General features: G+C 36.3%; 1 protein-coding gene across 1 annotated transcript; it reads right to left on the bottom strand.

Annotated features, from left to right (window-relative positions):
* Positions 1-13,680: 13,680 nt before the first annotated feature.
* LOC145242737 (uncharacterized) lies at positions 13,681-59,779 on the bottom strand. Its single transcript, XM_080105880.1, has 5 exons — positions 59,642-59,779; positions 54,688-54,767; positions 54,152-54,230; positions 24,522-24,595; positions 13,681-13,984 (listed from the first exon to the last, which is right to left on the bottom strand). Exons 2-5 carry the CDS (start codon positions 54,749-54,751, stop codon positions 13,854-13,856), a joined length of 348 nt encoding a protein of 115 aa, XP_079962006.1. The 5' UTR covers positions 54,752-54,767; positions 59,642-59,779; the 3' UTR covers positions 13,681-13,853.
* Positions 59,780-72,089: the final 12,310 nt, after the last annotated feature.

The raw sequence follows: 72,089 nt of genomic DNA on the forward strand, positions 1-72,089 counted from the left end.
ATGTTTGTGTGCGCATATGTGTATGACAAGAAAAAGTGGCTTGAGATGTGAACGCATGTTTTGTGTGAGACTAGATAGGGCTCGCACAATGTTCATTTGTTTTTAATTGTAGAAAAGAAGTCCAAGAATAAAAGTTATGAGTATTTAAAATGAATACTTTATACGCTTGTTTTTGATGAGTAAGCGGCAATGTGAACAGTTAATAAGTTGTGTGTGTGCGTATGCTTATAATTGTGTATGTGTATTTTGAGATAGCAATCCGAAGCCCGAAAGAGGGGCGATGGGGAGGCTTAGGCATTTTAGATTAACGTAAATCTGTGCCATGAATATTGGCTCAACTATGTATTGATAAAAGATAGCTGGTGTTTTAAGCATTCAGGGTGGATCAAAAATTTTATTTTTATAAACAAATTTTATAAATTCAGATACATGCATCTGATTGGTTTAGAATATTTTTCATTTGATTTTTAGTAACTGATGCGAGTGTATGCATAGACCTACGTGCGCAGAAACCGTTTTCAGCATTTTCATTTTGGTAACTGAAGTGTAAACTTCGTTAGTTACACAATGATAAAAGCAAGAAATAAAATACAACTGACTGGATATTTGACCTAGTTTATTTGAAACGCCCTACAGAATACGGTGAATCAACAATAGATTAGAAACGTTTAAAATGTGTGTGAAATTCTTTCTTTAAATTTGGTTTTATATGTATACCTCTCCCACCGGGTAATTCTTTTTTGGGACGCCAGGACACCAGCTCGCCAAAAAGTACGCCACGAGCCAAATTTCATTCCGTCATAAAAACAATTTTATACAGAAAATCAACTTATTTTTACACTTTTATCTCGCGAATAAACATGAAATTATATATTAAAAACCGCGTTTATTATTTTTAATATCCCACAACGGAGTTGAAGTTAATGTTTTCGATTTTAAAACAAGACTAATTTTTTTTGATAAATCTGTTTGGCGTACTCATGAATTATTTTTTTTTTTTAGAATAAAATTGAATAAAGTTTATTTTTACAAGAATGTTTAGACATTTACCTAGCGAATAAGCATAAAAATATATGGGAAAAAACCGTGTTTATTATTTTTTAAAAAATCCAAATCGCGGTTTTTCCTATATATTTTAATGCTTATTTGCATAGTTCGTTTGCTTTATATGTGTAGGTGGTCACATCACGACGTTGTGTGCTTTACAATCTTGCCACATAGACTTAGTGTTAATTAAAGCAAAAATTTAGTAATTAGTCTGAGAAATTTAGTAAACTTATGTTAAATTTATATACGAAACTGATCCCTCACCCTAAATATTTATTTTTCTTTCCACTAGATTATGTACAATGTTTACACGTAGTTTCCTAATACTTGTAGGATTGCATCATTTTAAGTGAGACAAGGATTAATGAACGGATGATGTTTTAGTGAATTGTCATCACACAGATGAATCTACTATTTCTGAATAGTAAAAGGGAGATAACTTAATCCAAATTATGTTCAAGGCGTCAGTTCTTACTTCGCCCACGTAAAACAAATAGCGTGGAGTTCAATGCACTCCGTCTCAAGCCTGTGTACATTCTAGGCACACTAATTTTTGTCTTTGCACATATGGAAACCGTAAACAGGCCAGAACTTTCGAGAATATTCTGGTCTCGACTATAAATACCGTTTCGCGAGAAAAACAACCAGTTAATTAGCGACTTTCTTTCCTTGCTGCCAGCTCCATCGAAAAATGTTAAGTTTTCACGATAGATTTTGCACACACTTGGATTAACGCACGTGAATGATTACCTTACAAGAATATTCGGTCTTATCAAGTAACTATGAACAATTTTCTTACGAATTGTTCTCTTTTATCCTGACAACGGATTTATTTCAAACTGTCTTCACTAAATATTTACTAAATATTTCTAGACATTCTCTAAAAAGCATGGATTTAATTACACATTGGTGAACATCATACTTACTAACTTCATAATAGTCTGGGTAACCAAAACATGAGTCTACAATTTACCTCTATATAAAATAAGTACTGTCTTAAATAAAAATCATTTTTCATACATGTGAACAAGGTAGTTCGAGTTGATTGCTATTTGATTTATGTTGTTCTTGAATGTTGCGACTAATTATTATGTTAAGGATTGTCGTTGACACCAATTGATGATAACCTTACGACTGGTGACGTCGACCAACACCATTTACTAAACAAGTAACAGCCCGTTACTAAAATATTTCTCTACAAATTTACCAACGTTACGTATTTTCTTTTTTTCTGATGTGCAAGCTTATTCATATTTGGGAATTTCGAGCTTGACTTAAATATTTTAACTTAATAAAAATCAAAAATAATTCCGATGCTTGTAAATTCTCATTGACTGACTGAATGAGACAAGTGTATGTCGGCTGTTTAAATTATTTTTTAAAATAATAATTCTTTTATTAATGTATGGAATGGACATTAAATTAATTGAATATAATTGTTTGCAACACGTTTTTAATGTAAACAATCACGCAGATTTCGGCAATTGAAAGGAGATTTTAGAGCTTTTAAACTGTCAAATTGAAATGATTCGAATTACAGTTAAAAGTAAAAAGTTGTAGCAGTCAACATAGCAAACTATTTTCTCTTGTGGATCAATGCCCCCTTGCTGATTGATTCGGCCACGCACTGACCAGTCAGGTACCAAGGCGCATTAATCATATATATCTCTTATGGAACTAATTACCCCTGTCAGGAACTAGTCAGCAGCAACAGAGGAGTCCAGGCCACCAAAGAAGACAGACCTTGTAGTAGTCGAAATGGCAACAAGCACAAGCAGGAACTAATTCTCGCGGCTCGAGATTTTCACTCCACTTTCTTCTTGGCATCCAATTAGACGCCAGCTCTCGGTCATGTGATTGAGTGTATAAAAGGTTTAACCGGCGGCAGACTCTCTCTCTCTTTCTTTCTCTCTCTCTCCTTCTCTCTCTCATTCTTTCTATCTGCTCTTGCTGGCAGCAAACATCGCCCGGGTCCTTTGGCCCTGGGCGAGCGTGAGTACAAACAAGCCAATATGGCTATCTTCAAACATGAACTTACTTCCACAGGCGGTAAACACACTGGACACGTTTCTCTTTCTCATTTAACTGACCTGTCTAATCTACGTCTCAGGACTTTCTAATTATTTGTGCCCGTCCCTGCAAGGACACACGCTCCTACAACTGACTATAACACGTGTACACTAAACTATTTTCTCTTTCAACAGGAGCACTTTCAGCTACTAATCCGTTTCTCTCCTATATACACGCTACTAACGAAGATAACCAATAAAGTTGCTTTTAAATGTTAGAATGAGACTTCTTTTCTTGTCTTTATTCTATATTTTGGGCTGTCATCAAGAGTAGGGAGAAAGAGCGAGAGTCTACCGTTGGTTAAACTTTTTATACACTCGATCACATAAATGTCTGCATTATATTTATGCTATAAAATTACAATCATAAAATCGAATACATCGCGCTTAATTGATTTCCTCAATTAAAAAGAACTTTTTTCACGAACGAAAAAATATTAAACAAGTCTTAATCAATAGCCAATTCACCAATTTCCTAGTTGATAAACAAATCAAATTAACAATTAGGAACTAAGATCAAACGACTAATAATCAATAAAACAATCTTCATCCCATTAACATAGTCTACCGAAATCAATTACATGATAACTTTAAATACGATGAAAAGGTTGTTAAAAATATAATCCATAGGTAGATATCATAATAATACGAAAATCGGGTTTATTAATTACTAAAAAAAAAAAACAACTCCAAAAACTGCTAACCTTATAATTAACAACAACGCATCTCAAATCAAAAACTTAATAGAAAAAGCTCAACGTAATGTATTAGTTTAATTACCTATTGGGAGAATGTTTCTCCAACAATGTTAGCACTAATAGTTACATTAATAATAGTACCAACACATTGTTCCAATAACTTACACGTCACCTTTCTGATTCTAGTTCGATATATCAATACCTGAAAAACTTGGCTGCCTACAAACACAATTTCGAAAATCATGGTCGCAAATATTAAATTTTACACAGTAAAATATTTTTTCAAGATAATGCTTCAATTCTCACTTGCCGGAGCTGGAAAATACTGAAAAGAAGGAAGTACAGAAAACACACAAGACAGATCAGAATAATATATGTATTGAATTATTTAATTAAACAATAATAAAGAAAAGTTATTGCAAAACTGATTATGTTTGTGGCTTTAGAATTCAAACTATAAAGTTTTTTTTACATCCAAGAAAGAGATGGCACTCAGAATGTTCTAATTAAGACAATCGCATTCAAATTAAGAGGAAAGGGTTTTACTTGTTGACTGGACGACTTCGCATTCAGAAAGAGGAAGATTAAGTGCTTTTTGCTTTCAGTCAAACAAATAGGGTGTCTGATGATGGGTTAAGGAGAATCGCCTTGACCAATCAGACAGGCGTTTTTTTTTTCAAATCTCTTTTAGAATAGTAGGGGTGGGCAAAAAGAAAATTATTTTATAGGGGAAAGAGAAGTAAAGAGAAGAAAACCACGGCCACCGGAATATAGAAGGCCTGTTAACTGAAAAATGCCTGCAGGCAATGTAGGTAAGATGTCAAACTGTCACTGTCGATTCTATATGAGGTCCTTTTTAAGACGAGCATTAAAACATGTTAAAAAAGAAAAGAAAGGAACCCAATTCGATTAATAATGAAACTAAACTTTATTCAATACAAAAAATATATTATCTATGCAAAATTACGTAATTTTAAAGCAATATGCAATCTAATACTGATAAAACTGAATTATGAATTTAGGGGACAAACAATTAAAGAAGCATAAAACAAACAATTCTTGACCTTCGAGACAAGATCACAGTGTAGTATCTGTTCTGATCCTACAATTCACTTTTTCTGTCCTCGGCTGATGGAGGAGAAATCCTTCATGACTGAGGCAATTTTTATTTTTGTTCTTATCCAGAGTGCTCTTTATTGGGGGAGCTGGATTTTCCTCCCAATTTTATATGCTGGAATATTTTAATGACTATTATTTTTAATACAGAAATTATGTTTAAAGTTTTGGTTTTCTGTTCTGTGTCCATTTTTCCCATGTCTTTCATCAAAATGTGTAGCATATTTTTATCAGTTACATGGTTAGGAATCCTATACTCCGCTATAGTCTTCATTTTCATATCAATGAAGAATACATGAATACGGATATAACTACTAAAAGACAATCATACCATAATGTGAACATTGGTTAAAAATTAAGAAAATATGGTATTTTTTACGACCTGCCCCCAGCATAGTATAAACACCACCAACCACCTTATGTTAAGAACAGCTTTCGGAATAAACACCCGCTAACCTCACCATGTTAAGAACGGCTTTCGAGGTTGGGTGTGTGTGTTTATTCCAAAAGCCATTTTTAACAGGGGAAGGTTGGGGTGTTTATGGAAAACCGCTCCTGTGGTACCAGTCTTCAAGAATTCTGGTGAAAGAACTAACCCACTAAATTATCGCCCCATTAGCCTCCTCCCACGTTTCGCCAAAATATTTGAGTCCTTAGTTAATCAAGCCCTAGTCCAACGCCTAACAGCTGCTAAACTTCTGACCGACAAATAATATGGATTTAGGCAAGCCCGTTCAACAGCTGATATCTTAACTGTAATCTCTGAACGTATATATCGTTCACTGGACAAAACATGCAGAGTAGAGCGGTAGCCCTCGATATATCTAAGGCTTCTGACAGGATATGGCACGATGGTCTTCTAAGGAAAATACGATCATATGGTATCACTGGAAGAATACATAATGTAATTAAATCCTTCTTAAGTAAGAGAAAAATCCAAGTTGTCCTCGACGGTTGTACATCTAAACAATATGATATAAATGCGGGAGTACCTCAGGGGTCTATCCTTGGACCTTTATTATTCCTGATATTCATAAATGATCTCCTGATAAAATTGTTTCGGGGATGGGAATATTTGCTGATGACACCACTCTCTATAACAGACACGAAGGGGAAAAAATGAACACATATCTAAGGGAATGGAAGAAACACTAGAGGATGACCTCCAATCTGTAGTGGAATGAGGACAAAAATGGATGGTCACATTCAATGCTGACAAGACTAAGCTTGTTTCCTTTAATAACTGCAAGAAACCTTCTCTACCACCAATAGCAATGGCCAAGAACACATTACCTGAAAGTACTTCATTTAAAATCATCGGCCTAACGTTTACAGGGAACATGAACTGGAATAGATACATTGAGAGCATTGCCAAGGCTGTTGCAAAGAAGGCGGGCTCTCTCTGTCCCATCTATGTCCCATCGACGAAATGTTGCATCCCTCTGTCTGTTCTACAAATACTTTAATGGTGAATGCTCTGACGAACTACAAGCACTTGTACCTCCTCGATGTGACTACCTCCGACAAACCCGACAAGCAACTAAGTTCCACCCCTTTAGAGTAGAGATCCCTAGGTGTAAGAAAGCCTTTTACTCACAATAGTTTCTTCCCCAGAACTGCAAGACTTTGGAACTCCCTTCCGGGATTCTGCTTTCCCAACTGCACTGATATGCAGAAGTTCAAGTGTAATGTGAACAAACATCTTTCTACTCATCTCCCTTCATAATGTCCCTGCAACTTCTGTCCCCGATAGAAGCCCTATATTTCAAAATTGCACTGTGTCTTGTTTGTGGTGAAATTTGATTTAAAAAAAATAGACTGGGGCACGTCGTAAAAATTTACGGAAAATATAGTCAACATCTACGATATTAAATCAGGGTGGGGGTGAATTTAGGAGGGGATATTCTTCTTATTATTATTTCACTTACTAGGAGTTGTCTCACAGGCCATCATCAGTGATCGCTCACTGGCAGTAATCTATAGTATTCGCTGGAGATCGAGTGACAACAAGTCGCCCCAGATTTCCAGTATTCTCCACTTCTTGACCACTTGTGCAGATGATTGCGTGTTATTGCAACAACCGTTTGCCATTGATTTCTCGTTGGCATCAGCCATTGGTGTTTCCTAGGGTTGGGATGACAAAATGCCTCTCCAAGGTACCAGATTTTAACTGCACGCTTCCAGTGGAGATCTTGTTGGTACTCCCCCACCTCGGACCTTCCATCCTCCCTGACCCTTCACAACTAGTTGGTGTTACGTCAGTCAATGCCATCTAGTTTTTTTTGTTGGGAGGGGGGCACTTCACGGGAAACCCTGCGTAAATGGGTTTTAATTTAATGGCTGCTCCCTGAGGTTTTCTGGCGCTTATATCAACGATGCTTAAATCTAAGCGAGATAACAAACATACACATAGCAAAAATAAACATATTTCGAAAGGTGTAATTTGGGACGCTTATTAATTAACGTACACAAAATAAAAAGTAAACCACTTCTTACAATGAGATGATGGCAATTAATCAAAAACAAAAATTAAATAAACTTGTTAATTAACAAAAATTAAAAATAAAAACTTTTTGAAGAGGATATTAAAATATTTAAACCGTCAATTTAATTTTTGTAAAACGAAAATAAAAAAATTAAAAAATAAAACATTCGTTTTTCTCTATTTTAGGTAATCAGTCAACGTCAGGATGATGAAAACTTTTAATTAAAGCTTCGAAGCCAGCTTGAAAGTCAACACTAAAGTGTATGTGGATGTGCTGAAGAGTGGTGCCTCTGGTGCAATCAGGCTGTTGCTGTCAGACTTTGAGTGTGGCAGCAGGACTCGGCGCCAGCCACAAGTCCAAAAAGGCCTAGACTTGGCTTCAGAGGGAGTGTACCCTTCTCTCACTCGACCTCCATCCTCCTTGACCTGAACCCGCTGGACTACTTCATTTGGTCATACGTCGACAACATCACCAACATGACCTCGCACAACACCAAAGCAAACCTGATCGCCGCCATCCGCCGAGTATTCGCCGAGCTCCTGCTGGCGGTTGTAGAAAAAGCATGTTCCCAGTTCCAGATCCGTATCGAAGCAGTGATTGAGGCTAAAGGCGGCTACATCGAATAGATGTCAGCTCTACTACATAATCAAGTTACCTGAATTGATTTTTTCAATAAAAGCTTTAAAATCAAGCTGTAGTGTTGTTTTCTTTACGGCGACACCTTTATCGTCCCACTATATATTAATATATATAGTACACATTTTGTTTTAATAAAGTCCTCTCTTTGTTATCCCATCATTTATCTGTTCTATATTAATAAAATGACGACAATTTTCCCCTCGTAACCGACATTATAACTATGAAACCGCAGACGCCACATAAAAATTCAATATGATCCCACTACTAACCATTAACTGGTGTTGGTTTTGTGATTATTACAAGTCGATATCATTAGTTCCTCCCCTTAGCACCGTCCGTGTTCCGTTCTTCTACAAATATATTTGACAATTAGTCTTTCCATTTTCTCTTCTTAAAATAATGATCACTCCCTCCACAAAGCCTGACAAATTTGATTGGTTGTCAACTTGCATTGCTAGGAATACGCAAATATCTATTTATGGTTCTTTTCTGAACACTATACAAGATTACGTTGCTGCACACAAAAAACAAACTCGCCTGTTTTTTCCTATTGTCTAACGAGACACACATTTTCGCCACGTTCATCTAAGACGATCGAATCCTATCCGCACAGATGTGGCCACTTGACTTATTGTTTGCTACGCTTTATATAGATACATAGTCATCATTTACAAACGTCCACACTGAATCTGACACGAATGTTGATCAAACATTCCCTTCCACTGACTTCTACCTACGGATGCACAGACATACATGAATGTACTGCTTTTTCTATTTCATTTCGCTTTGAGTCGTTGCAGGTCATATCGGCTACAGTACAAGCCTGCTTTGGTAACTGGCTAGGATAACGATTCGCTCCGAGCACATTGATAACAAGTAGAACATTTGAGTATTTTGATATGCTTCTATACGTAGCCTTCCTTTACATGCGTCACCTGCGAGTCGAACATGAATACTGATCAAACATTCTCTTTTGCTGATTCTGCATACGGATGCACAGACATACATGAATATGCAGCTTTTTCTATTTCACTTCTCTTACGGTCATTACACCATGAACAGGCCATTTTGTGGTGCTTCTTGGCTACTGTACAAGCCTGCTTTGGTATCTGGTTAATTTATTATTATTCGTTATTTTCATGGCAAGTGCTCGTCTGAGCTCCAATTTATGGTCCCCCTGCGCGAAACATTCACGAGGAACACTCGTCTGGCTAAAAACACTATCAATAATTTTCCCCACTTTTTATCTGTGCCTAAACCTAAATGTAGATTCCATGAACAAAGCTTCTTTCTTAGAACTGCATACATGTGGAACTCTCTTCCGTTTACCTGCTTTCCAGTTGACTACAATTTGATTGTCTTCAAGTCCAGCATAAGCAAGTTCTTGATGAGCCGTTCCCTTTAAGTAATTCAATTTACCAAATTTACACTTCTAACCATTGTCCTTTTGATAACTTTACACTCTTGAACCCATATCCTCGAGTGGCCTCTGTGCCTTGATAAGTGGTGATTCCCTTGTAAAAAAACTTAATAAAATATTTATTTGCAGCACAGAGGCACAGAATAGTTAACCAACACCTCTTTTTAGAACAAAACAACGAAAAGGGTTATTTCAAAAGAAGGACTGTGTCTGAGGTGAAAGAAAAGAAAATGAAAAGAAAGTTCTATTATGTTCTCCTGTCTGGAGGAAAAAAAAAACTTTAAGTGTCCCCCAGGTTGTCCAGTGGAGGTTTTCAGTGAAGTAGTCGCAGCCTGGGGGGGGGGGGAATCAGTGGACAGAGAAGAGATGTTTGTCTTCTCTGGGTGTCCTAGTTTCTCTGCTTGCTGCTGGCTAGCGCATGATAGGAGTAATAAGTTCCTTAAGAGACATATAGGATTAATGCGCCCTAGTAGCTGACTGGTCAGCGCGTGGACACATCCGTCAGAAAGGCGACATTAATTCATAAGAGAAAATAGTTTGTTATGGTGACTGCTATAAACATATAAACAAATAAAAATAATACAAAGATAAAGAGTAGGATATAGACATAACAGCGACACCAGACATAAGCGAACCATTCACGTGGAATGAAGAATGTGACTACCGGAAATATAAGTAAAAAAATGTTGAATATGTTATGACCAATAAAATATATGTATAAAGATTTGGATTCTTACCTCATTGGCACTTTTAGGAGCTAAAGAAAAAACTGCTACTTACTATATTGGACTGATTGAACGATGAATGGCCGACGAAACGCGGGGTCTAATCTTAAATGGGATTGGCATCCCTTTTCTTATATCACTTCGCCCGGTGCATTAACTGAATCACGACCTGAAAATACGGGCACTAATCTTATTTTACTTTCTAAGCTATATACAACACAAATGAATGATTATTTATTTTATTTAAATATATTTATACCATTATTATAATTAATTATTACTAGACGATATTTTCCCTATTTTTCATATTACCTTAAGAGCCTATTTTATGGTGACGGATTTAGCTAGGGTTTATTAGGATTTGATATTCGGCATTGTGATTTGCAAAGGGCCAGAATACTAAAATTCATCTGTCATATGAAAAGATGAATCTGGCGGCAGCCACAATAAATGCATTAGCACCAGCACTATGAATATACGCACAGCTTTCAGCGATTTTCTAACGTCTTTGAAATTCTTTTTTGGTTCTTATGATCTCCACGGCAATTTCACGCTCAACGTATGCGAAAAAGTTGTATTTTTTCATTTCTTTTTATTTGCAAGCATCATTTCGTGACTTAACGACGACTGTATAAATAACTTAACATAACTAACTCAGTCTAGAAGGATTTTTCACTTATCAAATTATAGCAAAACCAATGGTTTTACGATTAACTTTAATATTCCTACGCTTACATGTTTTATTATCACATTCATGTACGGATGTGGCGCGTTATGCACAATTTTCTTTCTTTTTTATTTTGGTTGTTGCACATTTTTTTACAGCTCACCTGCCATTTTCAGGGTTTTTTTTTTGTTTTTTTTAGATATTTTTCGTTCCTTGCACGAACTAACAACCTAACTGTATGAGTTTCCATTCCAGATAATTACAAATCACTTCATCAAACCAAAACGAATTTATATCAGTGTATAAGGATTTCTCCTTCATTGCAAAACACCAGAATTAATGGTTTCAGGCTCGAATGAAATATGTATTCGTAATTATTCCTTACTTATTGATTTCCTTTATTGGGAGGCATGCACATTTACAAACATTTTAGAAATTTAATTAGCGTTCATTTTTACACTTCTGTTCATTATTTCACGTGTGCTTAAAATATTTCTTCATAAACATTTTTTTTTCCATTACAAAGGGATGGAAGCACATTCATTTTACCCGTTAATCAACCTGTTTCTTAAACATTGCTTTATAATGGTGGGGATCTCGATTAGTACTTCATAAAACAGAACAAAATATTAACTCAGTTTATGATAATGCGTTAGATAATTATAGTTTCATTTATTTTTGAGGGGGCGGACTTCTTACAACAAACTTATTCTGGCTTTGTGCCATCTTTCCACCCGGCAGCGCCAGTGCACGGATCCTGCTAGTGATATCATAAAAGTACTTCTCAATCTTTTCCAACTGTTTTATTGGATTACTAGCGATTGGTGCCTGGCCTTGTCCGGTTGTTAAGTATATTTTAATTCATGCAGATGTCGTATTTATTATAACAAAGCCAATTCGCTTTTGAATATTATATATAGTACTGCTTTTAAAAGTTAAAAAAAAATTACTAGGATATCATCAGCTAGAATTGAAACGAAAACTTTTAGCGCCCCAGTCGTGTTCGCTACTGTTTTAAACAATCTGACAATAGATAAGAAAGTTTTAAAATTTGTAACTATGATTAGTTGTCCGCATGCACAAACTAATAGAAATATTGGAAAGTTTAAATAAATATTTTCCATTTCAACTTCTGTACGCGTTATTCATTCATCCAAACAAAGACGTTATAAACCATCCTTGGTGAATGATTATAATTTCTGGTTAATCTCAGTGTTATGGTCTCAATAGTTTAAGAGATTATTGGTTAAATATTTAAACACACAGGCATATACATCTACTGTTTTATTTATATAGATGTTACTCCCTTGTAATGTCATCCAGTATGCACAAAAACGAAACAAAATGAGTGAAAATGTTCGTCTAGATCATTGGTCGCCAACTAATGGTTTTTACACAAAACCCTGGTATTCTGTGTAAAACCTTTTGAAATTTTTCGTAGAAAAATTGAGATATTATTTCTATTGTTATGCAACGTCAGATTTTAAACTGAAGAAAATCAAAGAGTTTTATTGATGGTATGACTTTTGAAGCTAAAACTAATTTAATGTTGATTTTAACACGAGCAGACACGTATAGAGATGTGACATCATCCAGCCATTGTACAAACAAACACGACTTGTAAAGTGATGTTCAATACCGTACTTTGGGGTAATTGCGCCAAATTCGAGGGGGGGGGTTAATTGCGCCAAACTAAGAAAAGTGCTCTTTATATGTGTGGTTGCCAAAAAAGCACTTTTGGCTGGTTGGTGCAATTACCCCAAAGTACGATACTTATTATTGCTTTTTATCACCATAACTGTTGGTAATGACTAGATGTTTGCTCGTATAATCTATAAACATATCGTAGAAACGGCGAAAAAGATCTGTTCTAACAAGTGGCGCTATATAAATAATGATGTAACCATTTTATGACATCATCCACTATTATACTCAGCTAATATGAATGACGTCATCACTTTGTGACATTATGTTTTGTAACATAATACACATTGTAACTAACACACATGCCGAAATAAAACAAGACCTTCGGGGTTTTGATAGTATATGTCAGTAGATTGATATACAGGGTGCGTCATAAGTAACGCCTTATTCTTAAGTGGGACAAAATTAAACCCCTTTTTTATTTATTTATTTATTTGATTACTTTTCATTTTTTTCGAATATGACTTCATATTTTTAACAAATAAAAGGGGCGTTCTGTATAAGGCAAATACTCAGAACAAAATCTAATCATACGAAAGTCGTCCCAAAAGTAAAGACTTTTATTTTTTAATCTAAAAAAAATTGAAAAGCTACAAAGACGGGAGTGGTACCATTAAAACGAACCAGTTTTTGTGCTCCAGAATTGTTTTCCTACATAGTCACCACAATTCACAATGCATTTTTGTCAGCGATGAACGATGGCTGCGCATGAGCATTCAGAGCCCGCTTTATTATACGGAATCATTCTAAAAGTCAAACCTATTTTTTCACTGCAAAAGTTGAAGAGCTACAAGGACGGAAGTGGTGACATAAAAAATGAGCGACCTTTTGTATATCAGTATTTATTTTTTCTAGTTATTTACCATTATTCTGAATGCACTATTGCCAGAAATTCAATGATGCATTTCCTTCTGACGCACGTCCATGACAGGGGTTGCTTTCTTAGAGTCTCACGCCGTCAATATCTGCAATAGATAATAGGTAATAAATGCATGATTTCAGCCATCATAACAATGCAATTTTCAATCCCTTTTGATTTATTCGGGCAGAATAAAATATAGGAGGAATTACTTTGAAAACGTTCCTCGTAATTATAAGAAAAGAAGTAATTTTGTTTTATAAAGTTTATTCAACGAAAAGCAAACTAATATATTATTCATATCATAACTGGCTTCTTTCGTTTCATCGCCCAACCAGTTCTATAGTTTGAATAAATAGTTTCTTGGCGTTGAAAATCAGCTTGACATGGTGTGTTCAAGTTGTATCAGCGTGGCATCGGTCTTCACTCATCCATGTAATTTCTGAATATGTTTGATCTAAACCTTCTTCGAAGATAATGACCCAGCCTGTTTCGTCTCTTGGCCTCACGACGACGACGTTTGTAATACCCATACGTTCTAGTCTTTTTCTTATCTATAAATATAAGGAAATAATGTTTAGTCTTGGTGTTTGGAAGTGTTAGATGATAATTGCAAGGTACATTGAAAATACAAAGATTAGCAGGAACATAGAGATCATTAGCCATTAGAATGATTAAGAGACAAAGAGATGGAGAGAGTGAACTATAAATAAACTGTGGGAGAAAATCATAGCCATAAAGATATTAAATAATGTTGGTGGAAAGAGATAATGAAGATATCACGTTACGGACAAACGATAAGAAAAGTGCAGTGGAATGAGATAACAGAGGAGTTTTGTTTTTATCGGAAAAGGAAATCAAGGCAAATTAGGAGCGAAGAATAAAGATCGTTTTGCCATTGACTCATGGATGAATGAATATTCGTAGTTTTCCAGACTCATGGAACATCCACGGATGTTGTTGTTTGATTCTATCGCTATTATAGACTACCCACGCCCCTTACCACTCCCTCCAGGATTTCTAAAATTTAATTCTGACGTATATAGGAATTTAACTCAGATGAGGATATTAACGGCGGGGCCCCAACAACATGGACACATACGGTTTTATGGAAATCGCTCAAAACAAGGCATGAAGCCACTTGATGCAAGAACTAACAAGAATGAAAGATGATTATTGAAAAATAAGGACACACTCATTAGCTTTAGTCTTAAAAAGACTAACACTTTAAGTAAGAAGAAATGAGTCAACAAGATAGCGATTTCAACAAGAGAACTACCGGTGACACTGGAAAAAAAAACCCAGCGAAAATGGATGAATATATAAACAGTATGACGAAATAAATAAAGCAAAACATAAAAAAGATTAAGCGTTTCCATTTACGATATGCAACACAATGTTGATGTATGAGGATAGAGTCATAATACCGCGAATCTTAACAAAACAGAATTTTGAAAGAATTCTATATGGGCCATCCTTGAATCTCTAGAAAGAAGGCATTCACAAGAAGCTACAATTGTTTGCTGAAACTGAACCAGGATATTGAAAATCTAGTAAAATAATATAAAGGTTGTCAATTAGCAGCTAAAGCTCCACCGATGAGGACCAAACCTTGGCAAAAACAGGCATACCCTGGACAGGTATTCATATAGATTATGTAGGGTCACTGAAGAACTAATATTATCTGTTATTCGCATATAGTTTTTCGAATTGATCTGAAATTTATAGATATTAACACCCAACAGCTTCGAACAATATAAAAGTGTTAAATTAAGTATTTAGTCGTTTTGGAGTACCAAAGACAATTGTATTTAAGGTCTACTGTGAGTCGTTGGCACAAACACATCAAAACACCAACGTCCATCACTAGGTCCTATGGCGTTGCCGAAAGGTTTATTGATGTCTTCAAGAGAACATTGAAAAAGAATGACAATATTGACAGGGAAAAAATTGCATGCGGAAATTGCTAACCATTTATAGGATAACACTAAATCAAAATACTAACGCAAATTTATCATCGACGAAAATAATGTACGCAAAGAAGAAACATTCAGTATTTGATAGGATATTACCAAGAAATAAAAAAAAATACTGAAGGCAATACAGAGAATAAAACGTATAAGGATGGCGATAATGTTTGTTTTAGGAACTATCGGACAGGAAAGTGTTTTAAGGAGGACGGTATAGTCTAAGAACGAATTATGAAAATGGTCTATATAATAAAAGAAAATATATTTTTCCATAAAACCATAAATCAGTTGAAACCCTGATACATCGAAATAGTCGAAAACAATATTGAATTAGCAATTGAAGTGTTATATGATACTTATCAGATTATTCCCCCTCATTAACAATGAAATACCGACGGAAGTAACATCAACGCCAAGAATTGCGGATTCCCCAACAACTAAAATTATACCAGTTCAAATTGTAAGGAGAAGTGAAAGAATAAAAAGAAAAGAGAATGAATGTTTGTATTCAAACTAAAAAAAAACAAACTAAATGTTAAGAGCAAAATTCTAGGGAAGAACTTTCCTCGGGAGATGTCAAAATAGAAAAACCTTGCACCCTTATAACTGTTAGTTCGTCATGAGAGACGACGACTTCGAAAAGATAATAAAGGAATAGTTTAACACATAAATTGGGGAAGACAAAAAGAAAAACACGCACGGTGTCGGTGAAATATTCGTCCATACATACGCACCGACCTATATATATATATATATATATATATATATATATATATATATATATATATATATATATATATATATATATTGTAATGAAAGGATCGTTCTAAAAGTAAAACCTATTTTTTCACTGCAAAATTAGAAGTGCTACAAGGACCGCAGTGGTACCATCCAAATGAGTGACCTTTTGTATATCAGTATTTATTTTTCTACATGGTCACCACCATTCTGAATACACTTTTGCCTGGAATTCAATGATGCATCTTTGCTTCTGACGCACGTCCATGACAAGGGTCAATTTCTTAGTCTCGCAATATCTGCAACAGAGAGTTAAAATATGAGGTTATAAATGCATTAGTTCAGTCATCATAACAATGCCATTTGTAATCCCTTTGATCCATTCTGACGGAAGAAAAATATAGGTGGAAATGTACCTCGTAATTATAAGAAAAGAAGTAATTTTGTTTTATAAAGTTTATTCAACGAAAAGCAAACTAAAATATTATTCACATCATAACTGGCTTCTTTCGTTTCATCGCCCGAGCAGTTCTATAGTTTGAATAAATAGTTTCTTGGCGTTGAAAATCAGCTTGACATGGTGTGTTCAAGTTGTATCAGGGTTTTTTTTTACATGGAGTTCATCACTTATCAAGGCCCAATGACCACTCAGAGATAAGGGTTATTGTGTGTACAGTAATCAAAGGGATAGTGTAGCAATAGTATTGGAGAATTGGTAAGGTGTCATTACTTAGGGGAGGGACGGTTCATCAGGAATTTGTTTATGTTGGACTTGAAGACATCCAGGTTGAAGTCGGGAGGGAAACAGGCAAGCAGAACAGAGTTCCACAGGCGTGCAGTTCTAAGAAAGAAGCTTTGTTCATGGTATCTACGTTTTGATTTAGGCACAGATAGGGAGTGGGGAAAATTATTGACGGTGGTTTCAGCTAGTCGGGTGTTTTTTGAGAAAGATTGGCGAGGGGGGACCAGAGAATGGAGCTCAGACGAGCACCTGCCATGGAAATAACGATAGAACAATGACAGGCTCGCTACGTCTCTTCTGTGGGAAAGAGGTTGCAGGGTAGAGAAAAGGGCATCCCCCACCAAGCCACGGAGTCTATTTTGTACTCTGTCAAGGAAGGATAGGCAGTTTTTTGCAGCCTCCGCCCAAATGTGGCAGCAGTACTCCATCTTTAGACGTACTTGGCTCTTATATAGATAGAGAATTGCATCATTAGTGAGATATCTTCTGGAGAGGTAGAAGGATCCCACCATTTTCCCAGCGACCTTGGCCACAGACGATGTATGTGTTCCATTTAAGATCAGGTGTAAAGGTTAAACCCAGGAGCTTATCAAATCCTGGGGCCTCCCTTAGACGAGAGCCATCCATTTCAATTGGTGCCAGATGGGGATCAGAGCGTTTATGATGTAGAGATAGGAGCTTGGTCTTAGATGCATTAAAGGTAACCAGCCACCTCTTTCCCCACTGTACCACGCGCTCAAGATCAGAGGAGAGAGAATTAGAGAGAACATTTACGGCCTTTGATGTGTTGCCATAGATGGTCGTGTCATCAGCATAGATGTCAACGAAAGATTTTAGTATGTGTTTTGGGAGATCATTGATGTAGATTAGGAAGAGAGTTGGGCCCAGTATGGACCCCTGAGGGACTCCAGCATTAATACTGTGGGCCTCTGATTTCTGCCCATCAACCACTACTCTTATGAGCCTATGAGATAGAAATGATTTAATGATAGAGAAAACATTTCCAGTTATACTGTAGCTGGAAATCTTGTGTAGTAGGCCCTTATGCCAAACCTTATCGAAGGCCTTTAATATGTCGAGAGCAATTGCCCTAGAAATGAAGCCTTTGTCAAGAGATTCGCTAATCTTATGAGATATAACGGTTAGCACATCTGCTGTCGATCTAGCAGAGCGGAAACCATATTGCGTGTCGCTAAGAAGGTTATTTCTGCTGAGGTGGTTGACTACTTCTCTATTTATTGTGGATTCCAGCAACTTACTCATGACACACAGGTAACTTATTGGTCTGTATTGAGAGGGGATGACTTATCACCTGAATTCTTAAATACAGGGCATACTGATGAGGTTTTCCAGGGTGTTGGAAAGCATTTCTCCTTAAGGCAACGCTTAAACAGTTTGGAAAGTATGGGGACAAGTTCTGGTTGTAATTTTTTTAACACTATAATTGGAATACCGTCGGGACCAGTTGCATTACTGGAGTCAAGGTTCTTGATTAGCTTGGTTACCTCACGCACAGATATTTGTATGTTGCATAGCGTGTTGTCTGTTATAGGATGGAATATGGGGAGTTAATGGCCTTCGTCACACAGGGTAGAATTTGCCGCAAAGTTTTTGGCAAATAGTTTGGCCTTGTCGGATGCTGTCGAGATGACCTCTGGTCCATTGATAATGGTTGGGATAGAGCGCACGTTTCTGTTCAGGATCCTATTTGCTATTTGCCAGAACTGGTGGGAATCAAGCCGCTGCTCGGCTACTTTGGACTTAACGGATTGCGCATATAGTTCTCTTGCATTTTTTATTACTCTTTTACAATGGTTACTGGCGGTTCTAAAAGCAGCTTTAGTTTCAGTGCATCTATTACGTTGGTAGCTATGGAAAAAGTGATTTCTGTATGCGACGGCAGCAGCGCATTCGGGGGAGAACCATGGCTGACTGTTAGGTTTTTGTTGGAATTTTTTGGATGGTATGAATGGCCTATGCCTACAAGTGACCATTCGGTCAGATCTGATACTATAGAGGACACATCCTTTTTAAACATGGAATGGAGAGGGAGATCAGATATGAATGTACGGAAGCTATCTCAGTCCGCCATAGAGTATCGGTATACAGTACGGTGGAGAGGTACGTCTGTAGATTTATTATATTTCATTTTTATCTTAACTGATACGACGCAGTGGTTGGAGGATCCCAGAGGAGATAGAACGGAACATGAGCATAGCTCAGGGGAAATGGATAGAAAAAGGTCTAGGAGGCTTGCGAACTGACCGGTACTGTCGGGCACACGGGTGGGCTCGCGGACAATCTGAGTGAGGTCATAGGCAATGGCAAAGTCATGACAGAAACTCCCCTCCTCATCGGTCTTATTTGAGTGGTTCAGCCATTCCACATTATGGACATTGAAGTCACCGCAAATATGAATGTTAGCCGAGGGATGAGCAGACAGGATGTGGTCAATTTTTTCTGATATTCTCCTAAAGACAGTAACTCGACTGTTGTGGGGGCGATAGAGGGCAAATATAGATGCGGTAGTGTAAGCAAGTGTAACCCGGAAACAAATATAAGGTAGATTAGATAGGAGATATCCCTGCCACATGGGAAGCCATCTTTAATGCAGGCACATGTTCCATGCCCGTGGCGATCTTGGGGGTCAGATTTAGATGTTAGGTTTAAGGTATCCTTTAATTATGAACTCATCTAGGGAGGTGATCGGCCCTATTCCAGTTTCGCTTAGGGTTGTATCGGTTTTCACTCATTAATGTAATTTTTGAATATTTTTGGTCTAAACCTTCTTCGAAGATAAGGACCCAGCCTGTTTCGTCTCTTGGCCTTACGACGAGGAGGTTTGTCATGCCCATACGTTCTAGTCTCTTTCTCATCTATAAATATAAGGAAATAATGTTTAGGCTTTGTTTGGAAGTGTTAGATGATAATTGCAAGTTACATTGAAAATACAGAGATTAGCAGGAACGTGAAGATCATTCAGCATTTGAATGGTTAATTAAACAAAGAGATGGAGAATTAGAATGGTCAATGAGACAAACAGATGGAGAGAGTGAACTATAGACAAATTGTGAAAGATTGGTGGAAAGAGATAATGAAGATATCAAGTTACAGACAAACAATACGCGAACTGCAATGGAATGAGATAACGAGTTTTCTTATTGGAAACTAGGAAAATCAAAGCAAACTAGGTTTAGTGAGATTGTTTAAATGGAAAAAAACGATATATATATATAGTCATCCACATACAGTACTGTTTCGCTGCTCATCAGTGCATCTGGACAAGCAACTTCCTCAAGCCGCGATCAAAACCCGACCGCTTAAATGAAGGTCAGAGTTTTTAACCGTTGCGCTATTCAGCTGCTGCTATGCAGTTAGTGAATTAACAATGTTTTGACATTGTCCAATTACCAAAGCTCAAGGCCCTGTCGGTGGGGCATTAGAATACGCCGACTGCCCCCCCTGCAGAGGGTAAAAGTCCCTTAATGGGGGTCCTGGATATGACCTTAAACTATATCCAGTGGTGAGGCCCCAGCTTGTGGGCTTTGGGGAGTGTGGAGCCACCCTTTAATTACCATTGCTCCCATGTCAACTCTGACCCGGAGTGGTAGTACCTGTTAGGGTTCCAACTATGGCTAAACAGAAACCGACGTGAAAACAACAAATATATTCTATTAAAAAAATTTTTCTTCAAAATCTTTGGATTCGACATTAAATAACCCGAAAAGGGTTGATATGCCGTAAAACAAAAGTAACCAACCAACTAACCAACCAACCAACCAACCAACCAACCAACCTAAGCTCAATCTTTTTATACAAAGAGCATCACTTAATACACTAATGGTAATTTTTATATCACTTCCCAATATGCTCAAATATTGTAATGAAAAAGTCGAAAAGAGTTTAAGCTTAGAAAGCTTTATTTAGAACGTTGCTGAGACTGTGTGCGAACTCACGATGATTTAAAAGAAGGAAGATGAAAGAGAATGTTCAAGGGAAGTAATTCACCCCCGGGGAGCGTAAATAGATAAAGAAGTGCTCGCATTTTAGGACATTCTAAGCCACTCAGGAAGAAAGACTTAATCTCATGTACAAGTTTCTGCTTCAACTGAAAAAGAAAAGTTCCAAGCTGGTAGTTTTCAATTAAATACTGATGAATTCTAGTAGAGCGTTGAAGCTTCATCCCATCAGTATCCTTTGAAGAATATTTCTTGCGATTCTCCGAGATGGGAGAGTGAGGAAGTGTAGGAATTAAGTTACCAGTGATGGAATTCTTGTAAGCACTTGGCAGATGATCCGAAGAGTTGGCATACAGGGGTGTATTCTGTAGCTGTCGGTTCTTTGGCTCAAGATCAATTTCTGCCTCCAAACTGCTCGATCTGTCACCCAATAGAGATATGTGGCGTGACGACACAGCAATCGTCTCTCGCTAATTATTGAAGTGTACATCAGCATAGTTAGGAACAACAACCTTGACTAGGGGCTCATATGTGCATACATGTCGCTTTAGGAGGACGGATTTATCGTTTGTTAGCCACGTAGGAATGGAATCTCTAGTGGCTGAGTTCTTTTGGAAATTGAAGAGACGTTCGTGGGGAATGCAATTAGTGGAGGTGGAAAGCAATAAATTTCGTGGAGGACTACATCTAGTACTCTCTCCCTATTAGTTATAGGAAGGTTTATCCACCGTAAAACCACAGTTTGCAAGATTATTTAATTATATCTTTCCACTTGACCATTACCTTGAGGATTGAAGGCAGTTGTTTGACTGGTAGCAATACTTCCAGAAAGCAGAAATTTCTTTTAGTTCGTCCGACATAAAAGCCACCCAACGATCGGAGTATATAAAAGAAAAATTCCGAACTTTAGAGAATAGGCGAATCAGGAATTTCCAGACAGTTGCAACTGAAAAATCAGCACAGGGGAAAGCGAAAGAAAATGAGAATATCCATTAATTACAGTCATAATATAGCGGTTGCGATGATTTGAAGGTAATGATCCCTTGAAATCCACAATTATTCTCTCAAATGGTTTATTTGCTTTTATAAGAGTTTGAAGTGGCACGTTAAGGAAACTAGGTTTACATCTGAACAGACACTGCATGTTTTATAACTACTCTCACATTTTCCATAGAATATGGCAGATTCTTGCTCCTAACGAAATGTAGCATTCTGGTTACTCCCGGGGAGCATAAGTCTGAGTGCAAAGAGTATAATGTCAAGAGAGCTAGTGGAGGAACAAATTTGAGACAAGCCATCTGCAGCTGAATTTCGTTTCCCAGGGCAGTAAGCAATATTGTACCGAAATCAGGCAAGTTCCAGCTTCCATCTTGTGATCTTCTTATCTTTAATTTTGCTCTTGCCTTTGGAGTCAAACATAAAAAATAGACTGATTTTTGATCAGTGATCAGCTTAAAATGTTTCCCAAACAGTAAATGTCGCCATTTTCAAATCGCTTTCACAATTGTGTTGGCCTATTTGTTTACCTGCAGAGTGCTTTTGATCAGTCGAGGTTTAAGTTCTTGAATAGAAGACCACAGGCTTAGAGTTTTGAATCAAATAAGCCAGCAATCGTGTGTTCCAAAGCATCCGTTTCGATCTACAATGGAAGAGATGAGTTTATGGCTGCAAGGGACGATTCAGCAATTTCCTTTTTTTTTAGTATCTAAAGGCATCTGTTTGTTCCTTATTGAGGGGAAAGTTGGTAATCCTGGTTAAGGGGTGTAATTTCTCGGAGCCGTTTGATATCTACCTAGAATAGTGGGAGAAGATTCTTAAAAAATTACAAGAACCGGTTATATGAGATAAGATGGAGTTACGAATCATTTGTGAGTAGCTAGATATGGCCTCAGAAGAGGTTTCCAGACATCCTACTAAAGATCTCCCAAGGCCCATCTTGGCAGATCTTTAGTAGGATATCTGGAAACCTCAGAAAAACTCATCAAAATAATTGTTATGATGAAAAATGTAATAAGCACAAACAGAGGAGAATGAGGCTCGGTAATAAACTTATAATGAGGAATGCATGTGTCAATTCCTATAAGAAACAAGTTAGTAACTTCCTAATCAGAATAATTAGGAGACTTATCTGAGATAGAAAACCGCTCAGTTTCCCTGTAGTAAAATGGCTTCCTATGGAAAGGACCATCAAGAGACGACTTCACTGAAAATGAACCTCAGTACAAACAACAGCTTGATCAGAAGAATTCAATGGCAGGCATAGAACATGAGTTAGGAACCAGTTGGAACATGTGATGAGACAAAGAAAAGTTAAGACAGAGCAGCAAGATCTGTGCGATTAAAATGAGAATCCTAGTTAGCATTGATGAGCATTGAAATCACAAAAAATGTTCTAATATATCCGATGTTTGTACATGTGCTTGTTTTTTATTATTATGTGTAAGTTGTAAAATATATTTCGCGTTGACTTGGTCATTGCCACTGAAAGAATCGGTACGGATAGAAGAAGAAGAAGAAGAAGAAGAAGAAGAAGAAGAAGAAGTGTTAATGCTGGAGTCCGTCTCTTCTTGATCTGCATCAATCATCTCCCAAAACACATACTTAAATAATTTGTGGACATCTATGCTGATGACACGACCATCTATGGCAACACATCTAAGGCCATAAATGCCAAAGTTCTCTCTAATTCTCTCTCCTCTGATCTTGAGCGCGTGGTACAGTGGGGGAAGAGGTGGCTGGTTACTTTTAATGCATCTAAAAACCAAGCTCCTATCTTTACACTCTGATACTCATCTAGCATCAATTGAAATGGACGGCTAGGGGAAGCTCCATGCTTTGATAAGCTTCTGGGTTTGACCTTTACTCCTGACCTGAAATGGACCACGTACATAAAGTCTATTGCCAAGATCGCTGGAAAAATGGTGAGATCCTTCTACCGCTCCAGATGATATCTCACTGCTGACGCAATTCTCTACTTATATAAAAGCCAAGTACATCCAAGGATGGAGTACTGTTGCCACATCTGGGCAGGAGCTGCTAAAAACACTCTATCCTGCCTTGACAGAGTAAAAATAGGCTTCATGGCTTAGTAGGGGATGCCCTTTTCTTTTCCCTGCAACCTCTCTCCCACAGGAGAGACGTTGCGAGCCTGTCTTTGTTTTATCGTTATTTCCATGGCAGGTGCTCGTCTGAGCACCAATCCCTGGTCCTCCCTCGCCGATCTTTCACGAAAAACACCCGTCTAGCTGAAACCACTGTCAAAAATTTCCCCCACTCTTTATTTGTGTCAAAACCAAAACGTAGATTCCATGAACAAAGCTTCTTTCTTAGAAGTGCACGCCTGTGGAACTCTGTTCTGTCTGCCTGTTTCCCACCTGACTACAACCTGGATGTCTTCAAGTCCAACATAAACAAATTCCTGATGAACCGCCCCTTAAGTAGACACTTTATCAAATCTCAACACTAACGTACTGTACACGCAATAACCCTTAGTGGCTTCCGGGCCTTGATAAGTGGTGACCACCTTGTAAAAAAAAAAAGATTACAATGACGATGATGATGTAGAAGAAAGCGAAGAAGATGATGAAGAAGAAAAGCAAAAAAGAAGTTGGGGTCGGCATCGTTATGCATAATGTGTATTGAGAAAAAAGAATTAAAGACAGATAATATCAAATCTACTTACCGAATTTACATGGTTCTACCTCACCATTTTTGCCGTAACAAGTGACTTGGCATATATCCCCTTTACAATCTACTCTAGAGAAAAAAAATAAGAATTATTTCAATCGTATGCAGACCAACGAAAATAATATTTTAAATTGAAGCAGGATGGATCAACGAAATATTTATTTATCAATAGAATTAAAATCTCAAAGAACAAGGAAAATGCTATTTCACACTTGAGTTTTAGAGAACAATGAGAATACTATTTAAATTAGCAAAAGCTGATAAAACCTAGACTTTCTGTGAAGTAACTAAACAAGAATATTACAACCCGTTTGATTAGAATATCAAATAAAAATACATAAAATCAAAGACTGACTTCGTCATACTAATAAATTCAGACAGTAAAACTACAGCAGACAAACTAAGGAGTAGTGATAAAAAAGGAAATTTAGATACAAGAAAGCACATATTTTACAAAATAATCATAAAACTGACTTCCAAACTAACGTCTTCGATAGAATCATTAACACCAGTAGAAAGTGCATTAGTATAATTACTTTAAAACTACAAGAAAGATTTAATTAAAAGACGAAAAGCAATCATGCATTTTACGAATGAATGAATACAACGGAAACTATTAACTGGTTCTCCAAAATTAAACAACATATCGTTCAATTTGATATTGTTTACTATTATCTATATATATGAATTTCGCTGTTTTCCCCCTGACACTTGCGCGAGCCTTTTCAAGTCTCACACAAAAACACGCGTTCACATTTCAAGCTATATTACTTGTCATATACATACGCGCACACAAACATACGCGCCCACGTCCACACACGTACATATATTCACGTTCGCGTACATACGCTCACATTCACGTGTATACACACACACATGTATACACACACACATGTACTCACATACACGCATGCATGGACAACGTCACTTTCCCTTTCAAAGGAAATCCACACATGCGCAAAAGACCAGCGGAAACACCTATAAAAGGAAGAGACAAATTGTTTCCAACCCTTTTTTCGGCCCAGCTTTCGAGCTGTTCGGTCTACGGACTGCCAGCATGCCTTTTCGGCATGCACGCGCACGCGCGTACCTCACACCACTTGCTACTATGTGGGACAAAAAGCTAACAGACCGTACGTAGACTTTATATGCTTTCTCTCTCCATGAACTGGATGGACATTCTCACTCTTTCTCTCTCTATCTACTACTGGTCCCTGAGAACACCTTCGCGCAGCTGACTGCTAACTGACGTCAACCCTCTATCCTTTTCTTTGTCTACACGATGGACTGTCATTTCTCGTTCTATTACATTACTCACTTCTCTTCCCACACGCGAACAAACGATAGTGACCCGAACTTGAGATGAACACACATTTCCTTTTCTTTCTACAACACCAGTCCCGCAACGAACGATGGGTACACCCGCGCGGACATGAACACGTGTTATATCTAAAACATTCATTCTTTCAACAGTAAATAAACGACACGTTTATCTTATCCATCAATTGAGTCTTTGTTTCCTTCAATTCCATTCGTTTCATTATTCTTTTGTAACGGGATTGGGATATATATATCCTAGTCCTCTACACACTCCTGAGGATGAAATTAACATTGTTATAAAATGCAGAACTAACCAAAAAGTTAAAACAAAACTGATGAAGTAATCAAACTTGTTGAGTTGATGTGTCAGTAAGTAACTAGTAGATTAAGCTTGTAGAGTAACCAACCTATTTGGCATTTTTCCAGTTTATATAATCTCACTAAAGCTCTTGATATAGACACTATATTATTGTATAGAGCTGTCAGCTTTCTAATCTTAAAATATTTCAATGGACCTAAATTTGTAAACAATACCCAATATTCTTATAATCGTTAAACAACAATTATCTGCTAATTTATATATTTACATATTTGTGTTCTTCTACAGTTGACATACATAGTTATAACCTACGAAGGTTCTGTGTACCTTTTATTTTATGGCTCTTCTTGTATTTATTAAATTACTACTATCATTATTACAAGTAATATTAGCAGTATTTTAATGACAATCATCATTCTTATCATTAGTATTATTATTATTTTAAGTAGTAATATCATAAATGTTGTTAAGATTATATTATTTTTTTAATAGCAGTAATAGTTTCAGTATTATATATCAATGTATATATATATGTGTGTGTGTGTGTGTGTGTGTGTGTGTGTGTGTGTGTGATATAGAATTATGTAACCGAATCCCCAGTCCTAGAATTCGAAATTAGGATCCAAATATATGAGAGGCGTTCTAAAAATAATATCTCCTATTTTTTATTACGTCTGAATCAATGAGAAGAAACCATGAATTGCATTGCTATAATGACTAAACATACATTCAGGACCTGACAATTTCATTTTGCTGTTGCGGGGCAGTGTGAAACTCTACAATAACAACTCCTGTCATGAACAGTATTAGAAGAAGCCATGCGTCATTGAATAACCGAGAAAAGCACATTGAGACTGGTGATATGTGAACAAATAATTTCTTGTGCTGTGTGAAAAAATAAAATATGGTGCTTTGTGAAAAAATAAATTATGGTGCTTTATGAAAAAATAAATTATGGTGCTTTGTGAAAAAATACATTATGGTGCTTTGTGAAAAAATAAATTATGGTGCTTTGTGAAAAAATAAATTATGGTGCTTTGTGAAAAAATAAATTCTGGTGCTTTGTAACAAAAATAAATTATGGTGCTTTGTGAAAAAATAAATTATGGTGCTTTGTGAAAAAATAAATTATGGTGCTTTGTGAAAAAATAAATTATGGTGCTTTGTAAAAAAATAAATTCTGGTGCTTTGTAAAAAAATAAATTCTGGTGCTTTGTAAAAACAATAAATTCTGGTGCTTTGTGAAAAAATAAATTATGGTGCTTTGTAAAAAAATAAATTATGGTGCTTTGTAAAAATATAAATTATGGTGCTTTGTGAAAAAATAAATTATGGTGCTTTGTAAAAAAATAAATTATGGTGCTTTGTAAAAAAATAAAATATGGTGCTTTGTGAAAAAATAAATTCTGGTGCTTTGTGAAAATATAAATTCTGGTGCTATGTGAAAAAATACATTATGGTGCTTTGTAAAAAAATAAGTTCTGGTGCTTTGTAAAAAAATAAATTATGGTGCTTTGTAAAAAAATAAATGATGGTGCTTTGTGAAAAAATAAATTATGGTGCTTTGTAAAAAAATAAATTCTGGTGCATTGTAAAAAAATAAATTCTGGTGCTTTGTAAAAAAAATAAATTCTGGTGCTTTGTGAAAAAATAAATTATGGTGCTTTGTAAAAAAATAAATTATGGTGCTTTGTAAAAATATAAATTATGGTGCTTTGTGAAAAAATAAATTATGGTGCTTTGTAAAAAAATAAATTATGGTGCTTTGTAAAAAAATAAAATATGGTGCTTTGTGAAAAAATAAATTCTGGTGCTTTGTGAAAATATAAATTCTGGTGCTATGTGAAAAAATACATTATGGTGCTTTGTAAAAAAATAAGTTCTGGTGCTTTGTAAAAAAATAAATTTTGGTGCTTTGTAAAAAAATAAATTATGGTGCTTTGTGAAAAAATAAATTATTGTGCTTTGTAAAAAAATAAATTCTGGTGCTTTGTGAAAAAATAAATTCTGGTGCTTTCTAAAAAAATAAATTATGGTGCTTTGTGAAAAAATAAATCCTGGTGCTTTGTGAAAAAATAAATTATGGTGCTTTGTGAAAAAATAAATTCTGGTGCTTTGTGAAAAAATAAATTATGGTGCTTTGTGAAAAAATAAATTCTGGTGCTTTGTAAAAATATAAATTATGGTGCTTTGTGAAAAAATAAATTCTGGTGCTTTGTAAAAAAATAAATTTTGGTGCTTTCTAAAAAAATAAATTCTGGTGCTTTGTGAAAAAATAAATTCTGGTGCTTTCTAAAAAAATAAATTCTAGTCTTTGTGAAAAAATAAATTCTGGTGCTTTGTGAAAAAATAAATTCTGGTGCTATGTGAAAAAATAAATTAGGGCGTTTTGTGAAAAAATACATTCTGGTGCTTTGTGAAAAAATTAATTATGGTGTTTTGTGAAAAAATAAATTCTGGTGCTTTGTGAAAAAATAAATTATGGTGCTTTGTAAAAAAATAAATTCTGGTGCTTTGTGAAAAAACAAATTCTGGTGCTTTGTAAAAAAATAAATTCTGGTGCTTTGTAAAAAAATAAATTATGGTGCTTTGTAAAAAAATAAATTCTGGTGCCTTGTGAAAAAATAAATTATGGTGTTTTGTGAACAAATAAATTATGGTGGTATGTGAAAAAATACATTCTTGTGCTATGTGAAAAATAAATTCTGGTGCTATGTGAAAAAATAAATTCTGGTGCTATGTGAAAAAATAAATTCTGGGCCCCAAAAGCCGCTCGTTTCGATGGTACCACCCTTGTCTTTGTACCTCCTTAACTTTTAGAGTTTAAAATAGAAGATTTTACTTTTGGAACGACCGTTGTATGATAAAGTGCGTGCTCGATTCACATGCACAGCTACCATTCATCACTGGTAAATGTGTATTGAGAATAGCATACACTATATAGAAAAATTAATTCTTGAGCACAAAAGTTCATGATCATGTTTAAGTCGATAGTTATAAATAACTAAGGCACTTCTCATGCGATAATAGTCTTTCACATATACGAACATGAAAATACCTGGACCCTTCGATATATCGATTGGCTCTTTAATTTCAGCAGAAGTGATCGACTTGGTTGAACTCTACATTCTATATAATGTCACTAAGGACATAGACGTTGAAACAACTGGCGACCTTTAAGTTATTAAAACTGGAATAGTCTTAAATGTGATTTTTTAAAAACCATATTAAAGGAAATGAAAAAGAGAAACCTTAAAGTAGAAATCACCTCAAGCGTAAAAATAATTTATTTTCTAGGTGTAACTATTAACTTGGGTAAAAAAAAACATATGAAGTTTACAATAAGCAAAACAATAAGCCAATCTTTGTAGGCCCACTCCAATTACCCCAAAAAACTATAATTAAAAATATTCCTAAATTTATTGGAAAATGAATCATCCAGAACTTCTTAAACAAAGAAATTTGCAATACTCATAAAACTCTTTACAATAAAGCTATAATAGATAGTGGTTATAAAATCATTCAAATAAATTATATTGAACTAACATCATTAAGTAACGTATCCAAAATAGTAAGAAATATAAAAATATCTGGTTTAAACCCCAATTTTATTTTATGGTTAAATCAACATTGGAAATCTAAATCTAATTAATTTAAACTTCCCTCCTAATAACATCCTTCATTCATTTTTAAATAAACGGAGCCTTAAATTAAGTTATGGTTGTATTGATAGCTTAGAAAAAATAATTGAGGAAACATAATAATAAAATTTTAAATGATAATATAATTACCTCAACTACAGTAAACCAAACAGCACGAAGACATGTAGCTGTATGACTAAATCTAAATGCTTTATACAACAGAAGTATTTATAAAAATCTATAGTTTACCAAGTCACAATATCAATTTAGAAAATCATAGTATTAATAAATATTATTTTTGTACTGCTGGTTATACCTTCAAAGAGAGATATTTCCGCCACAAATGATCTTTCAACAATTTAAATTAGACTAATAAACTCTTACTTTCTTTATATTGCATATAAATAACTAGTTAAAACACCAATCGTCAAATGGGATATTAGAAAAAAAATAGCAGCTGTCAATCTTTATACACACCTTCTTATTTATCAGTCAACGAAAAATTTCATATAGTAATATTAAATGACATCAATAATCTTTTTTTTAATTACATTTTCACCCCAAACAAGGCATATTGCCACTTTATTGTAGGGGGCTACTATCATGGACATGGACATCAGAGGTACTGTGTAGGGAGTTAGATTGTAAGCTGTCGGTTCACATTGCATTTGAACTTCTGCATGTCAGGACAGTTGGGGAAGCAAGGACCCGGCAGGGAATTCCAAAGTGTAGTTGTCCTGGGGAAGAAACTACTGGAGTAGAAGGCTCTCTTACATCTAGGGATCTATACGGTGAAGGGGTGGGATGTAGCTGCTTGTCGGGTTTGTCGGGGGTATTTACGTCGAGGGGGCACAAGTGCTTGCAGTTCGTCAGAGCATTCACCATTAAAGTACTTGTAGAAAAGGCAGAGGGATGCAACATTTTGTCGATGGGACAGGGGCTGAAGTTTAGATGACAGTTCAGGACCTATCAGATTGGCGACTCTCTTGTAAACCTTATCTAGGAGCAAGAGACTAGTGGTAGATGCACCAGCCCAAATATGACAACAATACTCCATACATGGGCGAATGGTGGCCTTATAGAGGTATAGGATACTTTTGGGCGTTAGCATCTTTCTATCATGGTAGAGAGAACCTACCTTCTTCGCAGCGGTCCTGGCGATACTCTCGATGTAATTGTTCCAACTCATGTTTCCTGCGAGCATTAGGCCGAGAAGTTTAAAGGATGTACTTTCAGATAAAGAGTCATTGGCTATTGCTATTGGTGGTAGAGAAGGTTTCTTGTAATTGTTGAAAGAAACGAGTTTAGTCTTGGCAGCATTGAATGTGACCATCTATTTATGTCCCTATTCCACTACAGATAGGGGGTCATCCTCCAGTGCTTCTGCCATTTCTTTAGATATGTGTTCATTTGTTTTCCTGTCGTGTCTGTTATAGTGTGGTGCCGTCAGCATATATACCCATCTCATAGGCAATTTTGTCAGGGAGGTCATTTATGAATATTAGGAATAGCAGAGGTCCCAGGATAGACCCCTGAGACACTCCTGCATTTATATCATATTGTTTAGATGTACGACTGTCGAGGACAACCTGGATTTTTCTCTTATTTAAAAAGGATTTAATTATGTCCCATGTATTCTTCCAGTGATGCCATATGATCTGATTTTCCCGAGAAGACCTTTATGCCATACCCTGTCAAAAGCCTTAGATATATCTAAAGCTACCGCTCTACCTTCCCGCACTTTTCCAAAAATCATGAATTATCAACAAATTAAGATCATTTCAAATCACACCTTTTTAGCCACCTTCACATTTCCTCTTGAATTCAATATTAACCATATTTACATTAACTAGTTTACTTTATGTTACCGTTATATGTTTACTTTACTTTATCTTAATACGGTTATAATTTATTTATTACTATTATTATTATTACCCCATTAATTTTCTACGCTTTTATAATACTTTCACTACATTTATATATATATATTTTTTTTTTTACACAGTGATCACCACTTATCAAGGCCCGGAAGCCACTCAGGGATAAGGGTTATTGCAAGTATATTACGTTAGTGTGGAGATTTGATGGAGTGTTTACTTAAGGGGGCGGTTCATTAGGAATTTGTTAACATTAGACTTGAAGACATCCAAGTTGTAGTCCGGAGGGAAGCAGGCAGACGGAACAGAGTTCCACAGGCGTGCAGTTCTAAGAAAGATTATATCTCGTTTTATATATATTGTTATGTAACTACTATTTAATTGATTAATTTCATTTGTTATCTTGGTATTTAATATTTAACTATATATTATTATATATGATATTATTAAATTATTTTATAATTCCGTTACTTTTTTATTACTTTAATACTTAATTATTTTAGTGTTATTTTATCGTATATTATTTTATCCTCTCAATATTTACTATTCATATTAGGCACCGTCAAAACTGGGGGGGGGGCAGGTAAGTACTTTTTGACGGACCGTCTTTTTAAAAATCTACCAAAAATCAGGTAATTATCCGATCAATACAAATGTTTCAGCGATTATTAAGAGAAGAATGAACTTTACAACAGTGTACTTATTTTTCATAAACGATATTTATATATATATATTTTTTTATTACAAACCCCCCTTGTTTTGAGGGGGTACAAATATGCTTAAAATAATCATCTGAAACTGAACACAACATATTGTGTTGTTGTAAGGGACAGAATTATAGATTTAAAAAAATTGTTTGCATACCTTATTTTGACGTCTGAATATCAGAAATTCGATTGTGTTTAATTATCCCGCTTTTATACGAGCCTTTTTCAAGCCTCGCACAAAACACACAAACATACGCGCCCACGTCCACACATGTACACATATTCACGTTCGCGTACATACACTCACATTCACGTGTATATACGCACACATATGTACTCACACACGCGCACACGAACGCACACATGGACGCCGTCACTTCCGCTTTCTAAGGAAATACACATGCGCAAAAGACACTCCGGAAACGAGTATAAAACAAGGAGACAAGCTGTTTCTAACCCTTTTTAGGACTAACTCTCGACTAGAGAGGTTGGGCTAACCAACTGCCCCCCCTTCAGTAGGCGCACGCACGCGCGCGTCAACACCCCTGTGACTATGTATGGGGCACGAGCTAAAGACTGTATGTATACATTCTCACTCTTTCTCTCTCTATCTACTGCTGGTCCCTGATGACACCTTCGCGTACCTGACTGCTAACTGATGTCAACTCTCATATCCACGCAAAACTAACCACGTGTGGTACCCTTTTCTTTCACTTGTTTCTTTCACGAAAGAAATTCCTGTTCGTTTAATTCAATTTAACACGTCGTTCGTTTCTTCCTCGAGACAATTCATTTTCCCTCGGAACGCGAGAGGAGCACGCATTTCCTCCTATGCCACAAGTCCACAACAAGCTGGCGCCCGACTGGCGCGAGAGCGGGCAAGCATGGCGACCCTACCGTTTTGAAATTAATCGTTTTGAGCGAGACGCGCGTTTTATTTGATAAAGAAAAAAAAACGAACTTTTTCAACAAAGAAAACCAAGCGAACCACTACCCACAGGAATAACTACTACCAACTACAATGACGAAACCCTCGTCAGTCTCAAAAAAGAAAAAAAGAAAAAAACGAACACGGAGCTGTCGACTTTCATACCGAATTTAAAGAAAAATTCGAGCTCGACAAACATTTTCACGGTTTCCTGACATTACCCTGCAACAAACGCGAGGAGCAAAATCGCATAGGCTTATATACAATTCCCTCCCGCACAGCAGACGCTACAACAAAGGAACAGGACATCCCTATCAACACATAGGAAGAAGTTGAATGAACAATACGAGTTGAGATGCATCACGCACACTGATAAACTCCAAACTTGGAAGTTTCGTTGACAGCCGGCAACCACGCATGAATACACAACAAACGCCCGTACAGACAATGTACACACACTATCGCAGACGCACATGCGAAGACAACGGCACCCAAACTCATCGTTCAACAAGAACGAACGCGCGACTAGCGCCAGTCCAAACGATACACACATTACCGCAGACTCACATGCAAAGATACCGTCAACTGGGCACACACACACGACACCGTCAAGACAAAACAGAAATTTTCCTTCCAAACGAACGATTCACTTCTCTGTCCAAGCAACTCTTTGCACATGTCAGCAAACAACAAAAAACCAAACAAACAAATGTCAGCCTAAAAAAGAGTAAATGCATTTTCCACGCATAAGTAAATATTTTTTTTTACGAACACACTCCGTTTTTGACATTCCGTTCTTTTTGACGTTTTTTTTTCAAACAACCACACCAACAGCAAAAAACAGGACAAAAAGATCAACTGCCGAAAACATTACTCACAAAATATATATATATATATATATATATATATATATATATATATATATATATATATATATATATATATATATATATACATAAATATATATACATTGCCTGTATTTTTTTTCCTAGGAAGGGGAGTATTATACGAGCCTTTTTCAAGCCTCGCACAAAACACACATTCATATTTCAAGCAGTATACATACGCGCACACAAACGTATGCGCCCACGTCCACACATGTACACATATTCACGTTCGCGTACATACACTCACATTCACGTATATATATGCACACATATGTACTCACACACGCACACACGAACGCACACATGGACGACGTCACTTCCGCTTTCTTAGAAAATACACATGCGCAAAAGACACTCCAGAAACGAGTATAAAACAAGGAGACAAGCTGTTTCTAACCCTTTTTAGGACTAACTCTCGACTAGAGAGTTTGGGCTAACCAATCGCCTCCCCTTCGGGAGGCACACGCTCGCGCGCGTCAACACCCCTGTGACTATGTATGGGGCACGAGCTAAAGACTGTATGTATACATTCTCACTCTTTCTCTCTCTATCTACTGCTGGTCCCTGATAACACCTTCGCGTACCTGACTGCTAACTGATGTCAACTCTCATATCCACTCTTTTGTCTACACGCTGGACTATCATTCTCAATTTTCACTACAACATTTACTTCTCTTCCCACGCGCGAACAAACGATAGTGACCCGAACTTGAGATGAAAACACATTTCCTTTTCTTGCTACAACACCAGTCCTGCAACGAACATTGGTTACATACGCGCGGACATGTTATAACTAAAACGTTCATTCCTTTCAACAGCCAATAAACGACGTTTATCTCATCCATCAATTGAGTCTTTGTTTCCTTCAATTCCATTCGTTTCATTATATTCTTGTGGCGAGTTAGGGTATTATACACTGGTCCGTTACACTTTTGAGTTTTGAAGTGTGAAATTCGGTGAACATTTTAAGTAAAATAATTAATTTAAGTTAAGCAAAACAAAACAAAAAAAATAATATTTATACGAAAAAAAGCCATTTTAAAATCTTTGATAAATAAATTAACAATTTTTTTTAGCGAGTCGAATAATGCATGACCATTATTAAACAGGGCATGCTTTGAAGAATCGATAAAAAAAAATCGATAAATATTGTGCCCTTTGTGTTAAAAATAGCATCATTTTTTCGATCCCGGTTGAAAATGTTTGCCGCCTTTCGACTACGGTGGACCAAATGCGCTGAAATAATTTTTTTTATTCCGCTTTAAATTGCCCCCCCCCCCATTTTGGGGAGCCTGGCCCCCACACACATACACATTAAAAACCAAACTCATACAAATGGTCACCAATCTGTACTGGCCAGCCTCAGCGTTAATAATACATTGAAATTTTCGTCACTGAAAAATAAGTTTTTATTGGCCTGTTTGGTCTTCCATAGTTTGCTTTTTACCAACTACAAACGTAAACACTGCCGATCTAGACTCTAGATCGACGCGAAGTAACTGGTTGCCTATATGAATAAGTGGAATTAATTGAAATTCAGGTACTTATATTATAATATTTTTGCATATTCTCATAGAAAATCATCCTAAATCTTAGTTAGACAACAAATCAATTAATTAATTATTTCAAAAACCTTTTTTTTTTTTAAATATTTTTGTACGTTTTTTTTTTGTGCAAGACAAAAAATGTCAATTGTTAACTTTTTGGGAAAATTTAACATTTAAAATTTAATTAAAAATAGTAGAAAAAGTTTTACATTATTCTGTTTTCTATATGATAAAATTCAGGGTTTTATCTTTCTGGAAAAAAAAAGTTACTCAGAAATAATGGATTTTAATAAATGTAATTTCGTTTTAAAAAACAACAACAACTTGATTTCCCGGCCATTTTTGGCGGTGCCTAATTTATATATATTCAGTCGTACTTTATTATTGTTTGTTATACTCTTATTTTATTATTATATTTTTATTACTATATTTTTATTACTTTCATTTTGTATTATTTAAATAATTTATTTTTATTATTTTATTTCATTATTTTATATTCTTTTATTACTTTCTTTTCTTTTATTATATTTATTTTATTTTATTCAAGCTTACCTACATTTTTTCGTATCTACACTAAAAGTTTTCAAACCATCCTAACATTGAAATGAATCAAATCAAGTACAACTGTTATTATTACTATAAGTATTCCGAATATCACTACTACTACTACTACTACTACTACTATCTTCTATATACGATTATATCATTTTTATGACTAAGATTACCAAAACTCACATTACTTTTTTATTTTCTTATTTTCACATTTCCATATTTCTATATGTTTATATTTAATATTTTTTACAATTATCATATTCTTTATAATTTTAAACTTCTTAATTTTACATTTTGTAGTTAATACTATTACTGTTTCTCTTATTTTTTATTAGTCCTTATTCATATGACTATTAGCAAAATGGCAACTATAGGTGTGGATTAATAATATATTTTATTGTGTATATCGAGTTGTTGCATGTTCTTATGTTGTTGCATGTTTACGTGAGTAGATAATAGGTATTTGATTTGGAGTTGATATGAATACTTTCATACCAGTGTTTTCTATATATGCATATTTGATGCTGACGTTGTTTATTATTATTATTATTATTATTATTATTATTATTATTATTATTATTATTATTATTATTATTATGTTGATTAAATTTTAAGTTAATTTTTATGAATTTCTTTATAATTATTACTTCTATACATTAAAATATAAGTATATGTATTTTATATTCTCTAAAAACACAAGTAAATACGCAAAGCATTGAAAATAAAATTCTGAAGCCAGAAAATAAATCTGCACAGCTCAATCAGGTCATATGGCCATATCACATAATCTTCAGAATGTATTTTCTGTATACCTTTTTGTAATTGTCAATTAATTACAAATAAGAATGTTTAAAATTAAGGAATATTGATACTAATGAGGATTTTCGCTATTTTTAAATAATTAAGTGAAACATTATCATAACTAGTGTATCGATAAAAATTTTATTATGAATAAATTAAAAAATATATTTTGCTCTATTGATTATTGGACAGTCTTATATAAACCTCGTTAAATTCATTAAGTTTTCATCTATGCATTTATCCCGTAAGTATATATATATATATATATATATATATATATATATATATATATATATATATATATATATATAGAGAGAGAGAGAGAGAGAGAGAGAGAGAGAGAGAGAGAGATAGATGGGGGAGAGAGAGTGCGTGTTCCAAAGCCTTGGGCACATTTCAAGTTCTCATATCTGCTTAACTATGAATGGTAGTAAGATGAAAGTGGTGACATTTTAAAGCTAAATGCATTAAGGTTTTTGTAATTTTGCTATTGATTTTTTCATTTCTTTTTAGATCCAGTAATTGCGTTCATTCAACCAGAAAAAGCGTTTTGTGTACTTGAATTTGTAAAGATTTAAACATGGACATTTGTTCAGGGTATATTGAGCAAAAAAATAACCCTGCAATTATTTTTTGTAAAAATTTGTGAAAGCTCTGTTCTATGTGCCTCCCATTCTAAGAAACTAGGATGAGCTGAAGGCACGAATAACCACGCAATTCTGGGACGCGTTTGGCAAAAACTGGATAATCAGCTTGATGTGTGTCGTGTTATCAATGATGCTCACATTGAACATCTTCGAACATTCCATGAAAACTTGAGATTATACGATTAGATTTTTTTTTTACAGTTTCACCCCAAACAAGGCAAATTGCCACTTTGGTGTAGGGGGCTAATATCAGGGGTAACAACTACTGGAGTACTATGTAGGGATTTGGGCAGCAAGATGTCGGTTCACGTCATACTTGAACTTCTGCACGTCAGTACTGTTGGGGAAGCAGGGACCTGTAATGGAATTCCAAAGTCTAGCGTTTCTGGGGAAGAAGCTATTGGAGTGGAAAGATCTTTTACATCTAGGGATCTCTACAGTATGGGGGTGGCATTAATCAACCTGTCGGGTTTGTCGTGGGGGCACAAGTGTATGCAGTTCGTCAGAGCATTCACCACTAAAATACTTGTAGAACAGGCAGAGGGATGCAACGTTTCGTCGATGGGACAGAGGCTGAAGCTTAGATGCCAGTTCAGGGCCTATCAGGTTTGCATGCGACTCTCTTTTGAACCTTGTCAAGGAGCGAGAGACTAGTAGCAGATGCACCAGCCCAAATGTGACAGCAATACTCCATACATGGGCGAATGGTGGCCTTATAGAGGTACAGGATACTTTCGGGTGTTAGTAGTTGTCTAGCACAGTAGAGAGAGCCCGCCTTTCTTGCAGCGGCCTTGGCAATGCCTTCAATGTAATTGTTCGAACTTATGTTTCCTGTGAACGTTAGGCCAAGGAGATTGAAAGATGTACTCTCAGATAAAGAGTCGTTGGCCATTGCTATAGGTGGTACTGAATGAAACTAGTTTAGTCTTGGCGGCATTGAATGTGACCATCCATTTTTGTCCCCATTCCACTACAGATTGGAGGTCTTCCTCTAGTGTTTTTGCCATTTCTTTAGATATGTGTTCATTTGTTTTCCTCTCATGCCTGTTATAGTGTGGTGTCATCAGCATATATACCCATCTCAGAGGCAGTTTTGTCGGAGAGGTCATTAATAAATATTAGGAACAATAGAGGTCGAAGGATAGACCCCTTAGGCACTCCCGCATTTATATCACACTGTTTAGATGTACGACTGTCGAGGACAACCTGGATTTTTCTCTTATCTAAGAAGGATTTAATTATGTTAAGTATTCTACCAGTGATACCGTATGATTTAATTTTCTTGAGGAGACCCTCATGCCATACCCTGTCAAAAGCCTTAGATATATCTAGCTACCGCTCTGCCCTCCCCCGCTTTGTCCAGTGAACGGTATATACGTTCAGAGATTACAGTGAGGATGTCTGCTGTCGAACGGGCTTGTCTAAATCCATATTGTTGGTCAGTCAGAAGTTTAGCATCTGTAAGGTGATGGACTAGAACATGGTTAATTAAGGTCTGAAATATTTTGGCAAAAAGTGGGAGGAGGCTAATGGGGCAATAATTTGATGGGTCAGTTCTTTCGCCAGAATTCTTGAATAATGGTACCACAGAAGCAGTTTTCCAGCAGGCAGGAAAGCAAGCTTCATTAAGGCATTTGTTGTAGAGTTTGTAGAGAACTGGAGCTACTTCGGCTGAGCACTTTTTAAATAGCACAGCTGTGATGAGATCGGGTCCACATGCTTTTGAAGTGTCAAGGTTTTTTATGATGTCATGCACCTGAGCAGGGGTGATTTTCAGATCGTCTAGTGTGGCGTCTGTCCGCATAGGAAAGTCAGGTAGGGGGTGGTTGGAAGGGTCCAGTGTGGAGTTGGAGGCAAACCGACTGGTAAGCATGTTAGCCTTGAGTCAAGTACGATAACCATTACAACAATTTGACATAACATTTACAAAGTTTTTTCACAAAATCTTATTCTTTACATAAAGAAGCTATCATGCTTCTCGATCGCGCATACACAGCCATGAAACAGCTGACAAACAAATAAAAATCCGACGACTCCCAAGTACCAATTTTGGAAATTTGACCCCTTTTTTCCGGATGAAAACGGATCAAAAGGTTTTCTTTTATGTCTGAATCCTCTATATACCAAAATTCAAGTCTATACATGAAAATTTGTTGAGTATATAGGTTGAGAATTGTGTCCTCACACACATTCTCACTTTTATAGGTATATAGATAATAGTAATTATAGATAATACAACGCCATATATTGGTATATATAGATTTATTTTTCGACATAATAAGGAAACAGCAATCGGGGGAGGCGTTATATGCTCTTTATACCTAGGTATTTTGAAACGTAATGCTTCTCATCAGAAGAGGGACTAGGAGGCTAAGTTGCAAATCATTTCAATGTAATATATGGTTAGAAGGATTATTGGAGGAATATTAATGTATCCAGTATATAGAGAAGTGATGGGGAGGAGCGGTGAGCGAGGCTTCTGATGGTGTTAAACTAATGTATCTATATAAAAGCCAAGTACGTCCAAGGATGGAATACTGTTGCCATATCTGGGCAGGAGCGGCCAAAAACAGCCTATCATGCCTTGACAGAGTACAAAATAGACTTCGTGGATTAGTGGGGGATGCCCTTTTCTCTACCCAGCAATCTCTCTCCCACAGAATAGACGTTGCGAGCCTATCCTTGTTTTATCGTTATTTTCATGGCAGGTGCTCGTCTGAACTCCAATCTCTGGTCCCCCCTCGCCAATCTTTCACGAAAAACCACCGTCTAGCTGAATCCACTGTGAAAAATTTCCCCCACTCTATATCTGTGCCTAAATCAAAACGCGGATTCCATGAACAAAGCTTCTTTCTTAGAACTGCACGCCTGTTGAACTCTGTTCCGTTTGCCTGCTTCCCACCGGACTACAACTTGGATGTCTTTAAGTCTAATGTTAATTTTTATTTTTTATTTTTATTTATTATTTTTTTTTATTTCGGACTATTAGTCTCATCTTTATTAGTTGTTGTTTTTGGATCTTTTTATTGGTTCACAACGTTTCGGCCAACTTCCTCTGGCCTTCGTCAGGTGGTAACATATAACATATAATGCTCATTAACATATAATGCTCATTAACATATAATGCTCATCTCAAAAAATGAATTCCAATTAAGGAATAATATATATATTTAAGTCCAATGTTAACAAATTCCAAATGAACCGCCCCCTTAATTAAACATTTCATCAAATCTCCACACTAACGTAATGTACTTGCAATAACCCTTATCCCTGAGTGGCTTCCGGGCCTTGATAAGTGGTGATCACTGTGTAAAAAAAAAAAGGTGGATTTCTGTTAGCTGAGGACTTGCGATAGATTAGGAGCTATAAGGTATAGAGGGGTTAATATATTATAGGGGCGTTATTTAATTAATATGTTTCAAACACACATACTCTTTCTAGATTTAAAACCCAATATTTAATACCTTGATTCATGCTTACAGTTTTGACGATAAGCTTAACATTCTACATTACAGTAATGAGACCAAGTCAAGTTTTTAAGATTCGCAGTTAGTTTTTATCATTCAATTTACACTAGCTTATATTTGTATTCATTCGTCTAATTTTCAATATTATGGTTTAATTAAATTTGTCATTATACAGGTTATTTTATTTTCACATTCAAACACTCATTATTATCTGCCGTTTTTTCGAATTACACTATTGTTTTTTTTTTTGTTTTTGTTTTTTAATTTACATTTTCACCCCAAACAAGGCACATTGCCACTTTGGTGTAGGGGGCTACTATCAGGGGCAGCAACTACTGAGGCAATATGTTGGGATTTGGGCAGCAAGATGTCGGTTCACGTTACACTTGAACTTCTGCATGTCAGTACAGTAAGGGAAGCAGGAACCTGGAATGGAATTCCAAAGTCTAGCGGTTCTGAGGAAGAAACTACTGGAGTAGAAAGCAGTGGCAGCTCGTGCCTGGAGCTGTGGAACTGCAGCACCCCCAAGTCATTTCTACTCATTATTATCGATACACGTTAAAAAGAATACCTTTATTTTTTTTTTCTTTCTATGTGATAATATATCATATTAATTATATATATATATATATATATATATATATATATATATATATATATATATATATATATATATATAATTCTGAAGATTAATGTCGATAATTGTCCCCATACTCATATAAGCATAAAAGCAAAACTTTGCTTGGAGCTACGAAATTCACAGTTACACATTCTTAGTGAAGTTCGCTTCTGTGCATGCCCGATCTAGAACGGCCGCTATGAGCCAATTTGGAACTGTAGTTTTCGCTGTTCCAAACGCGGTGTTTGCGCGTTTTCGCTTATTTTTGTTTTAAGAGGCTTGTTTACAAATGTTTTCTTTTTATTATTATTAAAAAGTGTAACGTGTTCTTGTAAATAAAATCTCTACCTTAAAAAAAAAAAAAATTCCCACACTTTTAAATGCGATTTAAGCAGACAAAAATATACAATATGACAAACTTTTTTTTTTAATTAAAAGTGTTCGGGCTTTTAGCCTTAAAGTTACCAACGCGACTAATGTTAATTTATTTTTATTTCGGACTATTAGTCTCATCTTTATTAGTTGTTTTTTTTATCTTTTTATTGGTTTGTTTATTCACAACGTTTCGGCCAACTATTCCTCTGGCCTTCATCAGGTGGTAACCGCGACGGATAGGAACTTCGAATCTCCTAACTGCATTCTCAGCCATCACTGCCATCCGTAGTTGTTGTCGTCTCACCACATTTTGACCAATTAACCTCTGGCACGCTTTGGGTGGGATTGAAACCGCTATCTTCAGACAATGCTCATCTGGAACCGTAGAGATTCAACGTCTCTATCAACTGCGCCACGGGCCCCGAAGGCCGAAACGTTGTGAATAAACAAACCAATAAAAAGATAAAAAAAACAACTAATAAAGATGAGACTAATAGTCCGAAATAAAAATAAATTAATATATAATGCTCATCTCAAAAATGAATTCCAATTAAGCGACTAATGTTATTTATTTTATTTTTACTTGTATGGCTTATTTTATTTGTGTTTTTAAGTATTTTTAAATCTATTTATTTTGTAGTAGTTTAACTTTACAGAATAAAAAATATTTACATTTTTTTCTATAGAAAAGCGATCTAGACGGGCGATATCTGCCAATTTCGAGCTGTAGTTTTCGCAGTTCCAAACGCTCGTGAAACGCGGTGTTTGCGCGTTTTCGCTTATTTTTTTTTTTAGAGGCTTGTTTACAAATGTTTTCTTTTTATTATTATTATTATTATTATTAAAAAGTGTAACGTGTTCTTGTAAATAAAATCTCCACCTTAAAAAAAATTCTCACACTTTAAAATGCGATTTAAGCAGACACAAATATACAATATGCCAAACTTTTTTTTTAATTAAAAGTGTTTGGGCTTTTAGCCTTGAAACTACCAACGCGACTAATGTTATTTTTTTTTTTACCAATATGGCTTATTTTGTTTGTGCTTTTAAGTAGTTTGAAATCTATTTATTTTGTAGTAGTTAAACTTTACAGAATAAAAAATATTTACAGTTTTTTCTATAGAAATAAGAGAAGAAAATTTTATTTTTAAAATACATTTTAGTTAGAAATGTTTTTACATTATATATATATGTATGTATATATATATATGTATATATATATACATAAATATGTATATATACATATATATACACACACATATATATGCACACACACATATATATATTCACATATATACACACACATATATATATACACACACATATATATACACACACATATATATACACACACACATATATATACACACATATACACACACACATATATATACATACACATATATATACACATATATATATATGTACACACACGATATATATACACATATATATATGCACACACACATATATATAAATATACACACACACATATATATACACACATATATATACACACATTATATATATATATATATATATATATATATATATATATATATATATAAATAACAAAGCTTTAGCATTTATTTACCTCCCACGAGGACAAAGCAAGAAGTTTTACACTTTGAACAAAGTTTTTTTTAATTAAAATGTGTAATAACAAGACGAGTATGTAAAACCGTTTTTATAATAAGCCCAGTAAATAGCAAAGTTTATTTTTATTTTTATATAAAAAGTTGTAAAAAGATTTGTAAATAAAATTATGTATCTTTAATTTTTTTTGTTTGCTCATAGTACAAACACGTAAACATTTTTATTCTATATTTTATTTACAAAGTGTTGTTATAAACACACATTTTTAAATTTTAAATAAAACTGTTATCCAATAAAACCATTTTTAAATGGAAAACCCATAACTTTACCATTGTTTGCAGGCAAGTAAATTTCAAAGATTTTGTTATATGAAAAAACAAATTATTACAAAATTGTAAATAAAATGCATTTAAAAAATGTTTTTCGTTTGTTTGCCTGTGGAAAAAGCCCGTAAAATTTTATTTAATCTGTAAAGTTTAAAAGAAATATATTTGTATATTTTTTTACTCTGTAAAGTGTACACAATTTAAAATAGTGTTTTTTAATTAAAATGTTTTTGCGTATTACCCCCTTTTCGACGGCTTACAATGGCAAAGTTAAAAATATTTGTATTAAAAAAAAGCAATTTTAATGACAAGCTTATTTTGTTATACGCCTATTTTTAATTAACAGCAAGCTTTTTATAAATAAAACCGTTGTTAAATAGTAAAACTTTTTTCGTTAATATAAATCTGTGACCTAAAAGTTATAAAAGTATGATTCAACTCAGTTAGAACTTCCGGTTCAGTTGAATCGCAAGAGGATCACATAAACATTGTATTCCTTCTATCCTAATTGATATTCTACTAATAGACTACCTAGTACTTACTTTTCCCAATACAATTGATATAAAAAGAATTTAACTATAGTCTCCTTGCATCCCCAAGAAATAACTTCTGCGACGGTAAATGAACTTCAACAGATTGAGTTTTCACAGCTGTCTCTCCATGATAAAGTTGAAATTAAGAAAAGAAGCCGTTCAACGCCTGATATTCAAATATCTCAGCCAGGCATTAGCAACAACAAAGTGTATATTCGTAGCTTTAATGGTACCAACGGAAAAGTTGGCTTTGTGGCTGTGAACTAAAAAAGGCATTGTTCTGCTTTCCTTGTTTGTTGTTAGGGGGTGATGTAACATGGACAAAAGATAGTTTCAGAACTATTAGCAAAATGAAAGATAGAACTGAAAAGCATGTGAAGCACGTTGACAATGTAGTTTCCCTATCAATTTTGGGGGCCATAAATATTAAAGAAAAACTTAGTGAGGCCTGCAGACTTTCAATCAATCATCATAACATGAATGTTAAGAAGAACCGTGAATTTTTTCTGAAATAATAGATGGTATTTTCTTTTGTGGGAACTTTGAAACTTCCTTACGAGGACATGATGAAAAAGATGATTCAGTAAATCCAAGTGTATTTAGAGGATTTTTAAATTTTGCATCTTAATTAGATCCAGATTTAAAGAATCACTTAGAAACCAGTAATGTCTTCAAAGGTGTTTCTAAGACTATTCAGAATGACATACTTGACTGTCTTCTACAAATATACCGTGATGAAATAAGGGCAGAAATTAGCAAAGCTTCCTTTGTAGCTGTCATGGCTGATGATACAACAGATATGTCTGAACATACACAAATGATCATTGTTTTACGGTACATCTTGGATGAAAAAAATACTTGAACGCATTTGGGGATTCTTTATTCCAGAAAACCAAACCGCTGACTGGATATCAAAATGTATTCTACAACAATTAGATATAATCCTTCAAGAGAATCGCCAAAAACTGGTAGCTCAGACATTTGATGATGCAAATGTCATGAAAGGCAAAAAGCTGATGCTCAGGCGAAAATAAAAGCAGTTTATAGTAATGCGCATTTCACTCACTGTTATGCGCATCAACTTAATTTAATAATAAGGAATGCAGCAAGCATTACACGAAATGCTAGAATATTTATCTCTAACATTTTGGCTATTCCGACTTTCTTTTCTAGATCACCACAGCGTCTGTCCATTTTTCAAGAAGCATATGGATGTAAGCATTCTACGTGTATCCGCCACAAGGTGGAACGTTAACATACATAAATAGAGTTCCTGAAAATGTTCAAGCATAAAAAACTGTCACTGAAATTAAGTCAACATCATATGTAGATGAGACCGTTGCAGAAGCGACAGGAATTCGGAAATATTTGAACGATGAAAATTTCATATTTTGGTTTGAGCTATTTCATAAAATTATGTCTCATGTTGAAATTATTTATCGGGAAATTAGCATATATAAAGTCAATGAATACATAACAAATTTCAAAACTGCTATTTTAGAGATAAGAAACACCAACTACTGTGAAAATTCTTCACAAACACTCAAGGGCGAAGCTTAAGAACTGTGTGACTATATATCTGTTGATATAACGGACAGATATTCTTCAACTAAACATTTAATACTTGCTAAATTGTTTTACAAGAAAAGCTTTGCTAGTTTTAAGAAAAAAACTACATACAAAAGAGATATCCTTGACAACTGAAGCATATCCCATGATTGACAAAGAAAAATTTGAAACTGAGCTAGAAATATTTTATAGTAGGTCAGATATCCATGAATATTGCAAAGTAATTGATCTCCTGGAATTTATTTTGGAAAACAATTTAAACGATGTTCTTAGTGAAATCACAAAACTCATAAAAATTATCTTGACAATTCCCATGACTGCATAAGAGATAGAACGTTGTTTTTCAACTCTGAGAAGAATAAAAACATTTCTAAGGAACACCATGGGTTGCGAAAGACTAAATGAACTTGCAGTGCTTTCAATTGATAAAAAAAGTTCTTCAGCAGTCATTCAGAAGTTAAGGAGTAAATTATCAATCTTTTCACACACATTAAAACAAGAAGAATTGAATTTACATTCAAATGAATGTAATAAGTAAAATATTTAAAATATTTACATCTATTAAGAATTTCTTTAAGTTATTGTATTTTTGTACGTGTGCATGCGTATAAATTATATTTTTTATATTTGTTTTATTTTACACAATATTAAAACAATAGGTATTTTCTTTAAAACAGCACCCCCCCCACTAATCTTAGGCATGAGCCGCCACTGGTAGAAAGACCTTTTAAATCTAGGGATCTCCACTGTGTGGGGGAAGGATTTAGCTACCTGTCGGGTTTGTCGAGGGTGTCTACATCGTGGGGGCACAAGTGTCTGCAGTTCGTCAGAGCATTCACCATTAAAATACTTGTAGAACAGGCAGAGGGATGCAACGTTTCGTCGATGGGAGAGAGGCTTAAGCTTAGATGCCAGTTCAGGGCCTATCAGATTGGCGACTCTCTTTTGAACCTTGTCTAGGAGCGAGAGACTAGTAGCAGATGCACCAGCCCAAATGTGACAACAATACTCCATACATGGGCCAATATGGCCTTATAGAGGTACAGGATACTTTCAGGTGAAGTAATTTTCTAGCACGGTAGAGAGAGCCTACCTTTTTCGCAGCGACCCTGGCAATGTTTTCAATATAATTGTTCCAACTCATGTTTCCTGTGAATGTTAGGCCAAGCAGTTTGAAAGATGTACTCTCAGATAGGGAGTCACTGGCCATTGATATTGGTGGCAGAGAAGGTTTCTTTTAATTATTGAAGGAAACCAGTTTAGTCTTGGCAGCATTGAATGTGACCATCCATTTATGTCCCCATTCCACTACAGATTGGAGGTTATCCTCTAGTGTTTTGCCATTTCTTTAGATATGTGTTCATTTGTTTTCCTCTCATGCCTGTTATAGAGTGTAGTGTTATCAGCATATATACCAATCTCAGAGGCAGTTTTGTCGGAGAGGTCATTAATAAATATTAGGAACAATAGAGGTCGAAGGATAGACCCCTGAGGCACTCCCGCATTTATATCACACTGTTTAGATGTACGACTGTCGAGGACAACCTGGATTTTTATCTTATCTAAGAAGGATTTAATTATGTTAAGTATTCTACCAGTGATACCGTATGATCTAATTTTCCTGAGGAGACCCTTGTGCCATACCCTGTCAAAAGCCTTAGATATATCTGCCCTCCACGCTTTGTCCAGTGAATGGTATATACGTTCAGAGATTACAGTGAGGATGTCTGCTGTAGAACGGGCTTGTCTAAATCCATATTGTTGGTCAGTCAGAAGTTTAGCATCTGTAAGATGCTGGACTAGAGCATGGTTAATTATGGTCTCAAATATTTTGTCGAAAAGTGGGAGAAGGCTAATGGGGCGATAATTTGATGGGTCAGTTCTTTCGCCAGAATTTTTGAATAATGGTACCACAGAATCAGTTTTCCAACAGCCTGGAAAGCAAGCTTCATTAAGGCATTTGTTGTAGAGTTTGTAGAGAACTGGAGCTACTTCCGCTGGGCACTTTTTTAATAGCACAGCTGGGATGAGATCAGGTCCACATGCTTTTGAAGTGTCAAGTTTTTTATGATAGCGTGTACCTGAGCTGGGGTGATTTTTAGATCGTCTAGCATGGCGTCTGTCCGCAAAGGAAAATCAGGCAGGGGGTGGTTGGAAGGGTCCAGTGTGGAGTTCGAGGCAAACCGGCTGGCAAGCATATTAGCCTTGTCAGTTGTTGGTTAGCGGGGGAATTGTTCATTGCCCATTATTTACTACACTGTTGTAGATTTTCCAGAAGTCACGATTTCCTAATTTTTCTGCTTCAATGCGTTTTTTAGTGGTTTCAGTAAATTCTCTCTTAGCTGTCGCTATTTCTTTCTTAACGTTACTTCTAGCTTCTATATACTTCTGTTTGTTTGAATTTGACTTATGTCGGTTCAATCTGCGGTATGCATGCTGCCTTTGAGCAATGGCAGTTGCGCCAGTCGAAGTAAACCATTGGGGAGAGTGTGGCTTGCTATAAAATTTCCGCATTGGAACATGTTTTGAATCATTCAGTGGTCTCATTTGCGCACTGTTCAGCAGGAAGAGAAAAACTATTCTCCCGTGGGGCATCTCTGATAAGATCTCTGATGGCTTCCCAGTCAGCCTTTTTATAATATCTCGTTGTTTTGAGCACTGGCTCTTCAGTTTTGGCTTTAGAAGTTAGGGCGATTTCTACCATTATCACTGCATGGTCAGCGTTCCCCAGTGGGCTGTCAGCATTTGTTGTACAATCCTCGGGAACTGTAGTCAGAAACAGATCTAGAAGTGATGCGTGTTATTCTTGCTGGTCAGGGAAACGGGTTGGAAACGTAACCATTTGTGATAGGGAGTGAGATATAGCAAAACTATGTGTTGTGCTGCCCGCTGCATCTGTGCGAGTAGAGAATCCAAGCCAGTTTTTGCGGTGAACATTAAAGTCACCAAATACATGTACTTGTGCGCTAGTGTCGAGGGAGAGTGTTGTGTCTATGCTGTCAGAGATTTTTTTTTATTAAGATGCAGTCCTGGGTCGAGGGAGAGTGGTAGAGAAAATAAAAGTAGCTAATGTTGTCTTTTATTTTTAGTTTAAAGCACATAAAGGCTTGATCCTCCGTTTCTAGGTTTGTTTCTCTAGTCAGGGGGAGGGTGTCACGAATCTAGACTCCAAGTCCGTGCATATATCTGTCAGAGTTCTTACGGCAGAGTGGGAGATAGCCAGACATGTTAAAGTAGTTAGAGGGGATGGAGGAGTGTAGGTTAGTCTCGCTTAGTGCTAAGATATCCGGGGTATTTGTTAGAAGAAATGCTTCAACATCAGCTAAATTAGTTCTTAGCCCACGGATGTTAGTGAATGCAAGCCTCAAGGGAGGAGTCAAGTTGGATTTGTTTGTCCCTAGGCCTGGTTTAAGCTTATTTTTTATTGTACTGTCATCATGTTTTTAAAGAATTTCAGTTAGGTGAGGGGGGGCTGAACAAGAGGTTATGCAGGGCATCAGACATGCAACACAAGTAGACCATTAGCTGACCTTTCTTCAACTAGGACTGTGGCCTCAGGAAAGCCCGTCGGGGATGAGTGCAGGGTCCCTTTCCATGCGCGACATAGCACTACAAACATCCCGATATTATACAACTGTTGATGGAGCAGCCGCTCTAAGCGCTACCAAAGAGTTAGGACTGCTGTACTACCAGTCGGGAACAGCAGCCAGGAACTGTCAATCCGGTACCCTCAGCCCATCAAAAGAAGATCACCCGAAGTGGCGCTTCATTTAATGTAAAACTCACATGAATTTATATAAATCAATTTTCAAACTATCTGCGTCTTATTTCACTAATCAAATTTTTAAACATAATTATTTAATCAATAGATATGTTTAATGCTTGTCCTACTTTTATAAACTAATCTTTTTTTATTCATAGGCATATATATTCAATGTGATAACGGTTTGTTTACATCTATTGTAATTTAAATTTCCAGTTCATCTAATATAGTTTTTATTGAAGCTAGATTTACCATGTTTCAATTTTTTTATTAGTTATTTACACACTTCGTTTCGCCTCCTTAATATTACACATTCATACTAATAATATCACAAAAAAAGGTACAACATGGTCGCAGTGATAAAACTTGACTATGAGCCAGTACTATTTAAAAAAAAAAAGAATGAACTAAAAAAAAAAAAAAGAGAGAACTTTGAAAAAGCCCGACAACAATTTAGTCTTCTTACCGGACTTTTGAGAACACGTGCGTCACTAAGTTTTTTTTCCCTCTTTTCCCTAATTATCTTCTTTGCATTCCCTTGTATCGTTTATAAGAAAATGACCAATCATTCAATGGAACCACACATGTGCTGGGATACTGATTACTTAGTGGAGTCTTTTAAATTCTTTAAACAACAGTGTGAGTTATACTTCTCTGTCAGGAACATTGACGTAACCAAACAAGTGGACCACATTTAATTATTATCGGGGAAAGAAGGGCTAAGAATATTTAACTCATGGTCATTTGAAAATGAGGCTGACAAGCGCAACCCTGTAGTGATTTGGAACAAATTCCAAGAACAAATAGAGCCTTAAATCAACTTCAGAATTGCTTCCTTTTGCAGAAATACTCGCAGACCGATACAGAAAATATCGATGACTTTCTCGCGTGATGCAGGCTGCAGGCGCAAAAATGCAAGTTCCGGGGCGAAATTGAAACAGAAGAATGCATCATAGACTAGATAATTGTGGGGACTAGATTCCCAGAGCTGCAAAAGCAGCTACTATGCAAAAATTAAAAACTGGCGATGCCTGAAGCTTCAGTGGATCACATGAAAAAAATGGGCGAAATAAAGGGTGGATGTAAAAGCCAGATAAGCTCTATCAAGCATAAAATTGAGAGCGCAGATGTCTGTGGAAGACGTGGACTCCATCACAAACCAGGAAATGTTCCTGCTCGCGGCAGTACGTGCTTAGCATGTGGTCATAAGAACCACTGGGCCAAACAGTGCCAGACCCAAAAAACTAAAAATACGAAGCTAACCAAGCAGAGAAATTTTGGACCGGAACGGGATACGTTTAAAAACCAGCAAAACTGTATACACATACAGCAAGATGAAAAGGCAGATGATGTTGAAAGAATGTTTTTATATACAGTAAATCAGAAAGGAGACAACACCTCCCAAACAGAAGCATTTGCCAACCTGGATATCGTCCTGCCAAACAGAAAAGTCATTCATGAGCTGAAGGTCAAAGTGGACACAGGCGCGGAAAGGAATACACTTTCCTTACGCACGTTCCGACAGATGTTTCCCAAACATGTGAACCAGAATAGGCATCCACGTTCAGGCACAACCAACAAAGAAAGTGCAATTCTTACAGCGTACAATGGCTCTGATATCTCGCAGCACGAATCCATCGATATAGAATGTGGGTACAAGGGTCTATGGAAAGCAATAAAATTTTATGTGGTCACATCAAATGAACCTACCATATTAGGATTACCTTTCATCCAAGATTTGAAATTGGCAATGCTACACTGTTCCATACAGAGAACAACATGTACCCCAGTTGATCCTCTGTCAAACACCATAAATTCTACGACAGATCTCATGGAAGCCTATCTGGATGAATTCCACCGGATTGGAAACTTTCCAGGAGAGTACCACATCGTACTTCCCTTTAACAACTTACCCATAGTCCATGCACCGAGGAAATATCCCATCAATATGAGAGACGAGATAAAGGCAGAACTAGACCTAATGTCCCATCCATATGAGGGACAAGATAAAGGCGTAACTAGACCCAATGGTGTCTCTGGGAATAATAAAACAAATGGATGAACCAACTAACTGGGTAAGCAGCATCGTTTATGTGCGGAAGAGCAACGGCAAACTGCGAATATGTTTACACCCTAAAGATTTAAACAAAAACATAATGCGATGCCATTACAAACCCCCAACCATGGAGGAGCTCTCACACAAACTGTCTGGTGCAAAATTCTTCTCAAAGCTGGACGCCAAAAACGGATACTGGTCAATCAAACTTGACAAAGAGTGACAGATACTCACGACATTTAACTTTCCTTTTGGAAGATATTGCTTCAAGAGAATGCCCTTTGGGTTGGTCATGTCTCAGGATGTTTTCCAGCAAAAAATGGATATGATCATAAAAAATGTCCTGGAGCATTAGTGTTAATTGATGACGTGATCATATATGGAAAAATCAAAGAGGATAATGACCGCAACCTGAAAAAGTTAATGGAGATTCAAAACTGCTGGCCTCACATTCAACAGCAGCAAATGTGCCATAAATCAGAAACAAGTCAGATTCTTTGGTGCTATCTTTGATACACCCAGATCCCCAAAATGTGAAGGAAATAAAATCACTCCCGAGCCCAACTAATCTTACCGATCTGCAGAAGGTACTAGGGATCATCACCTACATGGCACCTTTCATTCCAAGGCTTTCAGACCTCACAGCTAGCCTCAGGGAGCTCTTAAAAAAAGATGCTGACTACCAATGGAACTATAGCCACCAGAAGTTACTGCAAATCCCAACCCGCTGAAACCCTCATGCCGCATGAGATTCCCGTACGACCGTGGCAAATCTTAGCCACCAACCTCTTCAATCTGAATGGAATCAACTATCTCCTTGTGGTGGATTATTAATCAAAGTACCCCTTCATCCGCAGTTTCAGGGAATTCTCCAGCAAGGAGGTCATTACTTGTCTCAAGCAAATATTTACTGAGCAGGGAGTCCCTGAAAGGCTCATAAGTGAATACGAGTACAAGACCAAGAGACGAGAAGATGGACTCTAGCGACTGTTAGACAAGCCTGCACTGAACCACGTTCCTACATTGTAGAGACGTCATCAGGAGAGATTCTTCGCAGAAACCGTAGACATCTCAAGAAAGTTACCCACACATCCAATATGACACAATCAGTTACACATAATACACCCTCGCGTCGTACCACACAATGTACCAGGCTCACATCCTGCATAAACTCCCAATACGCATACAAGCATCTGCATGCCATCTGCCGAAACACATAGTCCTGCACATATCACGCAGTCCAGTACAAACAAACCATCTGTAACAATCACAAGATCGGGTCGGGTCATAAACCCCTCTCGAAAGATACGATCTGTAGATAAGTTCACTTGTAAAAACTCAGATAGCAACCTCTGGTTAAACAAACAATTATCCTGTGAAAGAGGGATGTCAACATATGGATTATCTTTCCTTGTTGTTTATAATTCGTGCTGTATGAGTTACTTCCCTTAGAAAATAAGGATGTCTTCCGTGAGCTAACACGCTTTGTTTCGCTTCCTTAATATTACACATTCATACTAATAATATTACAAAATGTTACAACAGATCTACCCTCCTAGGCTTTGCCTTCGCTCTTTGAGAAGGGGTTAGTTTATTGCTAATCGCCGGACGCGCCCTCACTGGGTAATGCCGATAGGGTTGCCTAGGCACTTTTTGCAGATCAGAGTACTTCTCCTCAGGGGCGCTGACTTCTCAATTCCACTTTTCGACCTTGGTATCACGGTTCTTGCAGTGGGAGAGAACAAAATTATCACTAGGTGCTTGTGAACAAAAGAGCAATAGAACAGACAGGAACTATGACACACACACACACACTCACACACATTTGGATTATATACGCATTAATTCTTTCATATACACGCATATTCCTATGTACATATATATATTCATAGACGCACATACATTAATGCACACCCATGCAACATTTATTTTACTACTAATATAAAATAGTAATAATGAATTCATAAGAGCTCTGAAAACTTCACGCCGAACTTACACCAGTTACATTAATAGAATCTTACGATTCCAGTAGATTTTGATGGCAATAAAAGTTCAACAACAAAGTTTGTCTTACTTACTGAGTTTTTCTACTTACTTGCAACTTGGATTGAGAACATAGTTACACGGCGGGGGAGCACATTCCGGTCTTGTTGAACCAGGGACACACGACTTGGCTGAAAACAAATCAATGTTATAGGTTTCGATTAATATTTCCTCTCCGTTTTAAATAGGTCCCTAAATAAAAAAAATCATTTTTTTATAATTTTCTAAGTGGAACATTTCTAAAAATATCTTTAAGAAATATACTTTTCCTTGATTTTCGTTTATAAATTTTATTTCTATGCTTACATCGACAATTTAGCCTTGATCTTGTGCCACAATCGTTGTGTATTTTTTTCGATATGTTTTGTAAAATTGATTGTAACCATTAAACGCGAATAAATACAGTCTATTAACACTTTATCTTCCAATCTTATAAATCTTTTTTTTTTTCACCATTTGTTGGTGTTCCCTTTAAGAATTAAATTATTACATAATATGTTTAAGAAATATTACGAAAATACTGCCAATAACATAAAGCGATAGTTGAGATAATTAGCGGATTCTGTAAGAAACATCATCCACACTTACGTAAAAGGTTTATTGCCATCGTTACAGCAAAAAATGCGGAGAAAATGACGATTTTAAACATCATGGTTCTTGGAGGTTTGCTGCAAGTCAAAAAAAAAAAAAAAAAAAAAAAAACAGAAAAAAAAGAATAATACATTAAAGCGACAATGTTCTTTTTTAAAAGAGATATGTTTTCTTAAGATGTGACAAGCGATTAAAATGATATTTTAAAGTTAAACGTGACAGACCAAAGCACAGACAAAAGCTAATAGAATTATTCTGGTATTGTTTCTTGTCCATCTTTCTCGGATCATTTGAAATATGTAGCTGGTCTAGAAGTTGATTTGAGTTCTATTATTGATTGGGAATACGAAATAACTTGTTTCGTTTACTCATGTTAAGACTCGCCTATTGTCTTTCAATCGTAGGCATGTCCCTTTTCTTCCCGAGATTCCAATGGATGGCTCTACTCTCGACTAGAAATCGACTCTAAAACTTCTTGATCTTTCTTTCTCATCAAATCTTCTGTTGAGACCATTGCTCTTTCCGATTCTCGTAAAATCGGTTATCTTTATCGCGCTAAATACTTTCTCACGCCCGAAGTTATTCTCTATCTCTACAAATCTACAATCAGACCATGTGTTATGTTGTTATATTTGTAAGAGAGAGACAGAGACATTTTAATAGTGATTTGTATTACACTTTGGATGAGGGGAGATATAGATATATAGATAGAAGAGAGATTGACATTTATACAGTTCTGACAGTTCTGGGAGTGCTTCTATAAACATTATATTTTTTTAACACATATATGTTTGAGATGATGCTTATCAATTCTTTTATCATAAAGAAGGAATAGTCATCACGTATCATAGCAGAGGGGGGAAATTCTTAAGATGATGAAGATACATTACTTATATGCGTTCATACACAAAGTTCTTATACAGATGAGTGGAACAAAAATTCATATAAATGATTCACAATACTTTTGTTTGTTGAATGACACAACACAAGACAGCTGTTACAAAATATGATGACGTCCTTTATTTCTTGACCGGTCAATGATTTCGCATCAAGGAGCTCAAAGTCTTATATGATTTCCTTCTTCTAAACCTTCGCTTCCAAAGATGGATGTCAGCTCTGTCTGTCCGACCCTCTCTCAACCCTGCCTCGGCACTGGCTCGACCCTGGCTATACTCTGACTAAAGTTCTTACTATATTGACAACTCATCTCTTCCATGACGTCATTGCATGGCAAATAACGTGCATATCGGTCCCGTGGCCTGACATATCTCATGTGTCTAAACATGTACTGTTGCTCACATGTGAACAACAAGAGTTCTCTAACCTATTTTTTCGACTAACCTACTTTACAAATATGTTAAACGTTTTCATATTTCGTTTCAAATTCCTTTTTTCAATAACAGAATTGAATCATCAAATTCCTTTTTCAATAACATTACTAAACAAGGAATTCCTTTTTTAACAAACATCTGCTTATTTATTTTAAACTCTCGATCGGAATTCTCCTGAATCTTAATTCCAAACCTAGCTTCCCAGGTTCGAATTCTCGGACTATCCTATCTGATTTTTACTTACTTACAACAACAGGCGACCTGTTCTCTAACACATGTATGGATTACTGTTGTCATATTTGAGCTGGTGAATCTATGTCCCATTTTAAAGTTCTTAATAAATTGCAGAAATGTATCTGTAATGTAATTGGCTCTACATTTTCATTTTCACTGCAACCTCTCTCTCTCACAGACGTGATGTTGTTAGTCTTACACGTTTCTACAAATACTCTGATGGCATGTGCTCCTCAGAATTGTGTTTTATAATATGTATTCAATTATTATTATTATTTTAAATATTTTCACCCCAAAGAAGGCACATTGCCACTTTGATGTAGGGGGCTACTATTAGGGACATAGGGCTACAGGGGTACTAGGTGGGGAGTTGGGCAACAAGATGTTGGTTCACGTCACACTTGAACTTCTGCATGTCAGTGTAATTGGGGAAGCGGGAACCTGGAAGGGAATTCCAAAGTCTAGCTGTCCTGAGAAAGAAACTACTGAAGTACATCTAGGGTCTCTACTGTGAAGGGGTGGGATTTAGCTGCTTGTTGGGTTTGTCGGGGGTATTCACGTCGAGGGGACAAAAGTGCTTGCAGTTCGCCAGACCATTCACCGTTAAAGTACTTGTAGAAAAGGCAGAGAGATGCAACATTTCGTCGATGGGACAGGAGCTGAAGTTTAGATGACAGTTCAGGACCTATCAGATTGGCGACTCTCTTTTAAAGCTTGTTTAGGAGCGAGAGACTAGCGGTAGATGTACCAGCCCAAATATGACAACAATACTCCATACATAGACGAATGGTGGCCTTATGGAGGTACAGGATGCTTTCAGGCGTTAGTAGCTTTCTAGCACGGATGAGAGAACCTACCTTTTTTGCAGCGGTCCTGGCAATGCTCTTAATGTAATTGTTCCAACTCATTTTTCCTGTAAACGTTAGGCCGAGGAGTTTAAAAGATGTACTTTCAGATAAAGAGTCATTGGCCATTGCTATTGGTGGTAGAGAAGGTTTCTTGTAGTTATTGAAGGAAACAAGTTTAGTCTTGGCAGCATTGAATGTGACCATCCATTTTTGTCCCCATTCCACTACAGATTGGAGGTCATCCTTTAGTGTTTCTTTAGATATGTGTTCATTTGTTTTCTTTTTGTGTCTGTTATAGAGCGTGGTGTCATCAGCATATATATCTATCTATCTCACAGGCAATTTTTTCATGGAGGTCATTTATGAATATTAGGAATAATAGAGATCCAAGGATAGACCCCTGAGGCACTCCTGCATTTATATCATATTGTTTAGATGGATTTTTCTCTTATCTAAGAAGGATTTAATTATGTTAAGTATTCTACCAGTGATACCATATAATCTGATTTGAGAAGACCTTCATGCCATACCCTGTCAAAAGCCTTAGATATATCTAGAGCTACCGCTCTACCCTCCTACCTGCTTTGTCAAGTGAATGGTATATACGTTCAGAGATTACAGTTAGAATGTCTGCTGTGGAATGGGCCTGTCTAAATCCATATTGTTGGCCGGTCAGAAGTTTAGCATCTGTAAGGTGATGGACTAGACCTTGGTTAATTATGGATTCAAATATTTTGGCAAAAAGTGGGAGGAGGCTAATGGGGTGGTAATTTACTGGGTCAGTTCTTTCGCCAGAATTCTTGAAAACTGGTACCACAGAAGCAGTTTTCCAGCAGGCAGGAAAGCAAGCTTCATTAAGGCATTTGTTGTAAAGGTTGGAGAGAATTGGAGCTACTTCAGCGGGGCACTTTTTAAATAGCACAGCCGGGATGAGATCAGGTCCACATGCTTTTGAAGTGTCAAGATTTTTTATGATAGCATGCACCTGAGAAGGGGTGATTTTCAGATCGTCTAGTATGGCGTCTGTCTGCAAAGGAAAGTGCGGGAAAGGGTTGTTAGAAGGGTCCAGTGTGGAGTTGGAGGCAAACCGACTGGAAAGCATGTTAGCCTTCTCGGTTGCTGAGCAAACAACTTCATGATTGTTGGATAGTGGGGGAATTTTGATTGTCTGTTATTTACAATATCATTATTTACTACACCATTGTTTACACTATTATTTACTACACCATTATTTACTACATTGTTGTAGATTTTCCAGAAGTCTCGTGTTCCTAATATCTGTACTTCGATGCGTTTTTTAGTGGTTTCAGTAAATTGTCGCTATTTCTTTCTTACAGTTAATTCTGGCTTCTATATACTTCCGTCTGTTTGAACTGGATTTATGTTGGTTAAATCTGCGGTGTGCGTGCTGCCTTTGCGCAATGGCAGCAGCACATGTGGAACTAAACCATTGGGGGAGAGTGTGGATTGCTATAAAATTTCCTCGTGGGAACATTGCTTCAATTGCTTCTTTGAATTATTCAGTGGTCTCATTTGCGCACTGTTCAGCAGGAAGTGAAAAGATATTTCGCAATAGGGCGTCTCTGATGAGATCCCTGATTGCTTCCCAGTCAGCCCTTTTATAATATCTCGTTGTTTTGAGCAATGGCTCTTCCATTTTGGCTCTAGAGTTTAGGGCGATTTCAACTATTATCACTACATGATCAGCATTCCCAAGTAGGCAGTGGGCGTTCGTAACACAATCATCAGGAACTGTGGTCAGAAACAGATCTAAAATTGATGCGTGTTGTTCTTGCTGGTCAGGGGAACGGGTTGGGAACGTAGCAATCTGTGATAGGGAATGAGTTATAGAGAAGCTATGTGTTTTGGTACCAGCTGCGTCTGTGTAAGTAGAAAATCCAAGCCAGTTGTTGTGGTGGACATTGAAATCTCCAAATACATGTACTTGTGCGCTAGTGTCGAGGGAAAGTGGTGTATCTATGCTGTCAAAGACTTTGTTCATTAGGGTACAATCTTGGGTCGAGGGGGAGCGGTAGAGAAAATAAACGTAACTAATATTATGTTGCATGTTAAGTCTAAAGCACATAAAGGCTTGATCGTCCGATTCTAGTTTAGTTTCTCTAGTCAAGGGGAGGGTGTTTCGAATATAGACTCCAAGTCCGTGCATATGTCTGTCAGAGTCCTTACTGCAGAGTGGGAGATATCCGGGCATGTTAAAGTTGTTAGAGGGGATGGAGGAGTGTAGGTTAGTCTCACTTAGTGCTAGGATATCCGGGGTGTTTGGTAGGAGAAATGCTTCAACATCATTTAAATTAGTTCTAAGGTCACGGATGTTCGTAAATGCAAGCCTCAAGGGAGCAGGCAATTTGATTTTAAAATTTACAATTAGAAAAATAGTTTCTGGCTGGAAGTTGTCACTCTTTGTCTCGAACGAAAAGGAAAACATAATTATATTATAATTGCGACACTATTATAAAATTAAATTAAAATTATTTTAAAAAAGCAAACTAAATTAAAACAAATAAATCTTGTACTTACTTTAGAATCAGTTGGTTGATCCAATTGACATTCTTCACTGCCGGTACAGACAATTTTACCACGCTTTTTATAATCTCCAAACCCAGGAGGGATTGTGTTTAAGAGGAAAAATAAATAAATAAGAAAAATAGAAACGTATCATTTTTTTTATTTAGCTCCACCCACCTTTTATTATATCAACCAATCAAAAATGGCTGCATTACATTTACGTTTACTTTTCTCCTTCTTTTACAATTTTCTCTTTCTCTTTTGTTTCATTCCTAATGGCAGTTTACAAAACGCCCAGAATCAGTGTCACTAACAACGTAACACATAAAAATTAAAAAATAAAACAAAACAAAATTTTCACCGTTGATTAATGGGAAAATTTCATCAACCAAACTCGAGTTGAATTAATTGCTGACGTGGTGTTCTACGTCTAAAATAAAATAATAATCACCACCCTCTCTCTATATATGTGTAAAATAGGACAGAACTTCATCCGATAAGTATCGAAAATCGAAAAAATCCGATCTTAAAAATAGTCTTTCTTTTCTCATAGATAAAAAAAGAATTTTTACAGGGAAATATTCTACATTACACCGGTTTCCCCTATAATAATTCTTCTTTTTATCTATAAGAGAAGAAAGACTATTTTAAAGATCGTCAAGCCCAAATATCAGCTGACATGATATTGCAAACAAACACGATGGAATTTAATGAACGACATTATCATTATTATTTTTTTACGAATCATTCCATCGGGTAAATTATTCCTCGTAAAATAATGTTCAAAAAAGGATTGAGTCTATAAAAATGCATACGCAATCTGCATAAATTAAAATATCATGTGTAAGCATATTGTATAACTAGGCAACGCCGGGCGAGCTGCTAGTAAATACATAAACGGTGAGTCTCAATATAAGAGACAATTCTTTAGAGGAAGTATCGGTCTACATACAAAATCAAGAAAAGCGGGAGATAATCTCGCTTTTCTGCTTCAAAGCAAGGAAAAACGATATTGTCCTTACTTGAACACAAGGCTGAAAAACAAAGGGCATGCAATAAAACGTAATACAAATTGTCTTTTATAAAACTGTTTTCAAATGTCTTTTTCCTTTCAGTCTCCCTTTTCCTTCTGTACATTTTTTCCTTATAATAAGTCGCTTCGGACTAAATTCTCTTTCTTTTATATAAAACCTTCTATCTTCTTCTCTTCTCTTCTATTCTTCTTCTTCTATCTTTTATATATATATATATATATATATATATATATATATATATATATATATATAAAATGAACTTATTTTTCCCGTGTGAGTTTGACCTTAATAGGATTAAAACTCAAGACATTACACGCAAATGTAATGTGCACAAACTGCAGCATAGGATCTAAGGTGTGCTATAGGCCTATTACCCTTACACTTTCTCAATAACCGTACATTCCTATATTTTTTCCGGTGAAAGTTCACTGCCAAAACCGATTAGAATCAATGGAAGTTGTAAAATCTTTTCTCTCTATTAAATCCCTACTCCTCCTGCTACCACTTAACACCGTTGAGAATGCGTCAACAAGGAACAGTGGGATTAAACACCAGTTTGGAATCGTAAACGCTTATTAAACCCATTATTTTCTGCCCCCCCCCCTATTTTTTTCGCTTCTCTCCCCTAAAAACAAAAAAAAAACGAATTACAGTCCGATTAACATTATCTTTTTGCTTTTTTTTTTACCCCTTTAACGTAGAATGCAAACTGCGTGACTACTCGGATTTTACTTCTGGTTTGGACAACTTTAACCGCGGAATCTGACTATGAGCTTTATTTATCAGTACTTCCCACTAAAAATTTATTAAATAAACAAACCATTCCTTTGTTACCATTTATTATTCAAACGCAACGATACTGTGATATTACTCGCATTTTACTTAAAAAACATGAACAAAAGATTAAGATTATATTGTTTTGTTTTGCATTTCTTTCTTCCGTAAGACGCACACACTGCGAGACTACTAAGTTTATACTTCCGGTTTTGACGACTCCAACCGAGGAATCTGACTATGAGCTTCATTTATTACTGATTTCAACTACACAATTTTTTTTCACTAATATCTCATTTTTTACAAATTACTATTACAACGCAACCATACCGTGAAATTACTTGCATTAAATTATGATTGCTTTTTCTTTACTAAAGAATTCAATACGTGTTTCTTCTTCTTCTTTAACGAAATTACATTTGCTACATACTGAGTTTCCCACAACTTTTTCGTCAAACCCTTTCTTTCAAACATACAACTGCTGACGGACACCATTGATTACGTTACGTTCGTGAAAGTCAGTTAAAACTAAAACAAACTCTGACACTGTTTTAGATAGTTTTTCACTTATTTACCCAAATTTAACATATTCAACAGAGTTCGCGCCCATTTGTCTTCGCCAAATACAGACATAAACACTGTGTTCTTCGAGATAAATAAACATTTTAAATTAAATTAAAATACTAAAATATCAAACCATGACGTACAGCAAGAGTACCACTTCTTACATTTTTGCATTTTTTTTCCTGTGAGTCGATTGCTGTACTAAGAATATACGAAACATGCATTTTCTCTTTTTATTAGATTTTTCCATTACAGCAAATTGCGCCACAGCAACGCGCGGCAGGGTAAAGCAAGTGTTAAATATTCTTTGGTTTTCTCCACACAAAAAAACAACAAAAAGCAAAAAAAAAACAAAAAAAAACGTTAAATTAAAAAAAATGTTTTTTGTTTTGTTTTGTTACAACATTTTGTTTTCTGTGAAAACGGAATTATTCTTTCTTAAAATCGTTCCGGATCTGACTTTTGTTTAGACTATGGACGTCATTTTAAGGGATACCATTTGTGAAGTCTCCATTTTCTTGGGGGTGTTTACCCTGTAAGAAAAGATATTAGGATAAACAAACAAAACAAGACTTCGGAGGGACACTGCACTTATTTTTTACATCTGTAAAATAAAGGAATTTATAATATGGAAAATAGTCCATTTTTTTGAAAAATTAAACGTTGGTATTTAGGGGCTTTTATATGTGATATGTTCTAAGTTGGCCTATTATTCTGACAATCAGAGATAAAGTATTCCGCGAAAGGAATAAATAAATATACACTGTGGTTTGAATACTGAAAGATAAATTTATTTACGTATTTACATAAAGACAAATACAGCGTGTTAACGTTCAGGGAGAAAGTCTGTTTTTTTACGAGGGTCCAGTGAAAACCGGTGACTCCGTTCCTTATGTAGAATGTTCAGAGTTGGTTATCTATCTCCACATTGCACCTCCCCCAAGCCAATTTCTCCTTGGAGAATTTTGCTTAATACCGTTTGTTTTAAGGTTTGGGGCTCAGTCGGTTAACTTTTCTTTTCACCCTTGTACTTTTTCTCCTCAACACCGTTTGAGGGGGTGGGGCTGCTGGTGAAACTGGTACTCTCTGACCTGGAGTAGAAGATACTACTCTCGGAGTAGGTTGTGCTATTGGTAGAGGAATATTAAAAGAGTCATACAATACCTCTAAGGGCAGTTCATTGTCTTCTGCCTGTTTGTAGTCATCAGTGTGTCGAAGTCTTAGCTGATTCATATGCCGGTGACAATCAAATTTACTACTTCTTACGAATATAGCATGTGCCCAATTCATTTCATAATCATCCCCTCCTCCCAAAAGCTTTTCCCAGTCCTATTGTTCAAGAAGAATATTGTGTCACCAGGGTTGTAGAACCTTATCGAGGGATGTTCTCTCGTTGCTGTTGTCTTGGTTGCATTTGGTAAAATCCTGTCAAATACGGATCTGATTTTCCGTGCGAAAATTAGGTGACAAACCGGCATTCGTGTTTGGGTTAGGAGTGATCCTGTATACAGACAAAAAATTTTTAAGACTCTTCTCATCAGTGTCCATGCCTTGGTGTTTTCTTAAAGCTCTTTTGAACGTGTCAACAAATCTCTCTGCGAGGCCGTTTGACCTTGGATGTTATATTGCAGTTGTTAAATGTTCAATGAATAGGGCCTTGCAGAATTCTTCAAACTCTTTGCTGGAAAATTGGGTGATGTTGTCACTGACAATAGTGTTAGGTACTCCAAAACGACTGAAGAGATGTCTTAATGCATCAATAGTACTAGTCGATGTCGGATGTTTACACTTAAGCACTTCTGGTCATTTGGTAAAGCTGTCGACAACCACTAAGAAGTCATGCCCATTCAATGGACATGCATAGTCAATGTGTAACCGCATCCATGGTGCATCCGTCTTCAGCCACGGTTGTATCTGTACAGGTGGTGCCTTTGCTGCTAGCTGACACCCTAGACACTCTCTTACCATTTTTTCGATCACCCGGTCCATATATAAGCCAATATGTATATCCGCGCATCAAGGCCTTCATTCTGGACATGCCTGGATGATCGCTATGGAATTATTTTAGCATTCTCTTTTGCAGTGTGGCCGGTATGACGACTTTGTCTGCATACAATAAAGTTTGTGAGCAAATCGAAAATGGCGAAATATTTTAGACTTTCTTTGACTTGTCATTTAGATGCACCTGGTTTTTCATTCTTACAATGAATTCATCTGTTTCTGCTGCCTTATTAATGTCATCCAGAGTCACTGGTAGCTCTCGAATCGTTTTGCACAGCAGTCCAGAGAGTTCTTTTTCCTCTCTTAATGCAGCTATCACTGTGTCCTCTAGAGGTTCTGCACACTTTTGAATCAATCTGGATAGTCCATCTGCATGTCCGATACTTTTGGATGAAATGTACTCCATTTTAAAATGAAAATTCAACAGAATTATGCTCCATCGTTGAAGTCTGTTTGCAGTGTGAGTGGGTATGCCTTTTTTAGATCCAAAAATAGTCAACAAGGGCTTGTGGCCAGTCTGCAACGTAAAAATCCTGCCATGAATAAATCTATGGAATTTTCTAATTGCATAAATTATTGCTAAACTTTCTTTTTCAATTTGAGAATAGTTTCTCCCTGCAGGCAAGTGATCTGGAAGCATGAACTATTGGCTTCGTTGATCCGTCTTCCAGTCTATGGAGAAGTACTGCTCCTATACCATAATCACTTGCATCTGACGCCACAATCAATTCCTTCTGTAGATCGAAGTGTGCCAGTACTAAGTCAGATATCAGCCATTTCTTAATCTCATCAAATTCGCTTTCTTTGACACTCCTTTGACCAAATCCACTTTCGTTCTTTTTTGAATAATTCGTTCAATGGTGCTCTCAACTTATGCAGTTTGGGGATATAGATAGCATAATATTGTGTTAAACCCCAAAACGATTGTAACTGGGCAACATTGCTAGATGTTGGCATCCTCTCAATGGCTTCTGTTCTCTGAGGAGCCGGTCTTCTGCCTTGGTTGTCAATGATTTGACCCAGATATTTTATCTGTTTTAAAAAAAGTCACATTTTCGGCACTCAATTTGAAACCGAATTTCTCAATTCTTTGGAAAATTGTTCTGATATGTTCCTTATGTTCCTGCACATTTCTATTATTTACAAGAATACCATCCAAATATGCGATTGAAAAACCTAAATCAGCAAGCATTGTGTCCATTATTTGCTGAAATAACGCTGGAGCTACTTTCAAACCAAAAGGGAGCCTTTTGAGTCTGAAGAGTCCTAAATGGGTATTGATACACAAACACTTCGAACATTCTTCAACGTCTTTTACCTGACGGTAAGCCTCAGATAAATCAATTTTGGAGAACATTTTTTCTCCATTCAGCTTTGTAAAAATGTCTTCAGGGGATGGGAGTGGATAACTATGATCCATAAGACAGTCATTGAGGCCTGTAGAAAAGTCGGCACATACCCGAATCCTCTTATTTTTCTTTTTAACATATACAGTGGGGCTTGCTCACTCCGAATAGTCAACTTTTTCGACTACACCATTTTCCTGCAGTCTCTGCAGTTCAATTTCAATATCTTCTTTTGAAGAAAAAGGCACGTTTTTTTCGGCTTAAAAACAGGTTTCACATTTTGCTTTAGTTCAAAATTCACTTCGGTCTTAGTACACATACCTAACCCCTCAGAAAAAAACCATTGGGAATTCACTTTTTAAGACGTAAGAAAATCTTCATTTTGTTTAGAATTTTTCTTTTCAGCTACACTCATACTGTTACAAAATGAGTTTATGGGTAGCTCCCATAAATCAAACAAAACGATCCAATCAATTCCGAAAAGGCAAGAATTTATACCTGGAACAACTGACACTTTTGTAGAAAGAGTTTTTGATCCAAGGTATACACGGCAATTAAATTCTACCATGAATTTTAATCTCTTGCCGGATACTCCTTTGGCAATTAAAAAAATTTTTTTCTAGTTTTGGACACCCAATCCTCTTCTAAGTCACTTCGTCAATAATTGAAATATCGCTACTTGTATCCAAAAGTAGTTTCACTATGTGACCATTTATTTTGGTATTGACAAATTTTCTTTTACCTACTTGTCTCACTTCTTCTTTTGACAACGCCACATTTATCTTAGACTTAAATTTTTGTCTTTGTTTATTTTGTTTAGTTTGGCACTTGGAAACTCGGTGTTCGACTAAACCACATTTGACACAAGGTTGGTCTTTAAAAGGACAATTTTTTCTTAAGTGCGAACCCGCACAGCTCCAACATTCAAACTTTTTCCTTTGTTCTTGGGAAATGTTTTTTGTTTTACCATTAAGACGTGGGATGTAGGTTTTCCATCTATCCTAGTGGTATCCCTTGTCACATTTATCAATTTCTGACATTCTCCTGTCACTTTTTGCAAGTTAATTTCTGGATCTTGCTCCATAATCGATAAAATCCTTGACCTTTAGTGCTGTCAGTCCCTGAACAAATATATAACACTTAAACATGTCAACTGACAAATCTTTTAATTTAAAATGTAAACACTGGACGTTGAATTTACCCGCATATGTGACAATATCATCAGTTTCTTCTTTTTGCATGTTCAAGCACTCATATCATGTATGCAAAAGGCTGTCTCTTTCACCAAATATCGAGTACAAAATTCGAACAGTTTCCGAAAAAAGAAATATCTTCCGGTTTCTTTAGTAAAATCAAATTCGTAAATTTTGTGTTTTCCTCCGTACCCAATTTCTTAAGTAGGAGTGTGATTCTTTCCTCGTCCAACCATTTCTCACGTTTTTTTGTAAAAATCGTCTCGAACCTACGATAATAGGCAGGGAATGTATCACCTCGTTGTGGGTCGTATTTCAACTCTGCTAGAGAGTTGGCTATACCCTTTGCTGAAAAATCTAAATGCGCAATCTTCAGATTTTTGTGACAACACAGTTTCACATAATAGACGATTCTCTGTAGTTTGTTGAATGACGAGTGATTCAAAACCTTCTTGCTGAATAAACATCCGTTTTTGAAATTCAATTTGAGCTTTTTACTGAGCGATCAAGCTTCCAGTTATCGTTTTTATTAACTCTGTTATTTGTTCAGAAGATATTTATTTTAAACGCACAAATACAAAGTCAACGTATACAACATTATTTTAAAAGCACAAATACAAAGTCAACGTATACAACATTTTGTTCCAAAAAATAAGATGTTCCCCTTTAGATCTCGTCACGAAAAAAAAAGTTGTCAGCACTTGAGAAATGTTCGAAGAGAAAAAAAAAATTCACCATTTGTATGTTACCTAGTTTGTTCTGTGTTATAGGAGGAAATATTGGGAGTTGATGGCCTTCGTCGCATAGGGTAGAATTAGCTGCAAAGTTCTTTGCAAATAGTTTGGCCTTGTCTGACGCTGATGAGATGACCTCTGGTCCATTGATAATGGTTGGGATAGAACGCACACTTCTGTTCAGGATCCTATTTGTTATTTGCCAAAACTGGTGGGAACCAAGCCGCTGATCAGCTACCTTGGATTTAACAGACTGGGCATATAGCTCTCTTGCATTTTTTATTACTCTTTTACAGTAGTTGCTGGCAGTCCTGAAAGCAGCTTTAGTCTCAGTGCATCTATTACGTTGGTAGCTATGGAAAAAGTGATTTCTGTGCGCGATAGCAGCAGCACATTCTGGGGAGAACCATGGCTGGCTGTTAGGTTTTTGTTGGAATTTTTTAGATGGTATGAATTGGTCTATACCTACAATTAACCATTCGGTCAGATCTGATACTATAGAGGACACTTCCTTTTTAAACATGGAGTGCAGAGGTAAATCAGATATGAATGTACGGAAGCTATCCCAGTCAGCCATAGAGTATCGGTATACAGTATGGTGGAGGGGTACGTCTGGGGGCTTCTTACATTTCGTTTTTATCTTAACTGATACGACGGAGTGGTCGGATGATCCTAGAGGAGAATGAACGTAACATGAACATAGCTCAGGGGAAGTTGAGAGAAAAAGGTCTAAGAGGCTTGCATATTGACCCAGTGTATCGGGCACACGGGTGGGTTCGCGAACAATCTGAGTGAGGTCATAAGCAATGGCAAAATCATGACAAAACCTCCCCTCATCATCTGTTTTATTTGAATGGGTCAGCCATTCCACGTTATGGACGTTGAAGTCACCACAGATGTGGATAGTAGCTGAGGGATGTGAAGACAGTATGTGGTCTATTTTCTCAGATATGCTCTTAAAGATAGTAACTCCGCTGTTGTGGGGCCTATAGAGGGCAAATATAAATGCAGTGGTGTTAGCAAGTGCAACCATGAAGCACATATAGGGTAAATTAGGATCTTCTCTAGAGATATCCCTGCCACACGGGAAGCCATCCTTAATGTAGGCACATATTCCATGTCCATGGCGATCTTGGGTGTCAGATTTAGCTGTTAAATTAGAGTATCCGTTAATTATGAACTCATCTAGGGAAGTGGTCGGCCCTATTCCAGTTTCACTTAGAAATAATATGTCCGGTTTCGTCTCCTGTAATTGGGTTTCAACCTCTGTTGTGGGGCCTATAGAACGTAGACCTCTGATGTTGGAGAAAGAAACCTGGTAGTAGGGGTCTACGTTGGAAGATGGGGTTCTAGGTTTAATCGAGTTTTTATTCTGGAGATATTGCATGTTGAGGTTTTGGAATTTGTGGAATAGGTCGGCATACTTGGTTAGAGCAGTACAGAGAGAGAAAGTAAGAGAGACAAAGACAGGAAATTTTTTTTGTAGCACACGAAAAGGTAAAGCCGTAACAATTACCCACTAGTATGGCATCGAGAGGCCCCACCAGAGACTACTGCATAGTCCAGATCCACTCACCACATGGCAATACAGCAGTTCCAGTACTTTGCGCCTGCTGATAGGACAGCCTCCTTAGTGGTTAATCCAAGGTTCGGGTCCCTGACTATCAGGCGGATAACGTCAGCCCAGACAAAACGTTTACCTCTAGCACCCTTACTAGTGACATGGCCACAAGGACAGACAGAGACAGAAAAATTTCCGACATCTCAGACTACTGGTCACCAAGTACTACCGACCTTTAAGCAGCTTTTTCTTCACCCTTTATCCGAAAAATCACTCATTGAATGAGGACTGAATGACAAAATAGGAGAAGCGAGAGTTACTGGAGCTGCCGATAACACATCGACTGTATTATCTACTCTCAATTTAAAAAAAGAAAAAAGGGGGAGGGGAATGGGTACAAGTGACTTATTTATATCTAAGTAGTAAATCCGGTGCTAAGTTGAAAATTCAGGACACTTTTTATGATAATCTCCCCTCCCCTATTAATGGGTGGAAGTTTGTCGTTATCTATCGAGTTTGAATCATTAGAGTTTCACCTTATAATTAATTAAAATCCAATAATTAACTATTATCAATTTGTAAAGTCGGCTTAATAATTTACATTCGAGTTTAGATAATTATTCAAGGTTTTACTTTAGGAGGTTCGTTTTCATGAATAACTGTTTCTTTGCACTGTATTATATTTCGAATGTACTTGAACATAAGGCTAACTATATTAGATCGTTTGATTGGCCAGCAAGGAAGCAAGCATTTTCAATACATGCAAGCTTGCAGTAATAGTATATATTAAGTATACTACTTAAATAAAGTCCTAAGTTTATCTACTCTAATAGAGTAATTTCCGGCATTTTGTTTGTTTTTATCGTTTACTTTGTAGCATGGGGGGAAGTGACGGATAAGACAGGAGAATACAGACAAAATACATAAATGAAACACGAAAAACAAGTTTAAAAACAAGGTAACATAAAAACATTAGGATTAGTTTTTAAAAAAATACTTAACGTTTTTGCCATAGTTTTCCGCCCGCCGTCTTTTTGTCAACTGGTAGCTGGCATATCATCATGTCTTTCTAGAGCGTAAGAAGATTTCTATTTCCGGATAACTTGGTCGAGTGCCTATCTATTTATAGAATAAAAGTCGTTACGTTCAGATGTGTAAAATATTTGATTTACATTTTTTTTTATTGTGAAAAACTTCTAACTTTTTTTTTATTGTTAAAAAAGTTCTAACTTTTTTTTATAAAGTCCTAAGTTTATCTACTCTAATAGAGAATAATTTCCGGCATTTTGTTTGTTTTTATCGTTTACTTTGTAGCATGGGAGGAGGTGACGGATAAGACAGGAGAATACAGACAAAATACATAAATAAAACACGAAAAACAAGTTTAAAAACAAGGTAACATAAAAACATTTAGGATTAGTTTTAAAAAAATACTTAACGTTTTTGCTATAGTGTTCCGTCCGCCGTCTTTTTGTCAACTGGTAGCTGGCATATCATCATGTCTTTCAAGAGCATAAGAAGATTTCTCTTACCGGATAACTTGGTCGAGTGCCTATCTATTTATAGAATAAAAGTCGTTACGTTCGGATGTGTAAAATATTTAATTTACATTTCTTTATTGTTAAAAAGATCTAACTTTTTTTTATTGTTAAAAAAGTTCTAACTTTTTTTTATAAAGTCCTAAGTTTATCTACTCTAATAGAGAATAATTTCCGGCATTTTGTTTGTTTTTATCGTTTACTTTGTAACATGGGGGGAGGTGACGGATAAGACAGAAGAATACAGACAAAATACATGAATAAAACACGAAAAACAAGTTTAAAAACAAGGTAACATAAAACATTTAGGATTAGTTTTAAAAAATACTTAACGTTTTTGCTATAGTGTTCCGTCCGCCATCTTTTTGTCAACTGTAAAAGAGTAATAAAAAATGCAAGAGAGCTATATGCCTAGTCTGTTAAATCCAAGGTAGCTGATCATCGACTTGGTTCCCACCAGTTTTGGCAACTAACAAATAGGATCCTGAACAGAAGTGTGCGTTCTATCCCAACCATTATCAATGGACCAGAGGTCATCTCGTCAGCGTCAGACAAGGCCAAACTATTTGCAAAGAACTTTGCAGCTAATTCTACCCTATGCGACGAAGGCCATCAACTCCCAATATTTCCTCCTATAACACAGAACAAACTAGGTAACATACAAATATCCGTGCATGAGGTCGCCAAGCTAATCAAGAACCTAGATTCCAGTAAAGCAACTGGCCCTGATGGCATCCCAATTATAGTGTTAAAAAAGCTTCAACCAGAACTTGCTCCCATACTTATGAAACTATTTAAGCGCTGCCTTAAGGAGAAGTGCTTTCCGACTCCCTGGAAGACCTCATCAGTTTGTCTCTGTATTTAAGAATTCAGGTGATGTCATCTCCCTCTCAGTACAGACCAATAAGTCTCCTGTATGTTATGAGTAAGTTGCTGGAATCCATATTAAATAGAGAAATAGTCAACCACCTCAGCAGGAACAACCTTCTTAGTGACACACAATATGGTTACCCCTCTGCAAGATCTACTGCAGATGTGCTGACGGTTATATCCCACAGGATTAGTGAATCTCTTGACAAAGGCTTCCTTCCTAGGGCAATTGCTTTTGACATATCAAAGGCCTTCGACAAGGTATGGCATAAGGGTCTACTTCACAAGATTTCAAGCTACGGTATAACTGGAAATGTTTTCTCAATCATTAAATCATTTCTCTCCGATAGGCTCATAAGAGTAGTAGTAGATGGACAAAAGTCGGAGGCCTGCAATATAAATGCTGGAGTCCCTCAGGCGTAAATCCTGGGCCCAACTCTCTTCCTGATCTACATCAATGACCTCCCTAAACACATACTTAAATCATTCGTTGACATCTATGCTGATGATACGACCATCTACGGCAACACATCAAAGGCTGTAAATGACAAAGTTCTCTCTGATTCTCTCTCCTCTGATCTCGAGCGCGTGGTTCAGTGGGGGAAGATGTGGCTGGTTACCTTTAATGCATCCAAAACCATAATCCTATCCTTACATCATCAACGCTTTGATCCCCATCTGGCATCAATTGTGATGGATGGCTCTCGTCTGGGTGAGGCCCCGTGTTTTGACAAGCTTCTGTGTTTGACCCTTACTCCTGATCTGAAATGGAACACGTACATCAAATCTGTTGCCAAGGTCGCTGGAAAGATGGTGGGATCCTTCTACCGCTCCAGAAGATATCT

The sequence above is a fragment of the Euprymna scolopes genome, chromosome 21, assembly GCF_053919585.1.
Source record: "Euprymna scolopes isolate OS-2025 chromosome 21, ASM5391958v1, whole genome shotgun sequence".
Lineage (NCBI taxonomy): Eukaryota > Metazoa > Mollusca > Cephalopoda > Sepiida > Sepiolidae > Euprymna > Euprymna scolopes.

Bases quoted from the DNA above. Each gene is read 5' to 3' on its own strand.
- LOC145242737 (XM_080105880.1), bottom strand. From the start codon at position 54,751: ATGATGTTTAAAATCGTCATTTTCTCCGCATTTTTTGCTGTAACGATG. The intron at 54,231-54,687 runs GTAAGTGTGGAT...ATTTGTTTTCAG, and splicing joins GATGGCAATAAACCTTTTAC to CCAAGTCGTGTGTCCCTGGT. The intron at 13,985-24,521 runs GTAAGTAGATTT...TTATATTTATAG, and splicing joins GGTAGAACCATGTAAATTCG to ATAAGAAAAAGACTAGAACG.